Source organism: Sinohyriopsis cumingii, chromosome 4 (genome assembly GCF_028554795.1).
Source record: "Sinohyriopsis cumingii isolate HCF-2022 chromosome 4, ASM2855479v2, whole genome shotgun sequence".
NCBI classification, from domain to species: domain Eukaryota; kingdom Metazoa; phylum Mollusca; class Bivalvia; order Unionida; family Unionidae; genus Sinohyriopsis; species Sinohyriopsis cumingii.
Window position 1 is genome coordinate 117,931,700 of NC_142964.1, and position 72,089 is coordinate 118,003,788.

Here is a 72,089-nt window from a genome sequence, read left to right on the forward strand (position 1 = left end):
TGACATAAGCTGACATACCAAAAACTTACCAAATTCTGATTCAAAATATCACCCAGACAGTGTTTAGAAGCAAAGCAAATCAGATACAAGATAAACCTCATTAATATGGCTCCACAGTATTCACAAACTCAAGCAATCTGAAGCTAGATCACTTCATTAGTATGCATGGATCACTTCATTATTATGCATGGACCACTTCATTAGCATGCATGGATCACTTCATTAGTATGCATGGATTTCACTCAAAATGAAAATTATCAAAAATCTTGGCGATGAAAACCTACATATCGAGTCTAATTGACATCTGACAAGAAATGAAGCCACTCTAGTGTTTACAAACAAGTGTTGACAGACAGACAGATGTCATATGGTAGGCAATACCATAAGCTTACTTGGCAATTGTAAACATGAAAACCTGTATGCCCACTCCAAATCAATGAAATAAAGTATTCAATTTGGTGAAAATGTGTTTTTTATTACGAAAACTGAAGTTCATTTTATACATGTATATTCTATTTTTTAAAAATATCTATGTATCATGGAGACAAAGACTCAGACAACAAACAATATAGGTATTTGTTTAATGTGCAAACATTTTGGAAATGACGAAATTAAAATATAAAAAAATAGAAGATATTATAAAATATACATATTTTATCAGCTAAATTTTACACAGCACTGAGTACTGACTGTACCATCCTGCATTTCATAGAACACAAAAGGCATGGCACTAAGCAGGAAAGGAAAAAAAATAAACTTTTAATGGTATCCTATCATATTTCTTTCATTCAGACCAAAGACATTTAAAAATATAGTAAAATCATCTAAGGAAACATATGTGCTCTATAACATTTTGTGATAAAGATATCAAATGACTGCCACAACCATCTTTGGTAGCAACCGCCAACAAAATGTTGCCAGCTGCATTAAATGACAAAATCGGTCATGTTAAGAAATGGGTTACAGGCAGACAATAAAATCAATAATGTCCGAAAAATGAGCAATCAACATTAGTGCAGATGACACAAGTGTGACTGGATTAAATTTCATTATTACATTCTGTTAATTCAGTTTTTATGAGGATTTCCTTGTTACAACAAGCAACAAATTTGAGTACACAACAAACATTAATTTATTTTTAAACAACAGGACTACAATATATATATATATATATATATATATATATATATATATATATATATATATATATATATATATATATCAGATCCAACTGCAACTTGTACAGACTCAGATATGCTGTCTCACAATGTGCCAGCAGATCAGGGTATATGCAATTTGATAGCAGTAATCAATAGAACAAACTACATAAATCCTGATCTCTTAGTGCATTATGCAATGGCAGTTAAGTGTCTATGTTTGATTGCACTTTGACTTAACTTATAATAGACTGTATCTGGTAATTTTAAAAAGCAATCAATTTAAGTGCCAATTAAATGTAATTTTTCATAAGAACCCAAACTAAAAGGATTTCCAGTATATAGGTCGATACAAGAAAGAATGAGGTTACAATAACTGTCATTGTGATACCAAGAAGAAAAATTGTTTGTGAACTCATGTGAATTTAAATGCAAGATGATCTCAGATACATGGATGCTTCTAGAATGTGTACACTATAATAACTGGATTACAAAGAAAACATCAAAAAAGTCCTCAGTGTATCAGCCAGTGGTGGTGAAACCATAAATGAAATACTTTGTATCCACATTCAGGGCCGTCATAAGGGGAGGGCTATAGGACTCCCGATACTAATTTCTATGGAAGAAAGGGAAGCAGTCTAAAACAATCTAGAATAAAACAGAGCATATATATGTTTGTCTGGCCATACTGGTTTATAATAAAAAGTATAATTTTATTAAAAATAAAGCTGATCCTATTTGTAACTAAAATGTTTTTGAGACAATGTTTTATTTATGGTAATTCATCCCTTTTACAGACTTGAGTTTGGAAAATTCATTACTGAGCTTATTCTCTGATTCTCTCTATACAGAATCAAAAACACATAATTCAAACACATGTAGATAACAAAAATGCTGCAACTCATATGGCTTTCTCTAAACTGAAGCTTGCAATAAGGATAGGTCTATTTGGCTAAATATAGGTTTGATCACGAGCATTCAGAAATTTAAAATTATTGAATTTGTAATATCATGGTGTTTCCATAAGTTTACTACTTAAGACAAAATAGTACCAAAGTCCTATATGGGTAACTGCCTGGGGCACCATTTGCAAAGTGTGCAATATTTTTTCTGAGATGGGGGCACTAGCACCAATGGCGATACTTGCCTAGGGCATCGTTTCATCCAGTGCAAACTTGCAATGGTCATGTCCACATTGATAACTCATAAATGTCAAATTCTTAATAAAAGAAATTAAGCTGTCAGTCATGGAACATTTTAGGATCCCCAACTAAATATTCTTTGCACAAGAGCTGTCTGTCTATAAAGGATGCCTGTTTAATATTGATAGAAGAAAATGATTTTTTCCCTTGTTGTCATCACCAGTAACAAATAATGTATTTTATGATAAAAACATTTTAAAAAGTAATAAAATAATAAAAGCTGAAACTTTTTTTGTGCCTTTGGTCAGATATCCCTTGTAGAAATGTTTTATATGTTAATTTATAGGGTCTTTACACCAGCAAATCATAATCAGATAATTTGATTGGTCACTGTATGGGACGAGTAATATCTATATATTTAGAAGTACAAACAGCTGCCAATTAATTCCTCTTCTTGAAAGAAAAATCATTCTTTTCTTTGAGTTGTTATTGCAAGGATATCATACTGGAAAAAGTAGAGAGTCCTTGAAATAAAAGTCAATAATGGAAATTCACATGGAAAAAGTAAAGAGTCCTTGAAATAAATGTCAATAATGGAAATTCACATGGACAAAGAAAAGTAAAGAGTCCTTGAAATAAATGTCAATAATGGAAATTCACATGGAAAAAGTAAAGAGTCCTTGAAATCCATGTCAATAATAGAAATTCATATGGAAAAAGTAAAGAGTCCTTGAAATCCATATCAATAATGGAAATTTTCATGGAAAAAGTAAAGAATCCTTGAAATCCATGATAATACTGGAAATTCACAGGGATTATAAAACATCAACATGTGACTGCTCCGGTGGCCTAGTGGTTAGAGTGTCCATCTTGGAAGCGGGAGGTAGTGGGTTCTAATCCAGGCCAAGTCATGCCAAAGACTTACAAAAATGGTACTAACCGCTGCCTTGCTAGGCGCTCAGCATTAAGAGGTTATTGTTAGGACTGGTAGGCCTGATGTCAGGATAATGTGACTGGGTGGGACATCATGCTACATGTCTATGGCATGTTGCCCCAGGGCTAGACATCACTATAAACTGCCACACTGCAGACATCATAGCGATATGATTGAAAAATTGTTAAAACTACGTTAAAAATCCTAATTACACACACATCAACATGTTTTCAATAATCATGCTGTGCAGAGAATTTTTTCACCCATTTAATCAGCTCAACTGATTTAGGAAAGTGATTTGTCTGACTAGTTTGCTATTAGTCCCATTATTTTCCACCACATGTAAATAGTAATAAGAATTTCTCTAAATCTGAGACCACTCTAGGACACCATAATGTATTTGTTTATGGACAAGTATATTAGTTTCAATATTAGAATCACTGTCTCCTTTGCTGACCTATCCAAAATTCAGTTGATGCTATGATATTACAGCTAGGACAGGTAATTTAAAGTCAGATGATGAGAGCTTTTGATTTAATATAAAGTACAGCACATGTCCAACTATTGATGCTATAAACATCACCTGCATACATTTTGACCAGGCAATTAAAATAAAATCAGCAAACATAGCACATTTAAGTGGTCAACCCAACATACAATATTCCATCATCTGACTAGTTTTTAAAATCACATAAAAAAACGTGTCCACTTACAAGCTAATATTAGGTAACCAGTCCATGTTATTGGTCTTGCTGATACACGTATAAGTAAAATATTGCATTAAGTGGTTCATATCAGTTACATGTAGAGGGCGTACTCAACATAATCCTTTGCAAATAAGCCAGTGTTTAAGTAATGAGTGTATTTACTTCAGATTTTTTTTTCTTCTTTTTTATTTAAGCAAAAAGCTTTTTTCCTGTGACTAAAGTCTCACTTTAAGTCACATGCTCAACTGAGACAATAGACTAGTTTGAGGCATTGGGCGATCCAATCCACACATCCCTGATACTCTGTTCAAAAGACACCAGATAGCCTATTGCACCCCACCCACAACCCCTGGTACAGTGGAATTTGTCTTGGCAAATGTCATCATATTGAGGATCACTTGTCCAATGATACTAAGCAACATCAAGACCTACATTTTGAAAATTGTAGCAGACTTTATTATCAGGAAGTTTTGTCTGATGATAAGACGACCCCCATTTTTAGCACAATTAAGTAATCCACCTAGGATTTTCATAGTTGAAATGCTGTTATTGACCCCCTACTTTATATTAAGTTGCAAAACTGTCCTCTTTCAGAATATTTATCCACTGGTTTGAATTGTACATGTCTTCTTCTTTGGACAGTAACAACAGGCCCTGGAAAATTAGAAATAAAAAAAAGAATCTTTAAATACATAATTATGCATGTTTTTATATTTGAAAATAGCAACATGCTTTATGCTTGTAGAAGAGCCAAAGCAAAATAAACTTTCAGATATATAAAGTGGATGCCACAATGACTAATCAAAAGAAAAAGAAGCAGTGATCAACATTGAAAATCTTGAATTGATTGCTGTAAACTGTATGTAGTAAATTGTAAAATATCACACTTAATTCATTCATATATGAAATCAAGGTGGTTAAGTGGTTATGCCAGACTCTTGACCAAAATAGGTGTGGATTGGAATCCTGCACAGACCAGGCAATGAAGCCATGAAATGTCTTAAGAACAAAATTCAAACCTACACTCAAATTTTAAAAATTGTGACTGCTGAGAACTTTAATATGACTTGGGACAGAATTTCAAAACTTTGTAAACTGGCTTAATACATGTACCTGGAAATTTACATGCTTTGCAAGGACGTTTAAGTATGGCTTTTGACATGGGGATCTTGAATTGTCAGTTACATATGTGTGCTTGTGCTTCATTACAACAGGACCAGGCCAGCATGGTGTCATTTGGAATCTTTCACCACAATATAATCTTTCATGCATGGGTGAAAAATTAAGTAGCAATTGATCGATCCTCATCAACACACAGTTGTTGTTGTAGTACACATTTAAGGAAATCATGTCATATGTGAGAAGAAAAAAAATTCTAAAAAAATTATCTACATATACATGAAATTTGTGTACAAGACAATATGCACAAAAAAAATAAAAAATTATATTGTGACATACTAGGAAAGTGCTATAAACAATGACATCTTCAATTCACATTCCAAAGAAATAATTTTAGGAGTACTGAACTATTTAATATGGTTTCTTTGACAAGAAGAATCTGGGGTTATCTCAAAGAAATAATTTTTGGAGAAGTGGGCTGTGTAATATGGCTTCTCTGACTAGAAGTTGGGGTTATAGAAATAATTTTAGGAGAAGTGGGCTATGTAATATGACTAGAAGAAGCTGGGGTTATCTCAAATAAATAATTTTAGAAGTTTCTGGACTATGTAATATGGCTTCTCTGACTAGAAAAAGCTGGGGTTATCTCAAAGACAATTTTAGGAGTACTGGGTTCTGTAATATGGCTTCTTTGACTAGAAGAATCTGGGGTTATCTCAAAGACATAATTTTAGGAGAACTGGGCTATGTGATATGCCTTCTTTGACAAGAAGAAAATGGGATTATCTCAAAGAAATAATTTTAGGAGTACTGGGCTAAGTAATAGGGGTTATCTAAAAAATATCAGAGTCTACATGTATTGTCTCAGAGAATGATAACATCCTACAAAAATATACTGCATGTAAACTATGGACAATGGACATATGAAATGACAAGGTTGGATAAGAGTTTATTTCTGTCCCCAATCTGATTTAGCTTAAAATGAAACTCAGATAAAAGAGGATCCTCTTTCTTCCATAAAAATGTATTTAAAAGTTTTACCAACAACATCTAGTAACTAATGAAAATGGCCATAAAATAGATGGGTTTTTATCTTTCACTGTGACACCTGTGTTTGTGCATTATACAAATGATTGATAACAAGCCACTATCAATTTGATTGACATAGAAGAGGCATCTTAAATTGTGCATTTGCACATTATGTGCATAACTGTCAATGATAAAGCTTGAATTTTGCAACATTTTTTAATGATGTGTATATTTTTCATTAAGTACGGCTGATTTCCTCTCACATTCATTTTTGTTTTCATTAAAATGTTTTGTTATTTTTATGCCAAGCAAATCTTGTGCATATTAGCAATGACTGAATATGTTGCAGCCAAATCTATTTTAAATTGTTGGGTGGGGTGGGGTTTACCTTACATTATTAACAATTTACTGAAATTAACCTTACTGTGCACAAAAATTATTTTCCTATTAGACTTACTGTGACCATCACCTATGAGTTTAGACCACTGAATCTATGTTTCTAAATTATTCAGTTACACAAGCCATTTGCAAATGTCTGAAGAAGTAAATTACTCTAAAATAATAATGTATGTGCAAAACCCATTTTTTTCCTTTCATTCACAATGACCTTGACATTTGAGCTTCTGGTACCAAATGACCTCTTCCATACCTTAAGTGAAATCCCTCCACAAACCTTGGTCAAAATATCTGGTTCAGAATAAGGGATTATTATGCGAAAAAACAATTTTCTTCTTTCAGCCACAGTGATATTAAACTCTGAACTACCCAAAAGATAGGCTTCTTTTTTGACAAAGGTGTAAGCCATCAACAATCTTTGGTGAAGGAACCTCATCTAGAACTGATGCTTTTATGCAGAAGCCATTTTTCAGCCACAGTTACTTTAAAAATAACCAAAAGACTTCTAACTTAAAATAAGTGCATGTAATTCAGAAAGTTTTGTCTGGGTCTGTGATGTAGAACTAAAGTTATTGTGCCATTCTTTTTTTTTCTCAGTGACTTTGACCTTTTAACCTTGTCTCAAGTGCACATTCTCCACAAAGCTTGGTTGAGGTCTGCGATATGGAACAAATAATACTGCGAGGAAACAAATTTTCTTCTTTGATTAACAGTGACCTCCACCTTTGACTTTTTAATGCCCAAACTGATAAAATTCTTCTTTACCTCCATTGCAAGCCATTCCAGAAAGTTTGGTCCTGGTATTATGTCATCATGTAGAACTAATATTATTGTGCAGAAATATGTGTTCTTTCATCCCCACCCCCAAAACAAAGTAACACTAAATACCCCTCACATGAGAATATTTATGCATGCATAAAATGTTACATGAAACACTGTCTGAGCCACTTTATAAAATATTTTGATGAGATTACAATAATTTATACTTTATTAATCATTATTTTAATGCGACATTTCATGAGTCATTATAATTTTGTGCAAAATAACTTGATGACTGTGATCAAAATTACAAAAAATTATTTTTGCATCTCTGTATCTTACTGAATTCCAGGAAGAAACTAACACAAATTTATAAAAAGATATTATTTATGCATGGAGGATCTACAAATGTACAGAAAAATATTGCTAATTGTTTCATCTCCTTCCCCTTTCTAAAATAGAAGCTGAAGTAATGACTACCATACATACTCATGTTTAAGTTTTGTCCATCTGCAAACTGCACAGAACCAGAACTGCCATTGCATAAATGTGAAGTCTATGCAGTCTGTTAGGAGCCATCAGCAGAACAAACATAAACCCTGATTTGCCAGTGCATTATGCAAATATATACAGCACCTCTTATCTACTTACTGACATATACCCTTTTATTGGATGCTTGGAAAGTATGATACTTACCAAGATGGTTTGTGTTCCATGATGTAAGGGGCTACTTTGTGATCTGTATAGAAAAAAAATCTTTTTATATAACTTCATTCAACAGTAATTTCCAAAATCTGTTTTCTTAGTCTGCTATAGAATATTCATAATATCTAGTTTGTTCAATATATTAAATTTATTAGTTTAAAGCTAGAATGATCGAACTTTGAAATTACGTTTCTTTTACATGCTAAGTGATAACCTTCACTTACCAAAAACAAAAAGATGGAGAGATAAAGTAGTAAGAAACAGATTTAACTACCCTGATGACAGAGTTAATTACCTTGATGGCAAACAATCATACATGACCTGCAAATCCCTGTAAAGATATTTTTTTAAAAGTAACTAGTGAGAAGTCAAATTATTTTTCATGTATATGTAAATAAATAAACATTTTCCACATCAATACATTAAAATCAAAACAATGTCTTGTGATGCTGTTGATAATGAATTATCATACACACACACTGTATATATATATATATATATATATATATATATATATATATATATATATATATATATATATAGATATATATATACTAAAACTTGTGAAAACCAGTTACTATCATCAAAACCATAAACTTCTGGGAAGTTTATCTGTAAAGGATGTCACTTTATAGAAGATTCAGGTTAGGAAAATTTCACTGTACTGACTATACTGAAAATATGCAGCAAATAATGGAATCTTCCAATCAGGAAAGAGCAAACTTACAAGCCAAATACAAATATGTTAAACAATGTAATTTGAATTCAATTTGCTTTGAATTAGGATTAAGACATTTTGTTGTTTAGTGACACATCAATACATTACAGATTATTTCATGCCCCAGCAATTGTAATAAAATGGCTTGCCCAGAGACATGCTAGAGTGACTGAATCAGCCTGATTTGAACAGGATTTGAACCTCAAGATGTTAACCATTGAGTCACCACAGCTGTTAAATTTCTTTTGAAAATTAAATGTTTATATATATGCTCAGAATAATTTCTATCATTTTTCTCAACAAAATTCAATCATTTATTATTGAAAGTATTCTGCATGAATTGTCAAACACAAGCTCTAAAATGCTTAATTCTTGTAAGATACTGTTTACTCTACATGGAATGCAAATTTGTTATTGAAATATAGCAGAATAAATCAGGAATCAAGTTTAAAAAAATTCTAAACATTCTATGGTTCAAACTGTTTAAGTAAATCAAACCTGAGCTTACATCTCAGGCTTAAAGATTAAAACAAAACAGCAAAAACAATGGGGTCTCAAACTACTTTTTTAACTGGTATTTCTTGAAGACAAAAAGAAATTACAGGCCTCCCATTTCTTGCTATTCACTTAGGACAAATTCATTTATCCATATAGACTCATTAAGATAACCATACATGTATGTATGTATGTATGTATGTATGTATGCATGCATGCATGCATGTATGCATGCAGGTATGTATGTATATATGTATGTATGTATGTATGTATGTATGTATGTATGTATGTATGTATGTGTGTGTGTGTATGTATGTGTGCAAAGTGTTTAATGGTATGTTAGCACAATCCAGGCTATATATATTATAGATTAGAAGTTTAATTCTAAAAATATAACATGAAAAGTTTCAAAAACTTTAGGATGACAAACCAAATAAATGAGAATATGCAGTCATTCATGATAAAATGGTAAATATCTTTAAAAAGGTTGTAAAAATATAAAGGTTAAAAACTGCTCAAATCTTCAGGAAGATAAATTCTTCTAAACAAAAAAAAATATTCTCTTACAAGATAAACAATAAATGATAAAACATGTCATAGTTCATTAAAATTTATATAAAGAAAGAGCCAAGCCCTCACAATATAGGATATTACAATTTTCATATAAACTGATAAACCTCATTATTTGTAAAGTCCATGATTCTTTTCTGGTTCATCATAAAAAAAGTGCTTGATCACAATAAATTGTGGAAATCAAATCTGAAAGATTTAAAATGTTTTACAAAAACTAACATACAACTTAAAACTTACATTTAAAATTACATGTCTGGCAGCTAAAGTAATCAACTTTTTGTTCAGCATCTTTCTTGAAGACTTCTGAAAAGCACTTCTTCGGTAGATCACTCTCACATTTAACATGGCCTGCAACTACAATTTCACTTCCAGGTTTCTGTAGAAGAAAAGTCAAAGCATCAAAATTACAGTGATCCCTATTTATAACATGGATATCAAAGCATTAAACTTACAATGATCCCTATTAAACATGGACAGAGGTCTCACTAGGATTTTAAAACTAGGAGTCCAGGACTCCCATTTTGGTAAAATTATGAGTCCCACCAGCACAAGTTGCAATCCCCTCCCAGAAAACTATGCAAATTATAAGAACTGTTGGTTGCCATCAAGTTTAACTTCTACATTCTTTAAAACACTGACATAGCTCTTGTTTGTCCATCAGAGTGAGTCTGAATGTTATTGATCCAAGGAAGGTCTTATTCAAAGCACTAAGCTAGGCATCACACACTTTCTTACACTTGGCTACTGTCCCATCCAAACTATCAGTTCTAGCAACTTTATCACTCTCCTGAATCTCATTACACTCTCTGTCAGTTTGCTGTTGAACCACAAAATACTCATTCAAGTCTAAGTCTCAACATGTCATGATTCCGAGGTCATGTGCACTGCATATTCCGTTACATTCAGAAATGAACACAATAATGAAAGCTCAAGTTGTTTATTTGATGTACTGTTATAAATGACCACATGTACATCTTTGGGTCTTTCTGCCTCTGAATTCAAGCACTATAAATATCAGTAGATTATCCCACCCAGCTGCCAGTCAAAGCCTTTGATCTTGCCGCCCAGTATTTGCAGCATGTTCTTGTAATGTACTATTATAATGGTGACATGTACATTGGGGGAGGGGGTGCTTTCAGATACTAAATTCTGTCACTGTAAATATCAGCACAGCTAATTTATCAACACATTTTCCTACTAAGCAGGTGGCTGAAGCAGGACTGGCAAGTCTTTGATTTTGCCGCCCACTTATTACATGTATACAGAGAACTCTCACCTAAGTGATTTTCTGCATCCCCAATAAAAACTTGGCTTCCAAATATGCGTGATTAAGCATTCCCTAGGCCTCTGACTGATATTAAAGTATTAAACTTACAATGATCCCTATTTATAACATGGATATCAAAGCACTAAACTTACAGTGATCCCTATTTATAACATGGATATCAAAGCACTAAACTTACAATGATCCCTATTTATAACATGGATATCAAAGCACTAAACTTACAATGATCCCTATTTATAACACGGATATCAAAGTATCAAACTTACAATGATGCCTATTTATAACATGGATAACTAAGCATTAAACTTACAATGATCCCTATTTATAGCATGGCAAGGCACTAAGTTAATATATGCAAAGCTAAGATCTAACGGTATATGTTGTACACAAAATGACAAAAAGGTTAATTAGTATAAATATCAGATAATATGCATAATTGCTTCATTGAAGGTTGTATGCATTTATTTCTGATATCTTGTTTGTTATAGCTGTTTTTGGTTTAACACTTTTTCTCAGTGTAAGACAGGCTATACATGGTGCCATTATAACTGGTGGATTTTTGTTGTTGTTGTTGCTGTTGTTATAGGGTTTAACGCCATTTTTCAGCGCAAGATAGGTTATACATGGTGGCCAGTATTAATGGTGGAGGAAGAACCCGGAAAGAACCACTGACCCACGAGAAGCTACTGGCAAGCTTTCTCACATACCAACATAGGCCGAACCTGCGACTTGAACCCATGCAGACAGAGGTAAGATGGCAGTGATCCATAACAGAAACAGCAGAACTTATCTTGGAAAACCACAACATTTGGAGAAGATCAATGTTCAGGGGCCATAACTCTTTTAAATGATGACATGGCATATTGGAATTCCAAATCACCCAAAGTCTCAACAACATAAAGGTGCATGATAACTTTTGCCACAGTTGCATACTTCTTAGTAAAATTATGCCACAAAAAGTAACAGTTAGGCAATCAGGGGAACTAACTCTTTTAAATAATAATATGGAACACTTGAAATAAAACTCGTTCAGTGCCACATCATTTAAGCTGCATGACAAATTTGGATAAAATCCAACAGATCTTTGTAAAGTTATGCTGAAGAAACAAAAGTTAAGATGGACAATAAGGGTCCAAAACTAATGGAAATGAAGTTGTAGCATGCTGAAAATCAAAATCATTCAAGGCCCGATCAGGATAAAACTGCATGCCAAATTAAGTTGAAATCCAAAAGAGTATAGTTAAGTTAGAACCATGGGCAACCAGGGACCACAGCTCCTCTAAATTATACTGTGAAATGCAGGAAATATAACCTTTTCAAGGTTTTATTAACACAATGTTACATGCCAGGTTTGTCTGAAATCCCCAAACTTTTGGGTTAGTTATTTTGTGGACACCAAAGTCATGATGACAAATGATCAGGAGGACATAGCTCTTTTAAATTAAACTTAACCCACAAATGGCAAACAAGAATATGTTGACTGGTTCTTGAGATATGCCATTTACAACCCATGTGAAGATGTAAGGATAATTATCAAAGGCTATAACTATATCCAATATGGAGGTAATTAACAAATGCCATAACTATATTGAAATTGGATTTGATGACACCAAAGCATTATAAGGGCATCTAGATCTATCAGAAAATGTACATACCAAATCACATCAAAATATGTTGGTTACAAGAATCAGTTGTAGTGGAGATCAGAAATTGATAAAAAAAAAGATGGGCAATAATTCTGTCAAAATTGGGCTTGAAAAGATTAAACATTTAATATATACATGTACATGTAGCATGGCTCAAAGAAGTTTTAAACACTGTAATTAACACCATTAAAGATTAGTGAACATACCAAAGACATACAACTGGAGCAAATTACTCATGGCTGAAAATATAAATGTTTGGCGGTAGTTTTGCCATATCTAATCTTGAGCAATTATATGTGTTTGCTTGCTAAACACTGATGAAATCAAATATGGTTACTTTATTTGAAACAAGAGATTCTCAAACTGCATAAACATTATTAGCTGCCAACAGTGATGGATTTTCAAGAAACACAAATCAAGCAACACCTATATGCCCAATTGTTGAAACATTGATTTTACATCTTTAGTAATACAGTGCTATCAAACAGGTTACTGATATGTAAAGCAAGTTACAAACTTCCAAAGTTGTCCATTTGTCTATTTGTAAGCGTTTATGTCACATATGCATATTTTCATCACAAAATCATTCAGAAAAAAATCTGATTGATAAATTCATGAAAATCAGATGCTCAATAGCAATTGGTGACTTAAGATACAACTTATAAACAATCTTATTCTTTACATGATAGTATCATTGATGCAGGCATGGTCTGACAAACAAGGTACAGAGGCAGGGATAGAAATGGTTTCAAAGTAGCACTCTAAAGGAAGAAAGCAAACACCTAATCACCTTGCTTGATAACGTGGATGGAGAAATTTCAGATTTTAACTTAAAAAAGTTTTATATTTATAAAATTTTAAAGTGGTCAAGTAAATTGTTGATGTGATGATAATAATATGCAGTAAAATGTAGTTAGTATGAACACAGATACAACAGAGTTGTAGCTGTAATTAGTTATTTCAAGTAATTATTGAAGTGTTATGTAATAATACTGTTAATACAATGCAATACACATCTAACATAGTCAATATGGGGGGGGGTCCCATGTGATTCATTTATCGACAAGTTTTACAGTAATTACCCTAATTTCACTTTTTAAATAACAAAAATGGATATATATTGAAAGATTCCTAGCTGCACACTCTTAAAACCTAAAATTCTGGTCATTTTATGAGGATATCTGTTAAATAGAGATTTGACCAGCATTAGAACTTCTCTTTGGCCAGTCTGCACAGGTTTGGTTACAAAGAAACTGGTTTAGGGAAGTTTCATTGCAAAATGATTTTCTATGGTTTACCATAAATATTTGTTTATGATGTCACTGAAATTGCAAACCACATGGATCCTGATCTGCCAGCATATTATGTGATTGCAGTCATGGGTCTATGCAGTTTGACTAAACAACATGAGTGCCCCAGACTAAGCATCAATACCATACCATATTTACCATATGAGTTGGGACATCATATTTGTTGGGACAACATAAATTAATTTTTAAAGTAATTTTTTATGCACTGTATGTTTTGGGAAACAGTATTTTCGAGTCATAAATTACATGTCGGAAAATGCACTCCAAATTAAATTTATAAAAAAAATATAAAACAGTGTACTTGAGATAAAACTCTTTAATCCACTACAGCATCATCTCATCAACACAACCCTTCTTCTGCATATGTACAATCCATTCTTTCAGAACAGAAATATTTTTTTTAGCTTTCTCACACCATGAAAAATTATTGTTAGAGGCAACACATCTCATGAAGCAGAAACTTCAAAGTCAGATATTTTTTTAATTTGCACCAGTCATGCTAATTCTCACACTTTTAACCCCCATCTTATCATTAGTCCATCCATAAATGAGATCAAAGTACACTAGAATTTCATCCATGGTAATGATATTGTTGGCAAAATTATCTTCTCTTCTGGCCTTCATGAATTTAACAAATGATTTTATTTTCTCCAAATCTTCTGGGCAACAATGAGTTGTTGATGTCCGTGCATGAAACACTATGTTCCATTCTTTAATTTTCAAAATTCCCGTGAATACCGGTGAAAAGGAACCAAAGTTAACTTCCATATCTTGGCTGACTTTGTATATTAAAAAACAAAAACTGGCACACTTAAACGAATCCAAAGTTGGATTCCAAGTTTGGCTTTAGCTTCCATATCTTGGCTGACTTTGTATATTAAAAAACAAAAAATGGCACACTTAAACGAATCCAAAGTTGGATTCCAAGTTTGGCTTGCTTTGTAATAAAATAACTTTTGTATAGTTATCCTTTAAAAATAAAAGTCAGCTTAAAAGTATCCAAAGTCGTCTTCTGAGGTCAGCTTGCTTTGTAATTAAAATAACCTTTGAATTTGATGTTCTGTTGGTAAGTTCAACCAAGTTTACTTCTTTCCTTCAGTTGTGTTTATTCACCATCTGGGCTTCTATGTGCTTGGCATCTGGAGTTATATCTAATATTAAAAAAAAGCATTGATGTCTGCGAGTAAATAGTATAGACAGCAATAACTTGCTTTAATAATACATTTTGTAACCCATGCTAGTGAAAAGATTGACGCTTGCACTCAATAATATCAAATAGTTGACCTGGATATAATACAATCTTGGTTATTTTGCATCTACCACCGTGTCATGCATGAATGGCAGTTGTCTTCAAGCAACTGGTTGATTATTTCAATGACGTTTGCAATTCTGGATACAGTTTTCAGTTGGATAACATATTTAAACCTTTGAGTACAACCAAACATGATTTGTTTCTCAATGTTCATGTCAATGAACAATGTTTTGTTTGTTACTGGATATAAGTGATACATGCTGTAGTATGAATGCATATGCTACACATATATGGAGTTCTTGGATATATTTTATTCTTTAATGCTCATGATGAAACAATACAAGGTTAGTTTTTTTCATTTTATTATCAAATAAGCATTTTGTTTATCTATTTTATTGCAATATGCTGGGGAGCAGCACAAATTCAACACAATTTATTTTGTTTCTCAAGTCTTGGGACATTTAACCAAGGTGAAAAAAGTTTCAACATCAGTTCTGGGATAGGAATTTTTTTTATTTTATCATGTCCCAGTGTCATTTTAATGTAATTATGCTAAATAACACAAGACCCTAAACTACCATATCTCATTTGTTTCTTCTAGGTCACCAACGATGCAGTGAAACCATCTCAGGCAAATTCTGTTCCTTAAAGCACATGAAATTTGAGAGAAAATTTCTTCTTACTATGCCATATTGCAGTCCAAGTCTTACTCCTTCTCTTATTTCCTGCACATCACTTGTGTCCGAACCACTGCTTAAAATGTCGGACATAACCTTCTGAGTCTCTATCTGACTACCCTTGGCAAATGGGCTGAAATGAGGTTGATATCAGTTATCTTCCTTGATATTTGCACTTGTTCTAATAAAATGAGTTTCAAATCAGTTATCTTCCTTGACATTTGCACTCTGTCTAAAAAAGTAAGGTTGATATCAGCTATTTGCATTCTAACAAAATGAGGTTGATATCAGTAATCTACTTTGATATTTGAACTCGGTCTATAAAAATAAAGTTGATATCAGTTATTTTCTTTAATATTTGCACTCTATCTAAAAAGATACGGTTGATATCACTTATCTTTTATGATATTTGTACTCTGTCTAAAATTAATAAAGTTGATATCAGTTATCTTCCTTGATATATACACTCCGTTTAACAGAAGAGATAATTCTTCAATACTTTTTCTCCATTTGCAATATATATATCTGTAGGCTTTGTCATACTCTGTATATGTAGGAAGTTTTGCAAACTCTAAAACATGGCAGTATTTTATTTAAATGAAAGATGAAAATATTTATTTATACCACCTATGTAGACAACAGGTTCTTTGCATAAAAAGAGTGAATCCAGTAAAAATGCAGCCAAAGAATAAATGGTACATGTGCATGCATAAACACAAGCACACCCACCCAACCACCTTACCCAAAAAGGAAAACTTTCACATCCTTCTCCCATTCTATCACAGGATTATGCTTGGCCTCCATAGTAGCTTCTACAAATTTTCTTACAACAGGTAGTCTAAAAAGAAAATAATCTAGATTGTATGTTGTATAAGAAAAATCATTACCGTACCCTTCAGTCTTCTTTAATAGAATCTATGTTTGGGTTTGCACCGACACAAGGAAATCAGAGTCAGAACCACATGAATAGACAAATAATGTAACCCCACCCCCAACTGGGATTTCCTTGTGTACAAACACCATCACAGATTATTTTTCTTACCCAATATTTTCCAATGAAATTAAAATAACCCTGCATTTTGCAATATAGTCAGCAGATTACAAAAATACAGTATTCATTAGGTAATATTAGTCTCTCACTTTATACAATTGTACTCTTTAATCAAAAATCTGAATAATTATCTAAGTAGAATATAGCAATATATACCATGTTGAAAAAAGAAGAAAAAAGTATAATTTTTTAAAATAATTGTTACACATTGTAAGTATTTTACCATGAGTATCAGGAGCACATGCTACTGTTTGTAAACACCATGCATTAATATGAATATGTTAATGAGGGTGGTGCCATTACCTGTCATTACCCTAAGTACAAAAGTCCTATGCATTTAAAAATAGAAACATAAACAACATTTGACATTATTACTGCAATATCACATTTAATTGATGTGTGATGTGATATTGATTTTTAATGCAGCTTTAACAATGTTTCAGTCATATCACTACGATGTCCGCAATGTGCCAGTTTATAGGACATCATGCCACAGATATGTAGCATGATGTCCCACCTAGTCTCATTATCCTGACACCAGGCCGACCAGTCCTAACACTAACCTCTTAATGTTGAACACCAAGTGAGGCAGCTGTTAGTATCATTTTTGAAAGTCTCTGGTATGACTCGGCCGGGGATCGAATCCATGATCTCCAGCATCCATTTAATTGATAAAAATAGCAATAATTATTCTTTTAAACGGATAACTTTTGACACTCATCAGTTCCAATTCAGAATTAGTTCTATAGTAAGCAAAAGTACAATGCAATACAATACTGGGTAGTACACACAGTTCAAACGAAGTGAGTAGTGACTGTCAGAAGAATGCTACATGGAAATCTTCTTGTGAAATAGCATGAGGACTGATGAATGAGCCAATCTGGTTGGCAAGTGCATGAGTTTTCATTTGTGGTTGCATTACAATGTTTGATTCAAATGGGGTGGATTGGGGGGTGTTTTACAAAGTCTGAAGAAAGTAGGTCTGGTCTAACACATTTCTGATTATTGCCAGCTTTGTGGTAGATGATGAAAGAGTTTGGATTTTTGTAGCCAGTGATGTGTATTAGCTATGTGTCTGGAGCTCTACCAAGTAGCTTGATTTCGTGTGTGTATGTGTGTGTGTGACATCAAGTTGGCATGTGACTTTTAGAAAATCATGTCTCTAGAGGCAAAGATCTACTAAACAGAACAAAGTTAGATTTTAGCTCAAGACTGCATATCTTTTTCAGTGTATCTAATACCCCAAATATCACATTTGAATGTCAGAGTTAAGAGTCTATAAGAATCTTCATAATGTTCAATTCCACCAGATTTTTCATGGCATTAGTCAGGAGTTAAGATTCCACCAGATTTTTCATGCCATAGTCTGGAGTTAAGATTCTATCAGATATTTCCTGACATTAACCTGGAGTTAAGATTTTTCATGACATTAGTCTGGAGCTTAGATTCTATCAGATATTTCCTGACATTAATCTGGAGTTAAGATTCTATCAGATTTTTCATGACATTAGTACCTAATCAGACGGCATTAGGATTTTATATTTTAAAAGGTTCTATAAAAAATTTCATGACATTAGTATGTCTTGACATACTAATAAGTATGGCATTAGTATGCCAGGTGTTAAGATTAATATCAGTATGTCAGTAGTTAAGCACGAGACTGTTCATGACATGGGTATGTTAGTAGTTGGGATTCCATAGAATTTTCATGGAATCTATATGCCAGGAGTTGAGATTCTGTCAGATGTTTAATGACATTAAAACTGTCTAGAGTAAAGATTCTACCAGATATGTTGTCCTGACAGACATTAGTATACCAGGCATTTTTCATGACATTAGTATGCCAGAGTTTTTCATGACATTAGTACGCCAGGAGTTAAGCATGACATTAGTATACAAGGAGTTAAGTATGACATTAGTATGCCAGGAGTTAAGTATGACATTAGTATGCCAGGAGTTAAGCATGACATTAGTATGCCAGGAGTTAAGTAGACTTTAGCAAATCAGGAGATAAGATTCTATCAAATTTTACATGACATTATTCTGTAAGTAGCTGAGCATGGTATTAGTATGCCAGTAGTTAAGCATGGCATTATTATGTCAGGGGTTAAGTGTGATAAAGTATGTCAGTAGTTCAGCATGGCATTAGTAAGCCAGGGGTTAAGTGTGATATTAGTATGTCAGTAGTTAAGCAATGCAGTAGTATGACAGGGGTTCAGTATGATATCAGTATGACAGTAGATAAGCATATCATTAGTATGACAGGGGTTAAGTGTGATATTAGTATGTCAGTAGTTAAACATGGTATTAGTATGCCAGGGGTTAAATGTGATATTAGTATGACAGGGGTTCAGCATGATATTAGTATGTCAGTAGTTAAGCATGTCATTAGTATGACAGGGGTTAAGTGTGATATTAGTATGTCACTAGTTTAGCATGACATTAGTATGACAGGGGTTAAGTGTGATACTAGTATGTTAGTAGTTAAGCATGGCATTAGTATGCCAGGGGTTAAGATTAATATCAGTATGTCAGTAGTTAAGCATGGCATTATTATGCCAGGGGTTAAGTGTGATATAGTATGTCAGTAGTTAAGCATGACATTAGTATGACAGGGGTTAAGTGTGATATAAGTATGTTAGTAGTTAAGCATGGCATTAGTATGACAGAGGTTAAGTGTGATATAGTATGTCAGTAGTTAAGCATGACATTAGTATGACAGGGGTTAAGTGTGATATAGTATGTCAGTAGTTAAGCATGATATTAGTATGCTAGGGGTTAACTGTGATATAGTATGTCAGTAGTTAAGCATAGTATTAGTATGCCAGGGGTTAAGTGTGATAGTATGTCAGTAGTTAAGCATGGTATTAGTATGCCAGGAGTTAAGCATGACATTAGAATGCCAGGGGTTAAGTGTGATATAGTATGTCAGTAGCTATGCATGGTATTAGTATGCCAGGAGTTAAGCATGACATTTGTATGCCAGTAGTTAAGCATGGCATTAGTATGCCAGGGTTTAAGTGTGATATAGTATGTCAGTAGTTCTGCATGGTATTAGTATGCCAGGAGTTAAGCATGACATTAGTATGCTAATAGTTAAGCATGGCATTAGTATGCCAGGGGATAAGTGTGATATAAATATGTCAGTAGTTAAGCATGGCATTAGTATGACAGGGTTAAGTGTGATATAGTATGTCAGTAGTTATGCATGGTATTAGTATGCTAGAAGTTAAACATGACATTAGTATGTCAGGGGTTAAGTGTGATATTAGTATGTCAGTAATTAAGCATGGTATTAGTATGACAGGAGTTAAGCATGGTGTTAGTATGCCAGGGGTTAAGTGTGATATTAGTATGTCAGTAGTTAAGCATGGTGTTAGTATGCCAGGGGTTAAGTGTGATATTAGTATGTCAGTAGTTAACATTCTATCAGATTTTTCATGCGTCATAGGCATGATATTTATATTTCAAATACATACTCTCAGAATCCTGTCTGAAATTATTTCACCATTAAATATTTCGAATTCATTAATCTCAAAAGAAACATTGAGAGTATTCAAAATATGGCAGCTGAACTGTAGAAAATCTCCTTACGTGTCTGATGGATTGACACAGAAACCTTCTATCCTTATGTTTTTGTTCAGCAGAAAAACAGAGACTTCCACTGGTAGAACTTCCAAGTTGGGTATATGGTCTGTGAGATATCTGAAAAATTTATCAGTATTAAACACTGACATTAATGGTGCAACAAGTATGTTTACCTATACTGTGCCTTTACTTTTGGTGCATAATTGGAAATTGCAATGAGCTATAAATAGGTGTTGACAAGTCTTAATAATGAACCTGTTTACAAGTTTGGGGTAATTTCCCACTGGATGATTAAGTCAGGTGGGTTCTGTTGCAATATGAGTTATTGTAAAAAATGGCATGTGGGCAGTATTGTGACATAAATCAAGTAGGAAAATATTGCAATGTACAGCTCATATGGTGTATATGAGAATGAAGAGGTGGATAATTAATTAATTCCTATTTTCCTATGTTCTTGTTTTAATAACAGGCTGCAGATGTGTTTAATGTTTAGATATAATTTGAGTGGAAATATTTGTTTGGATTATTTATTAGAATTATGAAGTGCTCAATGTCTTTGAAATAAATTATTATTCTTGAAATTTTTATGAATTTACTCAAAGGAGTAATGGAAAAATGCCATTCTGATGCACCAAGACTTTTGGTACATCAGTACATGGAATTTACTTTGGAATTTTTATTTTTTTTAATTGTGATATAACTTTTTAGGATTTATTTGGATTTAATTCGCAAAATTGTAAGTTCATCCTAATTTTTTATTTTATAACAGAGAATTGAATTATTTGTTAAGTTTTAAAAACTCGTTGGTTTTGAAGGCCACAGAGAGTCCTAACACAAAACCCCTATGCCACACATCAAAACAATGCAATATACAATATGATACAGTACATATTGATATACATATATAAAAACAAAAAAACAAAGAACTAATGAATATTCACAGCCATTAAGGACTAACAGTAACTGGTATCAGGTAAGTACTGTTTTGTATCTACTCTACACCTTTATTAGCAATATTTGTAGAAAAATGGCAAATTTAATGAATGCATCAATACACTGGTGGATCATTTCACCCCTACTGTGATGGAATGATGAATAAGTCAAGCTCAAGAGTCTTTATCAGAAGAAATATACCAAAAAATCTTAAAATTCAAGTCACCTGAAGAAAATTATACTAGTTTTAAGATGACTGAAATACACCTTTTGCTGAGGGCAGAAGTGAGTACAATCTATACTTCCTTACAAGTGGAGTCCAAATGCAAACTGCATAGATCCAGATATGCTGTCCAATATAACACAATAGATTCAGATCTTCTGTCCAATATAACACCATAGATCCAGATCTGTTGTCCAATATAACACCAAAGATCCAGCCCTGCCATCCAATATAACACCATAGATCCAGACCTGCTGTCCAATGTAACAACACAGATTCAGATCTGTAGTCCAATATAACACCATAGATCCAGATCTGATGTCCACTAAAACACCACAGAACTAGATCTGCTGTCCAATATAACACCAAAGATCCAGACCTGCCATCCAATATAACACCATAGATCCAGACCTGCTGTCCAATATAACATCATAGATCCAGACCTGCTGTCCAGTATAACCCCACAGATCCAGACCTGCCATCAAATATAACACCATAGATCCAGACCTGCTGTCTAATGTAACAACACAGATTCAGATATGCAGTCCAATATTACACCATAGATTCAGATCTGCTGTCCAATAAAACACCACAGATCTAGATCTGCTGTCCAATGTAACACCAAAGATCCAGACCTGCTGTCCAGTATAACCCCACAGATCCAGACCTGCTGTCCAATATAACCCCATAAATCTTGGTCTATGCACTTTGTTCAGAGCAATCTGAAAAATAAACAACACAGACCCTGGTCGGCTAATAAATTATATGATGGCAGATCAGGGTCTTTGTTGTTTGCAGTTGAACTCAACTTATTAAGTGAGTATTTACCATTAAACCTTCTTTCACTTAATGATATGCATGCATAAATGGCAAGTGGATTTTGTACACTGAATGCTGGAGAAGAATCAAGAACACCAATATGGTATTCAGTTATGAAAGCATAAAAAGATATAATCAGAGGAGATATATATTCCAGATCCAAAGCCACTGTATTAGATTTCACTTTTCACAATCCAGGAGTCACTGATTCAGTACCTGCCCAGGTCAGCCTGGGACAGCCGCTGCAGAATGTGCTTGTGAAAGGCAAATAGCTCCCATTTCCTTGGCATGATGTTAATAATAATATGTTAAAAATGCCAATAAAGTCATACATGAATGTCCTGCTTAATTTTCAAAAGTAATTTAATACTAGAGATACAAATATAAGTGTTACTATAATGTTAAACTGTGCATTGGTCTATTCGTTTAATTAGCATGAGCTGGACAAAGCAAAACAAGTACTATCTATATTTTTACTAACAGGTTTCTACTAACTCATGTACAGCTGAAGCTGTATGATTTTGATGCATAAAGGGAGATAACCCAAGATGCACGTAAAGGAAGGCAACTAAAGGTGGTGCTCTACAGTTTTATATTTTGCATAGGGTTAGGATTTTAAAGAAAAAGAATTTCCCCGGCTTGTATACCTTAGGTGTAATTCTAAGAACCTTTAATTCCCTTTATTTTGGTATATGATTGATGGGTGTAATATGGGTTATAGAGTATACAGCTTGGCCTTAGTCCAGATGTGCACCTTTCAAAAAAGTGCTAGCACTACTTGGTCATTTTCACTTCCTGAACTTTAGAGGTAAATTGTATAAAAAAGAGCCAATAACTTTTTTTACATTTTATATATTTGTTAATTCATTCATTGCCCTTTTAGAAGCTGGTATTGTCTAGTCTGGCAAAATTCATTTTCCCTATTTTAATAGCTGCTATGGATAGTGTCCTTTAGACAAATTCAGGATGATTTTTTAGCACAAGGGAGCATTCATTTTAGTTAGCAGTGTGTTTATATCATGTACAATTTCCAAAGAAATATCATCCACATTACATTAATGTAGCATAGAGGTATGCCACCATTCTCTCCATTGTGCATGTTTTAAATGCAAACAGCTTCACCTTACATACGTCACTCTCTCAAAAGAACATAATAACTGGTGAGTGCCCCCAAAATCACGAAAGATGTTGATTTACTTGTCATAAGCCTCGGCAACCAGTTTGGTGCATGTAGAAAGCTCTTTCTCTAGTTCTTGTAATTTCCTCTCCTGTGTGCTCTGTAGTTCTGCTGTTTTTAACATCACCTCTGAAAACACAGAGAATTTTGACACATGAATCAAAATATTTTACTCACAATTTTTTTTATCAACACCAGCATGTTGAAAAAGCAAGTCATTTGGAAATTTTGTTCATCAAAATGAAATCTACTGAATACTTTTTGTCTATATGATTTTCTTCTATCACTGGTCACTGAAATTTACTGTGATAATGAGACCACTTTAAACTGGTTAATCCTGAATAATGTAGGAAGTGGTACCTAGAATCTGTACTCCAATTTATTTAGAACTTAAAGTACAGATAAGCTCTAAACCCCCCCATTGTCAGTTCTCCTTATCCTGACACAAGGCAGACCAGTCCTAACAATAACTTCTTAATGCTGAGCACCAAGCGAGGCAGCTGTTAGTACCATTTTTGTAAGTCTTTCATTGGACTCAACAAGGATCGAACCGACGCCCTCCCGCATCTGAGGCGTACGCTCTAACCACTAGGCCACTGGAGCATTACTGAGAGACACAGAGAGAGAAAGAGAGAGAGAGGGAGATGTGGGGGGTAGGAATAGATACAGATGCATCAAATAATCAACGACAAAGACAAAAAATATGACAAATTTCATATCTTTTCTTACATTCACATTTTTGAAACTTTGAAAAACAATCTGCAAATTTGAAAAACGTGAACAAAAAGAATGGTAACATACAGTCAGGTTTTCTCAAATAAAAATGTGACACTACATTTACATAAATTGTTTCATTTGTGAACAATATGAAGCAAGGAATTTTCAGTAATAATTGGTTAACTTAAGAATGAAAGATGAGAAAAAAGCCATGAGAAATAAATGTCACTAAATTGGTTGAAATATTTATGCAATTACATGTAGTTCAAAGCGATGGCCATATTCATGTGAGAAAGATACTGTTTTGGTTAAATATCCAATAAAGAAACACATAAAAAGGTGAAAAAATGAAATGACAACTTAAATCCAGTTAAACAAACAAAATTCCCAGCTTTGTAGCCATGCCCTTACAAGGTTAAATAAAACAATTCTTGCCACATATTCTTTATCTATGACTTAAAAGTCCTAAGCATTATGTTTTCTAATCTGAATCTTTTGTTTGTTTTATTACTGCAAAAGTACTGGTATTATAACGAAAAGAGAATGATCATAATTATGATAAAAAAATATTTTATTATATTTCACTGATAACAATACAAAATTTATCACAGCATACATGGCATTTATCATACAACAACTTACATTAATGGCCACAATAAAAATGTATTATATCATGCTTCACATTCATCACATATACATTTTATCATTCATGGTCAAACACAAATTGTATCATAGCAAATGTCATGTTCATGGTCAAATACAAATTTTATCATAGCATATGTCATGTTCATTGTCACATACAAATTTTATCATAGCATATGTCATGTTCATTGTCACATACAATTTTATCATAGCATATGTCACATTCATTGTCACATACAATTTTTATCATAGCATATGTCATGTTTATTGTCATGTACAAATTTTATCATAGCATATGTCATATCATATGTCAAGTTCCTTGTCACATACAAATGTTATCATAGCATGTCATGTCATAATTTATACAAACTTGAAAGGCCTTCATTCCATGATGCTTTCTGTCAAAGTGTTGTCAAATTATATTCAGCATTTTTGGGGTAGAAATCATTTCGAGAATTTTCTATTTTTAGTACCAATGACTATATCTGACTGACATTATCTGTACAAATTTGAAAGGTCTTCTTGCCAAGATGCTTTTTCTCAAATTGAACAAATTCATTTCAGCAGATTTTGATTACAGTTGTTGTTGTTGTAGGGTTTAATGCCATTTTTCAGCAGAAGATAGGCTATACATGGCACCCAGTATAAATAGTGAAGGAAGAACCCTGGAAAGAACCACTGACCCACGAGAAGCTACTGGCAAGCTTTCTCACATACCCACAATGGCCGAGCCTAAGACTTAAACCCATGCAGACAGAGGTGAGATGGCAGTGATCGGTAATGGTGAGCCACTCAGAGCCTCATTTTGATTACAGGGCTTGTACTATTTTTAGTGAATTAATTTCAGTATACTTTTTGCCAGATTTTGTCAAAACTGTCCTGTGGATTTTGAGAAGAAGCTTAAAAATAGCAATTGTTGATGAATATGATTCACAATGCACAACACATGATGGCACAGGGACATATCATCAAGAGTCATATAATGGTAATATTTAATATTTAAACTCAGCTTACAGAGCAAGAGATAAAAGCCCTTACGTTCTTCAAACAGTGTTTGCGAATGTATGTCAGCAATTCCTTTGGCGGTCTCACTCTCCAGCATCTGTTTTCTTTGCTTGAAGTCTTTTTTTAAAGACTGTTAAAATAAAAATTCCAATTAGTTGCATGCTAATAAGACAATCAATTCAAATGCACTTGACTAATAAAGTAAAATCGGATTTAAGTGACCACTGTTTTGGAAGACCACCTGTCATGAGAGACCAGGCCTGATACAAGTTTCATGAACATTTTGAGTAATAAAATGTTATTCCAAGCTTGAAAGTCTTACCGTACATTTACAAATGCAACCATTTCATTGGTCAGAGGTTTGTCTCATAAAATTTGGAATCTAGGCAAGTTTTATGATGAAAATGCAAGGAGATCATAAACTGTGCATAGCTTTGAAATATCATTATCAGCCTTTCAGAAAACAACATTTCCATCACATTACTTCCTTGATAAATGACTTACATGAGTGAGAATCACATTTACAGCTTGTAGTGTAAGAAATCTGCCCATGATTCAATAATAACAAATTCCACTTTTGAATCTCCAGTGCCTGTGTATTCAAAATTAGCATTTGTTTACATACCAATGTGCTTATAAAATCAAAGGCAGGATTAAATACTAAAGGCTTATAAACATAGATGTGATCAGTGAGGTATAGATGAGATCAGTAAGGTATAGATGTGATCAGTGAGGTATAGACGTGATCAGTGAGGTATAGATGTGCAGCTCATCTGGCTGACCTAGCACATTAGTTTTGTGTCGATGATAATTTCAGCCACCTATAGTCATAAGGCTATTATAGTAGCTGACAATTTCAGACTTAAAAAAGGTTAATTAAAGACAAATGTAGATTGCAATAGAAAGTGTTGAAGATATTAAGATGGAATGAAGTGTTTATATGAATCTTAAAATTTATGAAAACTGGAAATAATATATGTACCAGTTGGTTTTTTTGTGTGTTGTAATAGGGTCACTGGCATGACCACATCATACTTGAAATGCCTGCATTATATCTTTAATCATTTTATAATGAAGGGCACTATAACAACAGACACCACTCTGGTAACCTAGTGGTTTGAGCATCCACCTAGGATATGGGAGGTTGCAGGTTCAAACCCCTGCAGAGTCATATCAAAGACTAAAAGAATTGGACTAGCAGCTGCCTTGCTTGGCACTCAGCAGTGAGATATTAGTGTTAGGACTGGCTGGCCTGGTGTCAGGATAATGTGACATGATGTTATATGTCTGCGGCATGATACCCCAGTGCTAGATATCACTATAAACTGTCACACTGCAGATATCATAGAGATATGACTGAAAAATTGTTAAAGCTATGTTAAAAGTCCGAATCACACACACACGCATGCATGCACAAACACACACACACAACTGAAACTTTATGTTATACTTCTTGTTTGCAATCTATAAGTGTCATAATGTGATGCTTAGAGACTGATAATTTCATTTTTGGGTTTGGGGTTGGAACCTATAGGAAATTTTGCACAAAAAAGGTTGTCACCATTAAATAGCTTGAATGTTCTGATTTAGAGAAGAAAAGAGCCTATTTTATTTTATGTTCCACCAAGAATTGCTGCACTTTCCAATAGAAATAAATCTGATAATTTACTGGAGTGAATTACTGAAATATTTTTTCAATGCAGATGACAGACATCAATAACATTATGAAAAAGAAATCTGATCCCCATTTTGACAGTTACTAGAACCAGTGGTAAGTATGGCCACCTATCATACAGACAGCAATAACATTATGACAAGGAAATCTGATCCCCATTGTGACAGTTACTAGGTCCAGTGGTAAGTATGGCCACCTATCATACAGACATCAATAACATTATGACAAAGAAATCTGATCCCCATTTTAACAGTTACTAGGGCCAGTGGTAAGTATGGCCACCTATCATACAGACAGCAATAACATTACGACAAGGAAATCTGATCCCCATTGTGACAGTTACTAGGTCCAGTGGTAAGTATGGCCACCTATCATACAGACATCAATAACATTATGACAAAGAAATCTGATCCCCATTGTTACAGTTACTAGGGCCAGTGGTAAGTATGGCCACCTATCATACAGACAGCAATAACATTATGACAAAGAAATCTGATCCCCATTGTTACAGTTACTAGGGCCATTGGTAAGTATGGCCACCTATCATACAGACATCAATAACATTATGACAAAGAAATCTGATCCCCATTTTGACAGTTACTAGGGCCAGTGGTAAGTATGGCCACCTATCATACAGACAGCAATAACATTATGACAAAGAAATTTTATCCCCATTTTGACAGTTACTAGGTCCAGTGGTAAGTATGGACATCTATCATATGGACAGCAATAACATTATGACAAAGAAATCTGATCCCCATTTTGAAAGTTACTAGGTCCAGTGGTAAGTATGGACACCTATCATACAGATGGACAAGGATTAAAATCCTGCCATGTGATTATGGTTTTTCTCTCAATTTTGTTTTGTTTATGTGAGAATATAACACAAAATATAGCTACCATAAGAAATCTGCTACTTTATTATATTATACATATTACTAGGCAATAAGTTTGAGCATAACATAACAAAATTGGCTACTTCTGAGTGAGTGATGGATATATTTCATCTTGTTAGTGAAAACTCATGAACTGTCATCAATGAGATGACATATATCCATTAAATCACTTGACAAAATTGCATCTTGAGGTAAAAGAAAAGAAAATCAGGCTTGATGAAAATATGCCCCACCCCTGAAATTTAAATGATCAGTTTCTTACAAGTTTTTGTCACATCTACTGGTTCTTCTCTTGCCATTAATTAGGTACTTTGAAGGCACTGCTGTCAGTAAAAGGATGAGATTGTAAACATTTACTTTTCATGGTGCAACATTAATTTAATTTTTTGCTGTTGTGACATTTACTGTTTACATTGAACCTTAAGTTATCACAAATTTTGATAACGAATATATATAGTTGTGACATTTGTTGGTAGCACTGTACCTTAACTGGCACAACATTGTGAGAGTATATGTTATTGTGACATTTGTCAGTATCACTGTACCTTAAGTGGCATAAAATGTGACAGTATCTGTTATTGTGACATTTAATGGTAGTACTGTACCTTAAGTGGCACAAAATTGTGACAGGATCTGTTATTGAGACATTTGTTGGTAGCACTGTACCTTAAGTGGCACAAAATTGTGACAGGATCTGTTATTGAGACATTTGTTGGTGGCACTGTACCTTAAGTGGCACAAAATTGTGACAGTATCTGTTATTGTGACATTTGTTGGTAGCACTGTACCTTAAGTGGCACAAAATTGTGACAGTATCTGTTATTGTGACATTTGTTGGTAGCACTGTACCTTAAGTGGCACAAAATTGTGACAGTAACTGTTTGAATTGCATCTTAGGTGTCACAAAATTGTGACAATTACAGTTTTAATTAGTAAGTACAGTCTCAACAGTAAATGTCATATTGCTTCTGACAAACAAAAAGTTTCTTTGTTTGGGTTTACAATTGTTATATCAGCTCTTTTGCTGAGATTTTGCTTGATCATATCCCTTGCCTGTCTGATCAGGTCCCTTGTCTGTCTAAGCATGTCTCTTATCTGTCTGATAATGTCCCTTGTCTGTCTGATGAGGTCCCTTGTCTGTCTAAGCATGTCTCTTATCTGTCTGATAATGTCCCTTGTCTGTCTGATCATGTCCCTCGTCTGCCTGATCATGCCCCTTGTCTGCCTGATCATGTCCCTTGCAACATTCATTAGCATTAAAAGGCACTACTGAGATTTTATGAATGAAGACTTCATAGACAAACATCGATTTGTCTACATGTGCATTTCCAAGTATGCTCATCTCAATCCATCTCTTTGTCTGTCTCCCAGTTTTAAGACAAATGTGATGTACTGGTATCATTGGATAGTTTTGTGTACTGGTATCGTTGGAGAGTTTTGTGTACTGCTATCATTGGAGAGTTTTGTGATAAAACTTTCTGTGGTCTAAGTCTGATCCAACCAAGAGATGTACAAAAAAAGAAATTAGAATTATCTGAACCTGATACACATTACTCATTACAATGTGTAATAAATAAATGTATGTACATAAATTCAAATATTTATAGAATGTAGCATGTAGATAGACACTAAAGCCAAGCAACATATGTGTGAGAGTTGAAAAAGTTCAATTTTAATGTTGGAATGGAAATGTAAAACTTACATGAAAATATTTCTCATGTGCTGAAAGTCCTTGCTTTAAATGTTCTGAAACAGAAAATAAACAAAATAAAGTCTAAAATCCTACATATTAAAAATAAATACTGAAAATAGCATCAGTAAAATGATTGGTCAATATTGAAAATAGTGACAGTAAAAATGATTGGTCAATAGTGAAAACAGTGACAGTAAAAATGATTGGTCAATATTGAAAACAGTGACAGTAAAAATGATTGGTCAATATTGAAAACAGTGACAGTAAAAATGATTGGTCAATATTGAAAACAGTGACAGTAAAAATAATTGGTCAATATTGAAAACAGTGACAGTAAAAATGATTGGTCAATAGTGAAAACAGTGACAGTAAAAATGATTGGTCAATATTGAAAACAGTGACAGTAAAAATGATTGGTCAATAGTGAAAACAGTGACAGTAAAAAAGATTGGTCAATATTGAAAACAATGACAGTAAAAATGATTGGTCAATATTGAAAACAGTGACAGTAAAAATGAATGGTCAATATTGAAAACAGTGACAGTAAAAATGATTGGTCAATATTGAAAACAGTGACAGTAAAAATGATTGGTCACCCTGAAAATAGTGACAGTAGAAATAATTGGTCAATATGCATATTTTTATGGTCAGCATTACATATACTAAGTTTCACAGCAATCCACAATAACTGCAAAATAACTGCATTTGCAAACATCTTTTATACATTATATCCCATTGTAATTCAAAAAGGGCATTAACTCTTGCAAAATTTAAGGAGCACACAAGTTTTTCAATATGTGCATCCTTAAATAATGAACATTATATTTACCAACTTTCACAGCAAGCCATACAAAACTAAAATACAAGATGCATTCAAAAGATTTTACCTTATACTGCATTCAACTGCAGAATAAAAATTCCCAGAACTCTTACAAAAAATGTTGGAAGTTAAACGATTTGTTGAGACACCTATAGCTTCAGGTGATGACCATAATATTTATCAACTTTCATGGTAATTTGTGAAAAACTGTGACTAGTTACACTAGCAAGACTGTGTTCAACACAGCATCAAGCTATATGACAAATATGGCAATAACTATAAGAAATATGGCTGGAGCAAAATTATTTTTTTAAATGTGCATATTCAGGCAAAAATCATAATATTTACAAAGTTTCATAGCAAGTCATCAAAAACTGTGGATCAAAAGGGCAATAACTCATTCATATATGATAAGAACAAGTAATATGGGTTATTCCTGTCTGAGTTATCAAAATTTTGCAGTATATTATTTTTTTATGAACATTCAATAGTACTAGAACTGATTGGAATGCACCTGGTCAGGTGACAATGTGGTGATTTTTCTGCAAGTGCAAGATGTCATTGGAAACTCTTTCAAGCCAAGCATAATGTAAAACTTAATTATCATCCTAACAAATGTACAAAAATTTAGTTTTCATGCCATGAAAATGAGAGTATATTCTACACCCAGCTGACTTGCAATTTATTGTAGCAAAGTTATTTCAAATATTTGAACATCTAAAATTTACATAAATTCATTAAATTAAACAAATTTGCCACATACAAGTTTTAGAGTTTATGTTTTCTCACTAGATTCAGGGAGATGTTAATCTCCTGAAAATATTAGGTTTTACACTAGAGTCTAGTTTGGATAATCCAGCTACCCTATTTACACTATATTATTCTGACTACCCTATTTACACTACAGTGTGGTTTGGATAATTTGACTATCCTATTTACAGTACATTGTGGTTTGGATAAATGGACTACCCTATTTACATTAGTCTGATCTAGATAATCAACTACCCTATTTACACTACAGTATGGTTTGGATAATCCAACTACTCTATTTAGAGTGCAGTCTAGTTTGGATAATCCAACTTCTCTATTTACACTACAGTCTAGTTTGGATAATCCAACTTCTCTATTTATAGTATAGTTTGGCGGGATAAATAAAGAGTCTGAATTTGCATTATATCAAGTTCACAATGTAGACCCTGGTTAGGGTCTTAACTGTTCAGTTATAGTGAAGGTCAATGTGATCATGTAGATGTATTTACTCATCTTAAATTAAATATTAATTGTTGTTCTAGAATATAATATTAATATAGTTTAACCAAAGTCTATTAAATCCTGATTATTGTATGCTCTGCACCTTTTCTGTCATCAAGAAACGTTCAGATGAAAGTCTTGATCATGATGGACTTTTACAATGGTGGCCAGGTATAAAACTGGGTGAAGAAAAGATCAAGTCAAGCCTAATAGTCACAATGTAGTGTAGTACACATTATTTTTTACATGCATAGCTTTCACTCTAACATCAGTGTGACATTCAATCCAGTTTGTACTGGATTACACCCTCTAGGTTGACCTCATCCGAATATGTCAACATACTTTAACACTGATTCTTACTGTATGTGTAATTTGGGGCATGTAAATAATGACCTTCCAAAAGAATATGAATCTAGCAAGATCCAAATAAAGTGAATAATCACCATTTAAAGGTATGTGTAATCAAATACACCCATTACTGAAATAGTCTGTACTGACTGCATGTATGACCCTATCTAACTTTTACTACAGACAGTGCAAACCCTGGTCAGGGTCTGTGCTATTTACAGTTAGACACACTTTATACATGAGTAGATATGGCATCAGATTATCATGTAGACTGGAAATCATGAATGTGGACAATTTATTCCAGGTCATCCTCAAAATTAAACCCTTTTATCCAACTGGTGTGTTTATCACACAGTTTTCATATAGTACTTCTCATTCTGTAAGACAAATGGCCAAGTTAATACATTTGTCAGAAAGCAGGGGCTATGCTTATTGTGATATGAAGATATCCTAAGTAAATTTTTGGCAAACTTAATTGAAAAAGGGGGTGGGATGGGTGGGGGCTTATCACCAAGCATGCACTTTTCATTGGATAAATATAGTAGCAATGGTTGGCATATTATGGATGAGGCAAAACTTTGATACCATATAACATGTTATTTTAGTGGTGGATAAATGCCAGCAATTTAGCCATCTTACAATAAGACCATACAAATAAATATATCAAAATTTACAACTGGATAAATAATTGTGGATAAATATTTTATCATTGCATGAATAAAACATGAGAATAAACATGCAACATTCATGCATTTAATTTAACAAGAGTGCTTTTTATATTTTCCATTCTTGGCATGTATGATAAAAATACAACAATGACTATCAACAGTATCCTAATAAAGCTTTCAAATTTCTTTAGGGCACCATTTCTTTGGTGTTCAACATAACTGAAGAATAAGGAAATATATATATGATCACTTGTATGTTGCTATATGTATTGAATTCATCAGGATGTTCATTTCTTATGTTTTTGTTACATTTTATAATCTCTGTCTGATGAAATGCAGATTGATGATGTTGTCATTGATTGAGTGAATACAGAGAACTAATGAACATGGTAATTGTATGGACAATATAAAGAATACTAGGGTACATGTTGATTATATGAACAACATGAAGAGTACTAGGGAACATGTTAATTATATGAACAACATTAAAAGTACCAGGGAACATGTATGGACAATATAAAGAATACTAAGGCACATGTTAATTATATGGACAATGTGAAGAGTACTAGGGAACATGTATGGACAGTATAAAGAATACTAAGGTACATGTTAATTATATGGACAATGTGAAGAGTACTAGGGAACATGTATGGACAATATAAAGAATACTAAGGTGCATGTAAATTATATGGACAATGTGAAGAGTACCAGGGAACATGTATGGACAGTATAAAGAATACTAAGGTACATGTTAATTATATGGACAATGTGAAGAGTACCAGGGAACATGTATAGACAATATAAAGAATACTAAGGTACATGTTAATTATATGGACAATGTGAAGAGTACCAGGGAACATGTATGGACAATATAAAGAATACTAAGGTACATGTTAATTATATGGACAATGTGAAGAGTACCAGGGAACATGTATGGACAATATAAAGAATACTAAGGTACATGTTAATTATATGGACAATGTGAAGAGTACCAGGGAACATGTATGGACAGTATAAAGAATACTAAGGTACATGTTAATTATATGGACAATGTGAAGAGTACTAGGGAACATGTATGGACAGTATAAAGAATACTAAGGTACATATTAATTATATGGACAATGTGAAGAGTACTAGGGAACATGTTAATTATATGAACAACACGAAGAGTACTAGGGAAAATAGATGGACAATATAAAGAATACTAAGGTACATGTTAATTATATGGACAACATGAAGAGTACTAGGGAACATGTTAATTATATGAACAACATGAAGAGTACTAGGGAACATGGATGGACAATATAAAGAATACTAGTGTACATGTTAATTACACTGGACAACAAATTTTTACAAAAGTCATGTTACTGAAATAAAATTAGTCAATTCTTATCAATTTTTATGTGCTGAACACGAATATGACAGTCAAATTGCAAAATTGGCTCTAGTTTTTTTGTAATCTGCAAGAAATTAATGTTTACATAACGAAATGCATTCCAATAGTAAAAGGTCAACTGTAATAGCCTACCTATAAAAAATCAAGTCATTGACTACATCTTAGATTTCTTCGCCTGTCTCTTGTACAGCTGTTCGGGAGCATCTCTGAGGAGTGTCCAGCAGTAGTCAGCCAGCATTGTAGTGGACCATTTTCCCTGGTATCTTTGTTCCATTGTTGCGATATCTTGCTGAAAACGTTCGCCGTGTTCATCACTAACAATACCACAGTTGCTAGGAAAGAAATCCAAATGGGAATGAAGGAAGTGAATCTTTAGAGACATATTGCAGCCAAGTTTCTTATACTTCATCAACATGTCTTCTACTAGTTCCTTATAGTTTTCTGCCCTAACATTTCCGAGGAAGTTTGTAGAAACTAGGCGAAAAGCATTCCATGCTTGTTTCGCGTCACCTTCCAGCAAGTTGTTGAACCGGTCATCTTTGAAAAGCTCTCGAATCTGAGGACCCACAAAAACTCCCTCTTTAATCTTTGCTTCGCTGAGTCGAGGGAATTTTTCATGCAGGTATCGGAATGCTGGCAAAGTCCGGTCAATGGCTTTCACGAAGTTCTTCATCAAACCTAGTTTGATGTGAAGGGGTGGTAGCAAGATTTTCTGAGCCTCAACCAGAGCTGGGTGTTGGATATTCTTCTCTCCAATGGCTACATTCTGCCTGTGAGTCCATTCCTTCCTCATGTAGTGCATTTCCCTTGCTTGGCTATCCCACTCGCATAAGAAACACATGTATTTTGTATATCCTTGCTGCAGTCCCATTAAAAGGGCAACTACCTTCAAATCACCACAGAGGTGCCAGCTGTACTTGTTATACTCAATGGAATTCAGTAGCTGCCTTAAGTTATCGTATGTCTCTTTCATGTGGACAGCATACGCTACTGGAATAGATGGAAGAATGTTTCCATTGTGCAAAAGCACAGCCTTGAGACTCAGTTTCGAAGAGTCCACAAATAGTCTCCATTCTTGTGGGTCATGAGTGATTTTTAAAGCATTCATGAGGCCCTCAATATCGGAACAGAATATCAGATTACTTTCCTTTCTGAAGAAAGGCTCCAATTGCTGGTGGCGCTTTCGATATGCAGTAATTGTGACATCTTCTTCTAGAAGATTCCATTGTTGGAGTCTTGATCCTAGCAATTCTGCCTTGTTCTTTGATAAGTCCAAATCACGAATCAGGTCATTTAGTTCTTCCTGTGTTATTCTGTGTGGGGTTGATGATGCACCACAGTGAAAATCTGGATCACTGCATGCTGATGGACCAGGAGAAGAACAGGTCGACTCACCTTTGTCTTCGTCAGATGAATCAAGAGAATATTCTGCTGGAGGTTCTGGAATAGGAAGTCCCTCACCATGTGGAACTGGTCTCAATGCAGACGGAATGTTTGGGTAGACTATTCTCGACTTCTTTCGCTTCGTTATTCCGCCGGAAAGAGGAGGAACCAAGCAGAAGTAACAGTCGTTTAGGTGGTTGCTTGGCTCTCTCCACACCATTGGGACTGCAAACGGCATTGATGACCTTTTGCAATTCAACCACTGTGAAAGCTGTGTTGTACATGTAGCACAGCATATATGCGGAGCCCAAGGCTTGTCTTGGTCACCAACCTTGCATCCGAAGTAAAGATGATATGCCTTCTTCACTTGAGAATTGATACTTTTCTTCTGGTTGGCAAATGTCACTTCCCCACAAATATAGCAAAAATTGTCCGCGGTATTAACACACTTTCGAGGCATTACTGTTCTTTATTGTACATAAATGGATAAAATAATAAGTTTTATGTAACAGAAGCTTGAACTGTCTCGCACAACGTCTAAAATATTTTAAATGCTGAACCTATCTGATTGGGCTTTATATAGTACACTGCTTACGTCAGCTTCAGCAGCCGCCTGGCATTAGTATAATAGGCCTACACATGTATAGTACACTGCTGACGTCAACTTACTTCAGCAGCCGCATGGCATTAGTATTGCATTGCATCAGAAAATGATGCAATCAACTGTGGATGATGTGAGCATGATGGTATTATGCAATGTTACATCATTATTCCGGATGTTGCTGCAGTCCTACTGGAGAAATTTACACAGTGAAACATAGAAAATGAGGTATATGAATATCTTCAAAACGAGAGCCAATACAAATTTTTCACGGTTATATTCGTGTTCGGCACACCAAAATACTACAGATTAGGGCCTTTTCAAGTCAGTAATGATTTCACAGTTGACCAGTGTTATATGAACAACATGAGTACTAGGGAAAATGTTAATTATATGAACAATATTAAGAGTACTATGGAAGATGTTTATATGAACATGAAGAATACTAGGGAACATGTATGAACAATATAAAGAAGACTAGGGAAAATGTCACTTATATGGGCAACATGAATATAAGGAGTACTTGGGAACATGGTAAATATATGGACAAGATGAAGAGTACTAGGGAACAGGAAACTACATGGACAATTTGAAGAGTACTATGAAATTGGATAATTGTATGGACAATATGAACAGTATGAGGAAACAGGATAATTGCATAGACAATATGAAGAGAACTAGGGAACAAAAAATTGCATGGACAATATGAAGAGTACTAGTGAACAGGGTAATTGCATGGACAATATAAAGAGTACTAGGAAACAGGGCAATTGCATAGATAATTTGAATACTACTAGGGAACAGGGTAATTGCATGGATAATATGAATAGTACTAAGGAACAGGGTAACTGCATGGGCAATATCAAGAGTACCAGGAAATGGTAAATGCATGGATAATATAAAAATATTGGGGAACAGGGTAATTGCATGGATAATAAGAAGAGTACAAGGGACAGGGTAAAATTCATTGTTGGACAAGTGAAATTTAATATAACTTGACAATTTTACAATGGAACATACTGACAAGTTAGTTACAAGACATAACCGTATTGCATGATTTGCTTCTATTGATTTGTTCAATAAACTATTTTGACCTATCTTCAATAGCACATTGTGTAATCACTAGCAATTTAGAAACTACTATAAAGATTATTATTGCAAGGCACAAAAATACTGCCGGTTAAAATTTAACTCTTTTTGGATAGAAATAGCTAAAGTTTAGATCCAGATAAATAGCCTGCTACGCGGCACAAGATAGCTGAAAGGTATCTCAAACTGTACATACATTGACTCAAACTGTAAATACATTGACTTAAAACAAATGAATATACAAATCTTACTCTTCAATATCTGTTCCAATGGTGTGAGGTTTTCATCTCCTTTCTGTCCATCTGATGCTGAAAGAAAAAAGATTTGAAGGGCATCAGGAATATAAAAAAATATAGCATCCAAAATATTTTGTCATGGCCTTTGACCATGAGTTACCTTGGATAGAAGACCACTGAGTTTGTTGCAGACTTCATCAGATACATGCAAAACCAAATGATAAGTTTGGCTAAATGTATAAGTAACATTTTTCTTGGAAAGAACATGAAGTTTTCAATGTGGTACCAGTCAAGCTATTTTTCAGATGTATCCAAAAATAAGGTTAAATTATTTTGCGTTATCATGCCTATAAGCAAGTAGGGCTAAAATGCTAAGCTGAGTCTGCTTTCCTATATGCATATATTAAGTTAATGAAGTGCAAAACTGCAAGGAATGACCTTTGATTAGATCAATTAGATCTGGTTTTCAAAATTGCTTCACAAAAATACAGATGCTGCTTGTCAAATATTTGCCATTTTCATTCAAAACCATTTAAATATTGAGGGGTTTTAATGAAAACTCAGAGTCACTGCCATCACTCATGCAAGGAGAGTAGTGAAATCTCTGAAAGATGGTATGTTGCCATAATTGAGATGAGATGAACACACTATTTTCACTACAACAAGCTGCATACTGCTAATTTTCTAATCCATTAAAAGACATAGTCATATAAGGATTTTCAGAATTGCCTACAAGTCCACAGTTTTGAAGGCTTTATCATCATCATTTTAAGATGGAAACAACAACAGAACACAAGAAACAAAAAGTTTTATAAACATTGGTAATGCAATCTGTTCTAATGAAGTTTTTAAAAGATTTGTAAAATTATGGGAGGTCACACAGGCCTTATTTTCATTTAGGATCAACTACATAATAAAAATTATAAAGTTAAGTATTTTAGTGAAAACCACATGTCAATATGACCATCCCTCAATAAGGACTAGTGATAACAAGATTTTCAAGATCAAGATGTACACTATGATGGAGGTCTGATTGATACCATTTTTCATTAACATCAACTAGATATTATAAAAAATCTTTTTGTGAAAAACCAATTCCAGGATAAGTAGCGATAACAAGGTTCTGATATGATAACTCTATCTACAAATTTGGTGGATAGAACATATATTTTGCTGCTTTGTACTAGCAACATATAATGGATTTCATGAGTTGCCTCCCTTAGTATATAACGCCCACTAACCAATTGCATGTAACAGTGGTGCATTATACATCAACAGAAAATGGTGGAGGCAATTGACTTAAAATGGATACTTTGTCAGTTTATCATTGAAAAAATGACTATGTACCAGAGGGAAGCCATTACAGTTGTATTTGAGTGAAAGGTATTTGTACCAACATGGACCAGAAATGGAAAATTGCTTATTTATCAGTCCATTCAAGTTGTGTGCTCCCCTTGTCTTGATCATGTAGAAACAGTGTTCAAATCTGAAAACTTAATTTTTTTTAATGCTGTGGCTTGCCACCGAATCCAGTGAAATTCAAAGACCTGAAGCACAGAAATATCTGCTCGATTTGCCAAGGTGTAGATAGGGTTATCATATCGAAACCTTTGCTAGCAAAGATGTCATTTAGGATGAACTAGATATCTTAATGAGTCTTTCAGTGAAAACTCATGTCACTACAGTCATCTGCTTAAAAGAAGCAACAATAACAAGATTTTATCAAAGTGGCCATCATGGTAGCCAAATCAGAGGTTAGACTGGTACCCACCAGATATCAGATCAGCACCATTCATCATAATAAATCTTTAGTGTAGGTATGAGGAGGAGTAACAGTCATATGATTTTCAAGATGGCTACTGTGGTGGCTATACTGGATGCCTGAGGTTACCATTTTTATTTAGGACCAACAAAACATCATAAAAAGTCCTTCATTGATCTGTATATATGTAATAACATCATTATAAATATAACATCCATTCAGGAGGAGTAGTGACAACTAGATTTTCAAGATAGCCACTGTAGTGGCCATACTGAATATCTGATTGGCAAGACATTTAAATAAATAAAATGTCATTAATAATTATGTTTATATTGTTACTTATATTAAATGTATACCTCTGTTTATTAAAGACTCAAAATACTTGTCTTCAGCTTTCTTTGATTCTGCCATGATTGTTGCTGAAAAGAAAAATCATAATAATTAAGTACCACAAAAATAAATCATTCAGTTTATAAAAATAAATCATCTGGCTTTATCAAGATCAAACAATGAATGTGGCAAAACATATGTATGTATGTATGTATGTATGTATGTATGTATGTATGCATGCATGCATGCATGCATGCATGTTATGTATGTATGTATGTATGTATGTATGTATGTATGTATGTATGTATGTATGCATGCATGCATGCATGCATGCATGCATGCATGCATGTATGTATGTATGTATGTATGTATGTATGTATGTGTATGTATGTATGTATGTATGCATGCAGGTAGGTATGCATGCATGTATGCATGCATGCAGGCAGGTAGGTATGCAGGCAGGATGGTATGCATGCAGACAGGTAAATAGGTAGGCAGCAAGGTATGAAGGTAGGCAGGTAGGTACATAGGTAGGTAGGTACATTGGTAGGTTGGTAGGTAGGTATATAGGTAGGTAGGTTGGTAGGTAGGTATATATCATATACATATATCATTCTGTATCAGCATTCACATTTTGAAACTGTTCATAACACCTAAAATCCAAGAGACCCTAAATAGGATTGTGCCTGTTTTAATAGGAAAGTTACAGATCCAAATGAGAGCTACAACTACGTTAGGTATACCTAAAAGGCTGTCAAACTGATGGTCCTTGATTATTTGATCAAGCTGCAGTGGGTTATTACAGCAAGGGCACTTGTGTTGCCTGTCAACCCACTCCTGGATGCACTTCTCACAAAAACGGTGACCACAGGATGTCATGACAGCTGCCTTCATCTGGCACATGCATATTGAACACTGGAAGAAGTCACTTATTGCCTGAACCTAAAGCAAGAGTGATACATGCAGATGTAACATACAGTATTGCCTGAACCTGAAGTAAGAGTAACACATACACATGTAACAGTCAACTTGTAGTCAGTTCCACTGCATTTTCTGTACATTGTCATATACCATTAAAAAATGAAATGAAATATCAAAATTACATTTTACTCTAATTTATGGAAACATAATATTTATTAGTGGTCAAAATATTTGTAAATTGTAGGCAAAGACCTAATAAACGTAAAGACCTAATGATGTTTCCTACCTTAAATATTTTTAGCATGTTTTTATATTTTCTAATTTCATGGTGGGGTTTTTAAATCGTATCATTATATATGTTTTTTATGTTATAGGTGTTGTCTAATGTTGTAAAGCGCTTAGAGCTTCTAAAGATTAGGCGCTATACAAAGCCCTCATTATTATTATTATTATTATTACTTATTGTAAGCTACTTAAATATTTTATTATTTTTTCCCAATTATCCAGTCCTTTGAAAAGGATATCACTCTACAAAGCAAAATAAATTTCCAGGAATTCAAGATAAGATCATTTCTTCATTTTAACTGCCGAGTGTTGAAAACATCTTTGATATTCTTCAGCAATAAAAGTATTTTCATATTAGCTGCTGTGGTGGACGTATTGGACATCAGATTGGCACCATTTTCATTTAGGACCAAGTAGACATCATTATATTCTTTGGATGAAAGCGCCATGGCAATATGACCATCAATTTTGGGAGAGTAATGACAGCAATATTTTCAAGACAGCCATCACAGCAGCCATATAGGATGTATGACTGATACCATTTTCATTTCGAATCAACCAGGTATCATAATATCATATACATATATCATTCTGTATCAGCATTCACATTTTGAAACTGTTCATAACTCCTAAAACCCAAGAGACCCTAAATAGGATTGTGCCTGTTTTAACTGGAAAGTTACAGATCCAAATGAGAGATACAACTACGTTAGGTATACCTAAAAGGCTGTGGTGAAAACCCCATGTTGATATATCTATCCATTTGGAATAAGTTGTAATAGGGCCAAAATAGAAATGTATGTTTCGTGCTCATGTGACCATACTGGAATCAGATCATCACCATTTTCTTTTAGAATCAACTAGACATCATTAGACATCTTTTTATTAAGACTATGTTGATATGACCATCCAAGCAGTAGCAATAACAATATTTTCAAAATGGCCAATATAGTGACCATACTATACATAATAAAAAGTCTTCTAGTAAAAAAACCCAATATCAAGATGACTTTCCGTTCAGAAAAAGTAGAAAGAGCATTACAGGCCATATTGTAAGTCTAAGTTTTAGAATTTTCTGCTAGGACCAACTAGATTATGGGTGAATATGTGTGCAAAGCTTCCAGGCATTTGAGAGCAAACTTGTCCTAATGTATGAAGAGATGATGGACAACAGACCATCCCATGAGCTCTTTCTGCCAATGGCCAATAGAAAAAAATTACACAATAAAATGAGTACAAAAACTTACAGAACACAGAATATTGCTGAAACAGTCATTCATGATGACAATATACTGAAATTTATTCAACCCATTTATCTTCCATATTTATGGGAGTACAGTATTGGATAACAATGACAATGGAAGCCAGAGTATCCTGCCTTATAATGAGGTACATAATACATAATAATTTTAATAGTATTTAATGAAATGGGATCCATGAATATAATCACCTTATAACAGGAACTGAGTAATAATGAAGAATGTTATAGCTAGAGTCCTTACTGTCATATAGAACTGTGAAAAGCAAAAACACAGATCATATAATATGCTGGCATATCCGGTATATGCAGTTAATTTGTAAGTACCAACATAACAACATTGTTGTTTGTTGTTGTTTTTGTTTTAATGATAGCTATACATGGAGCACAGTATGAATGGTGAAGAAAGCCCCAGTAAGAACTTCCAACTGATGGGAAGCTACAGGCAAGCTTTCTTGCATACCTACAGGACAGAAGTGAGATGGCAGTGATCAATAAAGGTGAGTGATTTAGACCACTTGGAAACATTCAGGTTTATCTTTGTCTGCTACTAATCTGGATTAAAGTGATTAAGCTAATTAACATTTTCATAAATGTGTATTTCAGTATTATACAAATATATTCACAGTTGCATTGATATGCAAGCTGTCTCTCTTTTAAATAACAGTCAAATGGAGAATTTATAATTGATATGCAAGCTGTCTCTCTTTTAAATAACAGTCAAATGGAGAATTTATAATTGATATGCAAGTTGTCTCTCTTTTAAATAACAGTCAAATGGAGAATTTATAATTGATATGTAAGCTGTCTCTCTTTTAAATAACAGTCAAATGGAGAATTTATAATTGATATGTAAGCTGTCTCTCTTTTAAATAACAGTCAAATGGAGAATTTATAATTGATATGCAAGCTGTCTCTCTTTTAAATAACAGTCAAATGGAGAATTTATAATTGACATGTAAGCTGTCTCTCTTTTAAATAACAGTCAAATGGAGAATTTATAATTGACATGCAAGCTGTCTCTCTTTTAAATAACAGTCAAATGGAGAATTTATAATTGATATGTAAGCTGTCTCTCTTTTAAATAACAGTCAAATGGAGAATTTATAATTGATACGTAAGCTGTCTCTCTTTTAAATAACAGTCAAATGGAGAATTTATAATTGATATGTAAGCTGTCTCTCTTTTAAATAACAGTCAAATGGAGAATTTATAATTGATATGTAAGCTGTCTCTCTTTTAAATAACAGTCAAATGGAGAATTTATAATTGATATGTAAGCTGTCTCTCTTTTAAATAACAGTCAAATGGAGAATTTATAATTGAGAACTGAGAAGAATCCGAATTTCAAATCACATTAAAATCCTTTGAAGACACAAAAATTCAATCACTCATAATACTTTTCAATTGTACATAAATCCTGTTACAAATACACTGTAAACTGAGCAATATAAAACACATACAGCCATCAATCAATATGATTTGTGTTACACAAACACTGTGAGATAAAATTTAAATATTTTGCACAACAGACTTTAACTTCCACACATTAATAAAAAATTAAAGTGAAAAAATTATTACTGGCTACTAAAAGAATCCACATAAGAGATATGCTTGTAAATATAAATGCAACAAACTGCAAACAAATTTTCTACATACACATTCTTTAAAAATATCAAATAACTGCACATGATGGTCTTAATGCTTTGTTAAATTACCTGAATTTTGTGCAAATCATGTACTCCTGTATAAGGGATTTTTCCAAACAATCTACATGCATATATAGCCTTAGCTAACTATAAACAACAAAAACTGAATAGCTACTTGTCACTATTCCCCCCTCCCACTTTTAGAATGGTGTGGCAACAAATCATTTTTCATGATATCCCCTTTTAAGTACCATGTCCATTATTGGAGTCTTTTTCCAGTGTCCCTATACCAATTGTTATCACCATTTCTTCCTTCCATCTCTATTGTTTATGGCTACCTGAGTTTTGTTAATAAGTATGATTTCAACAAAGATTATTTTCTATGCATAAATCAAGATATGGGAACACAAGTATTCTAATGATTATGATAGAGAAAACAACCAAAGTTTCTATTTGCCTTTGATACAGTTTAGGTACCATTACATACTGCATCATCAGTTCATGAGCAGGTGGCGTGTCTTTAATGCTGGTTAGATCTATGTACAAAATTAACCCTTTCATACATAATGTAACAGGAATACATGACTTGTCATTTGGGCCTGGCCCCGAGTAGCTGGATTACATATTAGACAACGTGGACAACAGCTATTATTCCTGAAATTTATAAAAACCAATGGAAATTTCTGATGGACTGAAGTTATGCTACAACATTTTGATTTGTAAACATGATAATGATATGTGAAAATTTGTATAGTATTATAATTATTGAGCTTAATTCATCACTGCCCTTTACAGTTCTGACATCTTTTGCCATCTGGAGTGGTAGAGCTGTGACATCATCTAGGTCAGTCATAAACAGCATCATAGTGAACCATGCCATTTCCATAGTAAACAATGCAATTTCGATAGGAAAGTCTTCATTACTCTTGCATTTAGGTGAGCTATCATTCAGATGAGGTGAAAACTCAGTCCTTATCTTTCACAAAATTATAAAGCTTATAACCTTATTTTGAAGTACTGACCATATTTTCTGCTTAGAATTTTACTGGAATGTTTCTCTTTAAACAATTCAAAACACATATGTAGATTGTTTAAGAATATAGTAACTTTACTTTTACTTCAAAGTTATGCTCAATGAATTTTTGGGAATGGAGTGAGACTGACTTTTTAGATAAAATTGCTTTAACACTTACATGAAATTCAGCTATTTATCAAATATAATTCTAACGTCTTGTATTTGTATAATAAATTGATTGATAACTAGTATCAATCATGTTCGAACCTAACGATTGGCATAGTACATTATCCGTCTAGTCTGATTTGATTATAGGCCCAGAACATTATTGGACTGATCTTGATATCGTCGGAGAAGTCCTAAAAATCATTACAGTAACCAAGGTGATATTCGAACTATACTATAGTAAAAGTCATACAGGTCATGTATGCACATTTACCCTTCTTAAATTAAATATGAATTACTGTTTTAAAATTTAATGCTTGTTTTATCTAACCACAGTCTATTCCATCCTGATTGATTGAATGCTCTGTACCTTAACTGTCAGCAAGAAACTTCTAGACAATTTTTTTTTCGCTATCGACTTTTACAAAAAAAATACATTGTCTGATCATCACAAGGATAGTAGAATCAATATATGTAGCTTTCATTGTGACGTCACAGCGTCCGACATTTAATCCGGACTGTACTGGATCACACCTGCACGTTGATCTCGTCCACAAATGTGTACGTCCTGTAACATTGATTTTGCCATATGTACTTTTCTGAGCCATGTAAATAATTAACTTCCCAAGGATTATGGATGTAAAATAAATAAATAAAGTGAATAGTTGTCATTTAAAGCTAAGGTATGTTTTATCAAATTCTAAACAACTACGCCCATAACTGAAATAATCGATGTTTAACGCATACATGACCTGTATAACTTTTATTATTAACTTCATAGAATTTGAACAAAATCTAGAAAACGGAATCAGATCATTTATATCTATAAATCCAAATATGATCATGCAGATCCAATTTATTCTAATATTTGTCAAACCATATTGTACACTACACTGTCGAGAATGAAAACCAGCCACATTCTATAGATTCTGAAGTGTGAGATTTGTTATAAACACATCTATGTATGGCCTGTTGGCAATTAACAACAATAAAGAGATTTCTTACAGGAACAACAATTGGTAAATCGGTGTCTTCCATCCTGCCAGGTCCCTGAGTAAATTCCTCAACTAGAAATATCTAAATATAGTAACAGGGACTTTCTGCGTAGTCAACTCTGGATCGCCAGAAGAATGACTTCCTTGCTTGTTCTTTACAAAAAGTTTTAAGAAAGCCCTTAGATGATACTAATATAATTTCGCAAAATAATATTTAACGGATTTTATTATTAATTGTGTCAATAGTATTATTCTAAAGTTATATTCACCAGAATCTAAATTATATGATATACTTTAATATCATTTATCTTTAAAATATAGATTTAATTTTTATTTTTTATACTTCGTTTCGCTTCGGAAGTTTTGAAATGTCAGCTTATACAACATGGCTACCAGTACCACAGTCATCTGTTTCGCACGTCGTCTGGTAAAAAATGTATTCTTTGAAGGTAAGATAAGCAAGTGACAGGGACAATACTCATTCAATTAACTTAAAAATAATAAAATTATTTGAGATTGCATTTTATTTTATCAGGGGATAAATCTTACTGCAAATAATGCTTATCTAAGCTAATATTTAATGGATAAGAATACGAATTAATAGCATAGCTTGTTACACAATGTGTTCTAAGGTCAAACGAAGCATTCACAGGGACCTTCTACCTGGGATCTTTTAATATGGAAATATGGATGATCTGAACAAAATGTGACGAGTCACTGATAGTGTTACTGGACTGTAACGAATCAAACATCTTCATTGCAGAGGATTTCAGTTGCCTTGGTAATTGGCTGGAAAACCCTAAGAGTAAAGCAATGAGAATTGTACACGGGAGGTTCAGCAAGCATGAATGGGCGTCACGATTGACCGAATGCACAATGAACAAACGAGATAAAGTAACATCCTAGTTTTCGCCATCAATTCATCTTTTGCCTTCATCTTGATGGTAAAGTTGTCCATCAGGATGGATCAGGGTTAAAACGGACCGGTACCATAAAGGTCCTTGACCCAAACGGGCTTGTGGTTAAAAGGCCCGAACCATAAAGGTCCATTTATGTATCAATGGCTAATTACTAGTATCAAGTATACTAAAAGTAATTCATACATTATTATCAAATCCTTGTTTTAATTCCTATGAAAATAAATAATGTGCAGTAGAGAATCATTGTGTTAAGTATTAATATGTTACAATCATATGTGAGTGATCATGAAATTAATTGCGACATGCTACTACTTGTTCTTTATAAAATGAACAAAGAAGAAAATAACGCAAGATACTGAATGTGAGATAGTTCAAATAAGGCAAATATTAATTATTTGAAGTAAAGCGAATCAGTACTATCTTTTGTTATAATACCGAATATGAATTAGTGTAACCCACATGTGGTTTGTGCATGCCAACTTTGTCATGGTAATGCCTTAATTAAGTAATGATGATTCCATTAATGATGGATACATATTTTAATTTGCGAAGACTATTGACTCTTGTCCTATTTCACATACATTCAATATCATTAATACATGTGTATGCATAGTTTGTTTTGTTGATATAATTTTTCTTTAAATAGATATTTGCTATGTTGTGTGTCTTTTAGCACTGTTATTGCATTGTGGTTGCAATGGAGGTCAAGTCAAAATTAAAAGAAGCTAAGGAGTTATTTTTGTTAAAATTGTTATGGTGGGATAGACAGACAAGAAGAAAAAGTATGTCTAACTAGCATTAGCAACAAAAAATACAATAACGCTAACACATTTTCAGATTTATAAATCTGTTAATAATAACAACAGTTAGTGAATACATGAATATCAAATTCTACACACTACAACAATATTGCACATCATGGCTGTCAAATAAATTTATCAGTACAATATAGTATGCAATTCTAGAATAACAGCCGCAAATAAATACCAAGCTATAAAACATGCATAGTAGTTTACATAGATATTCACTTTTCAACAAGAAACCTTACACCACAACAAAAATGTACACGATGGCTGTCAAAGTTAATAGTATGATATAGGATGCAATCCTAGAATAACAGCAGCAGTTAAATACCGAACTATCAAAACACGCATACTAAAAGAACATGCATACATCAATATTCACTTTTTAACACGAAACATTACACAACAACAAAATTGCACACAATGGCTGTCCATGTTAACAGTACAATTTAGGATGCATTCACCGATTTATTCATAATCTCCATGACTTTTTTTTTTTGTGTGGATCACAAAGCATAAAAAGCTGGATAGACAATAATGTTGAAACACATTTACAGCTCGTGATCACATATGTGGCAATCAGAAAGTCAGAACAGACAATTTTATTGGAATTCAAGGAAAGAAAAAAAATCACATACAAATCGTAAATACATGCTTAAAGAAAAGTTATGTTATTGCACTGTACGCATGACACAAAGTTCAAACAGTTTGATTTAATACTAAAAACGGCGCCAAATTTTGTTATTTAAATTTACTGTAATATTGTATCGACAACTGTTACAGAAATGTTTGGCTCAATTGAACATCTGTAAGAAAGTTACATAAAAGCAATCTAGCTTCTTTCCATCACTGGTCCAAAAACCATGATTTGAGATCTATGAAAATTGTGCATTCATACATTGTCTCAGTGCAAAAAATTCATTTTAAACATGAGTAATGGTTGAAACACCAATTACTTATTTTAATCAAAATGGCAATGCTTTCATTATATAAGTATATAATCCAAGGTCAGTTTTTTTCAAAATTTTCATCCATAGATTAAGTCACAGGTGAAAATGTTTCAATACAAAGTGTAATTTGAACAATACATAAATTATTCATGTAGAAGATATTGAACATATCAAAACATAGAAAATAAGGAAAGTTCACTGAAAGATATATGCAATGGAAAAAGTATAAATGATGATGGATAAAAGCATTATGAGTGAAGAGAAGAAAGAGGCACAATTAAGTACCATATTCCTGAAGTTTACCAATAATTGCATTGGGTAGTTTAGTCACGAGTGCCTCAGTAATATGTACAAAAACTGAAAAAATTGTATTACACATCAAGCTCTGTTGAGACTGGAGGAAACTGGAGGAAAGAGTTGTGATTGCAGAGATTTGTATTCACGTCTTAATTGTGTTTATCAAGGTTTCCCAACATATTAAATAAATCTGAGACAGAAAACAGGTAAAGGAAACATGAAAAGTACAATGTGATCGCTGATTCTTTTCTGATACCGGTACTGCAGTCTGTATAATCTGTAAAGATCTAATGTTTTCTTTAAGGGGTTCAATTGAGTTTTGGTGTTAATCATCACTGACCATTTTCTGCAGCTCAGTGTTTTAGCAATATATGTAAAAATGTAATTGACTAAGAAGTGAATTGTTACAGGTATTGTAGAAAAGCAGTCATAAAAGGATAGCTGCATGTACTTCTTCTTCTTCTTCTTATTATTATTAAATCTTTTAAACAGTCCTTTTTAATCCAGTTCTTTTCTGTCATGGTCCTTTCTGACCCATTATCGGCCTTTCTGGACCAGGCCTTTTTAACCCAGGCCTTTTCTGTACCAGTCCTTTCTGACCCATTACCATCAGGATTCATGGTTTCACTGACTTTGCAATATTTGTGACCTCATTATACTAAAAACAGACATGAAAATGCAACATCTAATCAAAAGCAAACTGAGAACAAATCATTATGATTCGATTATTCACAGCACAAAAGACTTTTGATAAAAAGAAATGTCAACTGTGATAAGATGCAAGTATAAAAAGGAATTGTATGATCTATACAGGATTATGTGTGAGGTCAGTCAGGGATTCACATACTGCAGTATCTTCAAGATCAAACTAAAAGTGTTCAGAAATATGCAGCACACGTCTGACCCTCCAGCTTCTTGTATAACAGAGATCCTTGCAGCATGACAAAATCTTGATGAACTTGTGTTACCTCCTTTGAAAATTAGAAGAAAACAACAGACTAATTCTCTTTTTCTTGGTATTTCAAACCACCAATGACTACATTTTCAGTTTATATACAATGCAATGCAAGGACTGAATATTATAAATGTTGTTGTTGTTGTAGGGTTTATGCCATTTTTCAGCACATGATAGGCTATGCATGGCAGCCAGTATTAAACCCCAGAAAGAACCACCGACCCACGAAAAGCTACTGGCAAGCTTTCTCACATACCCACATTAGCCGAATCCCAGAATCGAACCCACGCAGACAGAGGTGAGATGGCAGTGATCCGTAACGGAGAGCGCTTTAGACCACTCGGCCACTCGGGGCCCCTATAAACATTATTTCAGCTGTACAGTAACGGTGAGACTAAAATCAGCTGCCAAGAAATTAATGAGCCATATCTGGTAAAGACCTACTTTTTAAATATTTAGAACTTGTACATAAAGATTTACTTTTGTTTCACAAATAAGGGAAGCAGTATTTGTCAGATTTATTTTGTACAAAGGTTTCAGTAGTCTTTTACTGTCTTTTTTCAGTCTACCAATTAACAATTAAGCTGGAACAGTTTAATTCTTTACACAATGAGATGATCAGCATGACAGTTTGCAAAGAACAGCACTTTTGCTTAAAAGATGTCAAAAGCAACTGATACACAGTCTACGGAAATGTCAGAGCAGCTGATACACGCTCTATGGAAATGTCAGAGAAGCTGATACATAGATGTCAAAAGCATCTAATAAACAGACTACAGAGACGTTAAAAGCAAGTGATATGCAGACTACAAAATATTTCTTTTTAATGTCATCATCTACACTGCAACACAGATATGAACTCCAAAAATGAAAATATTAAAACCCACCTCATCTCCCTCAGCCAACCCTAACTATTATTGGAAGTTATTTTATTAGCCCCCAACTTTTAAGGCATCAAAAATGAAGAATGAATGGATTGCATCACAAACATCAGCTAAATATGGCAGCATGTATTAATTTGAAACCATGACACACCAACTTCTGACAACGAAAGGTAATACATAGTAATGGCTTTTTTCCACCAGTAATTATATTTACAATTTCAAGGGACTTAATTCATATTCCAAAAATGAAAGATAAGTTTAATTTAAAGGCAGCATATATATTGAAATCATTGCATTAGCCATGAAGAGTTAGTTCCCAAAGTTCCCCAAAAAACAAACACAGTAAGTTACATAACACAATTCCATTGAAGAAATGCACACTCACCTAGTCAAAATAATTTCTAAGAATCGAAGATATGCCAGTTTTTTCTTTAACTGCCAAGTACTGAAACCATCAGAGATATCCTTGAGAAAATCCAGTTTTCCAAATTGTTATGCTTGAGTTAACACATTCAGCTCCAGTATACCAAATTGTTATGTTTGAATTAATACATTTAACTCCAGTATACCAAATTGTTACAAAGTAAAGTTTATAAATTATTAATTATAACTGGAAAAATATCCCCTGGTCTTAACCTGCCACTCCACCCATTAAACTTTGCCTGAACAATGGTACCCATCTTCTCATTATACATTCTCTTGCAATCTCATGTTAAGCATGCATCAAGGAAAAAAGAAAATGTATTTCTTTAATGGAAAAATTATGTGGGTTGCAAAAATGAGGCATAATTTGTGTGCCTTCAGTTGATTTTTTTTGGTTAAGTCTTTTAAACACAAACCTAGAATAGACCCTGATCTATGTGTAATAGTTGGAGACAGCAGATTTCCAAGAACAGTAAGTTTCAAGCACTTTGCAGTCCTCTCTAAAGTCTGTACATTAACTCTGTGGACTGCATGTTTGAAATGTTGTTTCTACAATGTACTTCATAGGTGTGTATCAGATGGCAAATTCAACAGAAATAGTATTTCAATTATACCATATGCACTGGCTTGTAAGTAAAGTCAAACTGCCAGCAGAGTAGACCTTGATCTCCCATCTCCTAACACACTGACAGATCAGAGTCTGTGTTGTTTGGTCTCATCATTACTACTAACAATCTACATAGACCCAGATCTGTAAGTCCATTATGCGATGGCAGATATGGGTGTATAGTTGTCTTTGGACTTGACTTATAAGTGAGTATATACAGTACAGATCAGAGAGACTAAATATTAACCAGAAAATTACTTGCCGTGTCTTTTTTAGGTCTAATCCCGAGGCAGGGTCAGGGGAGGCTAACAGGTGCTCTTATACAAACTCGGCCTCACTCATCAGATTCTGAGGATGAACAAGTCAAACCTTCCAAAAGGAAAAAGGGGAAAACTCCATCAGGACAGTTAGATGACAAGTGGGAGACTGAAGTAGAAGAAAATGTCAGTACTTTTGTTGAACTTGAGCCATTAGAAAGATTCCCAGATGATAAGAACCCAGTGACAGGAGAAATAGGTGGCCCTAGAGGGCCAGAACCCACAAGATTTGGAGACTGGGAAAGAAAAGGAAGGGTTACAGACTTTTGATATGTCATAGCTCTGTTTTGTGTATTTCTTCTGAAACAAAGCTCCTTGTTTGTGTGTGAAGTTCATCAGTGGATAAATCACTTATTTTGTAAAATATTATAAACTTTTCTAAAAATCAAATATACTGATTTTCTAAGATTTACTTGCCTGCTGCTGTGCTGTACAAAGAGAGAGAACTGCTTGCATTTTTAAAGGATGTGTATCAGAAGATATTTTTGTACTGAAGTTTTATCAGTTCAAGATAGAAAAAGTTCATAGCAGTGTGTTTATCCTGCATGAATGTACTTGCATGGTTTATTAAAGCTGGGACAAATATGAGATTATTGTTTTTATTATTGCTACTGGCCAAAGACCAGAAGAGCTAACATGTTCTGACATCTGTCTTCCATCAGTCCAATGACAGTCATTCAGTTAGAACAAGTTTCTTATTGTTACTCCTCATAAGCTACTGTGAGGATTGCCATGGATCTTTACAAACACATTCATCCCAGGGTCTAGTTATTCACAGATGGAAATGGTACCATTTGACATCCAGTATGGCTACCATGGCAGCCATGTTTGAAAATATGTTGTTATTTCTACTCTTCCTTAATCGATCATCTTATCAAGTACTGTTATCACCTAAGGATGTCTTAAGAAATATGGGTAATCCTAAACAAATGGTACTGATCTGTCGTCCTGCTTGGCTGCTATGGTAACCATCGTGAAAATCATGACTATTTTTCCTGAATGGATTGTCATGCCAGTCATGGGGACTTTGTCAAAACCCACATGCAAATATATCCTTGGTCCTAATAAAAATCAAGCAGTTTTAACTTCCACCATGGCTTCCATGTTGGCATTCTTGAGAATCTTGTGACTTCTGTTCCTTCTAAACATATAGTCATATATACATGGTGTTTTTGCTAAAATACTTCTCGTAACAGTAGGTCCAAATACATTTGGTGCTGACCAGACCTTCAACCTTGTGGCCATCTTTAAAATCCTTCTGAATGAGCTGTTGGCACGACTAGGCGATTTTCAGTATGAATAAAAAAGTTTTCTGATTTCTAGTTGGTCATATCAACATGTGTTGTTTCTGTTCTGTTTGAAATGGCATTAATCTGATGTAAACAAAACTGAGCTCATTCAAAGATTTCTTATGAACATGTCATAAGAAATCTTTGTATGACCTCAGTTTTTTACATTTGATTAATGCCATTTCAAACAAGACAGGACAAAACACATATTTATATTAGCAACTTTAGATCATAAAAAGATGGTTCTAAATGAAAATGGCTCCTATCTGATGTCAGATATGGCTACCTTCATGAAAATATTGTTACTTTTCATGAAGGGATGGTTGTATTAACATAAGTTATGCTGCAGTCATTAAAAGATGTCTCATGATATGTAGCTGAACCTAACAAAATGATGCTGACTTGACCTCCAAGCTGACCATTGTGGTGGCCATCTTAGAAATCTAATTATTGCTGTTCCTGGTGTCAGTATACTTTCCAACAAAGCTTGCGTGGCAGCAATCTTGAAAATGTTATTGCTAAATTGGATTTTCACTAAAAGTCTTCTTAGTCATTCCTGCTATACATTAAGCTTCATTTTCCTATTTTGTAACAGTTGAATTTATAAATAAAAAGTGAGTCCCAATTATTATATACATGGGATTATACATGTAATTTTATTTAAAGAGGACTTTGGGAATGCTTATGCTTGCTTGAATCAGTTTGATATAAATGAGTCGATAATTCAGTAGTACCAGATGATATGAGCGTCTGGATCAATATCATTACCACACGGTTTGAATGTGAAACTGCTCTGAGTGAACACCCAGTGCTAGAAAGAAAGAACTTGTTGGGGGCCCCAAGTGGCTGAGTGGTCTAACATGCTCTCCGTTATGGATCACTGCCATCTTACCTCTGTCTGCGTGGGTTCGAGTCTCAGATTCAGCCAATGTGGGTTTGTGAGAAAGCTTGCCAGTAGCTTATCGAGGGTTGGTGGTTCTTTCCGGGGATTTCCTGGGTTCTTACTCCACCATTAATACTAGCCGCCATGTATAGCCTATTGTGTGCTGAAAAATGGCGTTAAACCCTACAACAACAACAACAACAAAGAACTTGTTGTAGTCAGTCATATTTGTGTAAAAAGGTTTTGTCTAGAGAATGGAAAATTAAGGTGCATAGATCTTTTTATGAGTGTATTTGTAGGAAAATCCTTAGAAAGTACAGGAACAGGGCAAAAATAATGAATTCCAGCTTGGACACTTTTTGCTAACTCAAATGTGTATAGAAAAAAATGTTTAGAAATGACCAAATACATGGTAGAAACTTATCCTAAAATGCTCCAAGAGGTGGACAACTGTAAGAGAAAACCGGCTCATAACGCTGCATGGGACGGCAATATCGCTGTATTAAGCTATCTAATTGATCGTGGCACAGATCCGTGGTGTAGAACCTCTTCTGATGAGACGCTGCTGCACAGAGCATGCCTTAACGGTAAGTTAGAAATGACCAAATACTTGGTAGAAACTTATCCTAAAATGCTCCATGAGGTGGATAACGATAAGGAAACACCTGCACACCATGCTGCAGTAGGTGGCAATGTCGCTGTATTAAGCTATCTAATTGATCGTGGCACAGATCCGTGGTGTAGAACCTCTTCTGATGAGACGCTGCTGCACAGAGCATGCCTTAAGGGAAAGTTAGAAATGACCAAATGCTTGGTAGAAACGTATCCTAAAATGCTCCATGAGGTGGACAACCGTAAGAGAACACCTGCTCATTATGCTGCACGTAACGAAAATTCTGATGTCTTTTGCTATTTCCGTGACGCTCAGCAAGATAGTCTCTCAAATGATTCTTTGGAATGAGGGAAACAAAAAGGGAAGGATAAAATATGCAAACTAATCTAACACATTAGAACGATAGTCTGATTTTTCTTTTAGTCCGATTTCAAAATTGTTTTTAAAATTGCTGTTTTTTGTACAGTTTTGTTTCTGGCCCCACTGTCGTTATGACAATCCATCTGGTGTAAACTGTTCTACTTTTGTGTTTAGATTGCTTTCTCGATATAACTCAATTTGTTAAAGCTACCTTAAAAATCCTAATGCACACACACACTCACGCACACATACACATACACACACACACAGACACACACACACACACGCACGCTCTTTCGAATACTACGATTGCTAAGTTATGAAAGGTTTGGATGCGTCATGAAGGGTAGTCTACTATAAGACATGGTAGACGTTTAATAATTCTTGGAACAATGCTACAGTTCAATTATTTTCTATCAAGCCATATGTTTCCGAAACAAAATACATGTAGCTGCAGATAAGATTATCAGAGACGAATAAAGCTTTTGATTTGTTTATATCTGGCTTAAACCAAAGCCTACCAAGTTCTGATTATCTGGGTCATATTATTGTCTATAAATAGGTAATACATTGTAATGGTTTGCCTTGATGAGTAGGGAATCAAATTTTGTGAATTTTGCATAAAGAAATATATCGATGAATAATGAAACTGCAGTGATATATAATTTACCTTCATCTTGTCTGGCAAGTTCATTTATTGATAAAAAAATCAATTTAAATTGAAAAATTGAACTCAAATTTTTCAAATCGTCACTACATTTGTAGCAACAGTGAAAGCTATACGAAGTGGCTTCTATGGTGATGATGTGTCGAAAACTGTCATAGTGTAGATGGTATACTGGTACCTCCTTCCAAAGAGGGTTATAGTGGTTGCAAATGTAAAAATAAAAAATGTAATACGCTCTTATCACGTTATATTAAGTCTGTTTCATGTTACTTTAATAAAGTATATCATTGCTTGCATTTTGAGTAATATTTGCGATACCCGGTTCATGAAAGTGCTTTCTTTTGTGTATTTACTGGAATGTACATGTGGAAATTTGTTATCCTTTATGTTTCATTTTCTTGTACATTTTGTATATTCATTCATATTTAAATATGATCGATGCATAATATAAGTGTGAATAATGTAAATATCACTTATGTAACCTTGTTATGAACGTATTTTTCATACTGACCAATGAGATCACTTTATCTTACTCGGATTAGTATTGTCAAATCAGTCAATTGTACGAATAGCACTATTTTTGTGTGTCGTAGGACAGCACTGCATTGTAAACACAAAAGATGTGTTTGATTACTAAGAGGACTACGTAGTCTGTTGCCTCTATTTTCAATTTGATGTGGAAGCATACATGATCTGTGTGATTACTGACAGGACAGCGTAGTCTGTTGCCTATATTTTCAATTTGATGTGTAAGCACAAGTGATGTTTGTAATATATTTTCAATATAATTTGTAAGCACTCATTATGTTTGTAATTACTAACAGGACAATGTAGTCTGCTGCCTATATTTTCAGTATGATGTGGCAATTGTTCTTGTAATATACTGAATTCTATTTTTGTTACACACTACTGTACAACTTTATTAGTTAACAGATCAGCTATACTGATGATGTGAAGAAGGTTATTCGTGGTTATAAATGTATAAGTAAAAATGTAAATGCTTTTTAAATCACCTTTATGTTAATTAAGACTGTTTCAAGTTACTTTAATACATAATGCCATTGTTTGCATTTAGAGGCATTTTATGATACCAAATTCATGGCAGTGCTTGTTATGTATTCACTAGAATGTGCCTGTGGAAATATATCATCCTTCCTATTTCTTCTTTTGTACATACAGTATTGTACATCAATTATCTATGTAACTATGAATATGTATGTATGTATGTATGTATGGTTATTGGTATTGTCGAGTCAGGCAAATGTACTTCATAGGACAGCAATGCATTGTAAGCACACATGGTGTGTTTGATTATTACCATGACTACTTAGCCTATTGCCTATATTTTCAGTATGATGTGTTTGATTATTACCATGACTACTTAGCCTATTGACTATATTTTCAGTATGATGTGTTTGATTATTACCATGACTACTTAGCCTATTGCCTATATTTTCAGTATGATGTGTTTGATTATTACCATGACTACTTAGCCTATTGACTATATTTTCAGTATGATGTGTTTGATTATTACCATGACTACTTAGCCAATTGCCTATATTTTCAGTATGATGTGTTTGATTATTACCATGACTACTTAGCCTATTGACTATATTTTCAGTATGATGTGTTTGATTATTACCATGACTACTTAGTCTGTTGCCTATATATTCAGTATGATGTGGCATTACTTGTCATATTAATGGATCAACTTATATTTTTGCTTCATGCTACTATAGAGCCTTTTTAGTCAGCTCTAGTATTCGTGCACTTTTTATATGCATCTTACTGATATATGTCTTAAAATGGTGTCGGATAAAAGGATAAAAGGGTTTTGCAGTTAAAGTTGTGGAGATAGAGGTTTTAATCTTGCAAGAGTACCTTTATTTTTAAAATTTGAAATACATTTTTTCCATTGCATATGTAGCAAGAACTTTTTTTGTATCAGAAGTTAAACTTTTGGCCTTATTCATTAACTAAGACTTGAATATTTAGATGACACATCCTTTCCGTTACTTTCAGTGTTTGCTAGATTATACGACACCTCCTTTCTCTTATTTACGGTGTTTGCTAGATTTAGATGACACCTCTTTTCCTAACCTGTCGGTGTTAGCTAGATTTATACGACACCTCCTTTTCCTTATTTACGGTGTTTGCTAGATTTAGACAACACCTCTTTTCCTAACCTGTCGGTGTTAGCTAGATTTATATGACACCTCCTCTCCTATACTAAGGATGGTTGTTAAAGTTAGACGACACCTTCTTTTCCTTCCTTATGGTGGCTGTTGACCTTGTGAATTTTCAGTATGCGTAGAACATGTAACTTTGAAAGCTATTGTTATAAATGGTTAGATATGCATTGTGCTTTAAATATCAAATATTGTTCATTGATAGGTTTAGACTAGTATATAGGTTTCACTATAATTATATTAATTAAACCTTTAGTTATATTAATTGGTTTAGACTAGTATATAGGTTTCACTATAGTTATATTACTTGGTTTAGACTAGTATATATGTTACATTATATATATATATATATATATATATATATATATATATATTAAATTGGGTTAGACTAGTATATAGCTTTCGCTATAGTTACATTGATTGGTTTGGACTAGAATATAGGTTTCACTAAAGTTACATTGTTTGGTTCAGACTTGTATAGGTTTCACTACAATTACATTGATTATTTCAGACTGGTGTACAGCTTTCACTATAGTTACGTCGATTGGTTTAGACTAGTGTATTGCTTTCACTATAGTTACAGTGATTGTTTCCAACTGGTATATAGGTTTCACTATAGTTTCATTGATTGGTTCAAACTAGTGTATAGTTTTCACTATAGTGTCATTGATTGGTTCAGACTAGTGTATATCTTTCACTATAGTTTCTTTGATTGGTTCAGACTAGTGTATAGCTTTCACTATAGTTTCTTTGATTGGTTCAGACTAGTGTATAGCTTTCACTATAGTGTCATTGATTGGTTCAGATTAGTGTATAGTTTTCACTATAATTACATTGATTTGGTTGGACTAGTATGTACATTTCACTATAGTTACCTTGATTTGCTCAGACTAGTGTATAACTTTCACCATAGTTACACTGATTGGTTTAGACTAGTGTACATGTTTCACCATAGTTACATTGATTGCTTCAGACTAGTGTATAGTTTCACTATAGTTACATTGATTGTTTAGACTAGTATATAGGTTTTACTAAAGTCAGATTGTTTGGTTTCAACTTGTATAGATTTTACTTTAGTTAAAGTGATTTGTTCCAACTAGTATATAGTTGTCACTATAGTTTCGTTGATTGGTTCAGACTAGTGTATAGTTTTCACTTTAGTTACATTGATTTGTTCAGCCTAGTATATAGGTTTCACGATAGTAACATAGATTGGTCCCGACTAGTGTTTAGTGTTCACTATAGTAACATTGTTTCAGACTAGTATATAGCTGCATTGATTGGCTTAGACTAGTGCATAGGTTTCACTATGGTAACATTGATTGGTCCCGACTAGTGTATACATTCACTATAGTTACATTGATTGATTCAGACTAGTGTATAGCTTTCACTATAGTTACATTGGTTGGTTGAGACTAGTATATAGGTTTCACTATAGTAACATTGATTGGTCCTGATTAGTGTATAACTTTTACAATAGTTACAGTCATTGTTTCCAACTAGTATATAGGTTTCACGATAGTTACAGTTATTGGTTTAGACTAGTGTATAGCTTTCACGATAGTTACATTGATTGTATTAGACTAGTGCATAACTTTCATTATAGTGACATAAATTTGTATCAATATCATTTAAGAATATGTGAAATTCAATATTTGAAACTAATATTAATAAACACAGTATTGCTTGATTGCATTCATGTAACATTTTGTTGTAAGGAATGATGCAAACTATTATGAAATGATTATAATGATAAAGATGTTTCAATGATAATAATAAATATGATTGAATTACAATAATAAATATATTGGAATGATACATTTTAAAATGATTGGATGATAGTTAATATGATTAAATGATAATAATGAACATGATTGGATGATAGTGAATATGATTGAATGATAATAATGAATATGATTGGATGATAATAATGAACATGATTGGAGGAGAATGAATATGATTGAATGATGATGATACTGAATATGATTGGGTGAGAGTGAATATGATTGAATGATAATATTGAATATGATTGGATGATAATTTGAATGTGCTGATTCAAGACTACTATATTTTATTTTATTTTATTCCATTTGAGATCTTTGCTAATTTGTTGTACCATAGAATAAGTGTATTACAAGACGTCTTAGTGTTTATTTCTGCCTGCTTCATGAATCTAACAATGTTTCTAAAACATGTACCAAACATCTCCAATCACTGAGAATCTAAGCGTTTGAAACCTTTTCATGATTCGGAATAAAATAGTCGGCAAATTAAAACTTTAGAGGATGTTTACCCAGATATGATGGAATAAATATTTCCCTAATTAGAGTAATATAGAACTTGCATATCAGATATTCAGAAACATTCATTAAATGATATATACGAACTCATACAACTCCCATTTTACCTTGTCTATTTTCAATTTAAAAAGAACGTTTAATTAAATAATAATTGATACAAATCATCCTTTTTGTAGTGAAATCCACATAATTTAACAGCCCTCGATAAGAGCTGAATAATTCAGACATGATCATGGTATCCATATTCAGACATGATCATGGTATCCATATATAGCATACCTGGCCATTTCGTACAGAATTCAAATACTCTAGACATGATTATAGTATTCATACACAGCAAACGTAGCCATTTCATTCAGAATTCAGATACTCTAGACATGATTATAGTATTCATACACAGCAAACGTAACCATTTCGTTCAGAATTCAGATACATTAGGCATGATTATCGTATCCATACATTCCAAACGTTGCCATTTCATACAGTTGAAAATAATAGGAGTTAACTCACACTCTACTTTTATCTTCACTTCTAAGTTGAATCAACGACCTTTTTATAAAATCAGAAGATCAAGTATTCATACTTTTTCAAATGAATAAATCACGAAATTGAGGAAGCTTGATCAAATTAATTTATTTTGTATCGAACTTCTGTAGACAGATAAATTCTTTGGATGGGTTAGCTTTGGTTAACATAGCGGTATGCAAATCTAGGTGATTGTTCTGGTTTATATCTCTGATTTACATATTGCGATATGTTCGTTCTTTTATTTTTCAACTGTCCTACTTTGCCATACATTTGTATTTAACTATAAAGGTTAATACTCATGGGAGTCAAATTAAGTAAGTTTAATAAGATGTTCAACAATATAAATAAGGTAAATTAGTTGCATTATTGAAATATTCGTTTTTAGTTGTGTATCTGTTCCCCATGTTGCAATATATACATGTATCAGATGGGTTTACTCAATGCTGTCTATACTTATAATTATTGGCTGTACTTATAATTATTGGCTGTACATATAATTATTGGCTGTACTTATAATTATTGTAAATGACAAGTTTTCTGACGAATGATGTTCTCTTTTTAAACAAACAAAAAAAAAACATGTCTGATCTTAAATCGGTGGTCACTTTCTTAAAATAACCATGTCCCATAAATAGATCATAGACAAAGCAATTTGTTTCATACCTAATACTTTGTCTAACTTAAACGATCAATTTTATATTATATCAAATACATGCAGAGCACCTCTATCTTCTTTATACCGGTACATTTTGATTCGATTGCGAATTTACCTGGATTGATAAATGATAATGCTTGCACGTATATACTTGTGTTATCCCACCAGAAATAAGGAAACAGTTTGCAAATGAAACGTGTGAATGAAGAAATCAAAGACTGGGGACCACATGTTGTCTTACATGTGTTTATTTCTATAGGAGGTAACTGATTGTATAGTGCATAGTGAGGTGCCTTTGAGGCTCTGTCCTCTTTGTATCCGGGCTTCCGGTTGGTTTGGACCCATATCCAGGATGAACACTGTGGTAGGCGTATACATAAACTCGTGGCTTGGCATTTCACCGAAACATATGGAGTATTTCGTACTGAAAGTGTCGGATTCCATAAGGATACGATTCAACCTAGTATGATCGTCTTCATTCTTCAAGGAAACCATAATACCATAACCCGTCTTGTATTTGTTTATACTGTTATGTTAGGTCTTTGTGGGTATCCAATACCGTTCCCTTTTCCTTTGGACATTATAGTACAGCATTTTTAAAAAGTCATCAATAGAGGTTCTAATCGCTATGTCCTTGAATTGATGTGAATTGCTGTTTAGCCACCAGTCATAACTCCCGACCCCACCCATTGGGAGGCAAAGGGGTGGGGCGGGGGCTGTCCAAAAATCTCGGAAGCGTTTTAAGTGTAGTCTTGCACCAACCAACCCCCACCCCCACATCAAAGGGCTGGTTCAACACGCTCTTTATCCTGAATGTTCCAATCCTAATGATTACATCAGCCAGAGGTTTCCCTCGCATTCTGCTTAGCCCCCCCCCCCCCCCCCCCGGCAGACTGTAGAGACACTAGATAATTAGTTATGTTTAGAATCACAATATAGAAATGTCGTGGTAAAATGTGCATCGGTTGCTTTCTAACTGATACCTTTGTTCATATGGCAACTTTGGTAGTTAACAAGTTTCAACTACTGACATGCAGACAATATCTAAAAGTGCCGTAGCACATGAAGCGGCAACCATTATTTCAAGTGTGCTATAAAAAAAAGAGAAGAAGGAAACGCAAAAATAGACCGCACTGGCATCACATTATTTTGTTCGCCTATTAATATACAATATCGCGTAGCGGAGAAGCGATGGTAGTAGGCCTTAAGACAAAAGGCCGTTGTTCCATTAGTTTTGTTGCTTTCATTATGCCTGAGGTTTTGATGGCCGGAAACACGGCTTATTATGCATTATTGGCAAGTCTTTTTTATGATCCCGCGAGATTCTGATTTTTCCGCATGCAATTTTTCGTCAATCACAATCAAAGCATATGGCGTATGCGCGTTAGACCATATTTGGTTCTTTATGGCTGTATATTTATCGATTTCATCGATAATAAGCTTGAACTCTTCCTCGGAGATTTAGTAGCGTCTTAGCTATGTGACCTGAGATTGTGATGAGATACGTTTTCGACCAAGACACGGATCGCTTCGTGCTTTTTGGTTGTTAGGAAGCGTCGTAGGCTAATAGCATTTCCTGCAAAGGAAATTAGACCATAGCTAAACTCAGTGACTTCAATGATAATTACAATGGGGGCACCAGTGATTGTTCACAATATTATAATTCCCACCACATCGGTGCCCAAAGACAGCTGTCAGTGAGCTGTCAGCATCGTCGACTAAGTGTACTGAGCGCAGATACCTTTTGTAGATGAAGCGCTGCTATTCAGCTTTTGCCTGTAAGGGAGGTATTGGCCTCGCCGAAGATCTTGTGCCTTTGGGATCTTTGGGTATAGCGACATTATAATACCTCTGTGATGAGCGTTGCATGAAAGTCGAATTGATATGAAGAGGACTTAGGGCGGGGTTTGGCTCCCATGCGAACAAGCACCTCGGATCACAGAGTCTTATTTAGCTAGAGGGTGGTGATATCACAGATGTCGGTTTGTTTAATATCACTAGACTTGGAAATGACATAGTTTTAATTACTTGCACTCTCGCTAAAAATCGCAGATTCCACGCCATGTATCAGCACGTTCACCGACTATTTTTCTGACCGATTAATGTGATGCAAAAGAACGGGTCTTTTTCATTCAAAAAAAAAAATACTGTTTTTACCTCTGGGGAAAGGAGCAATAGAGGGCTCTTCATACCCAGACGGAAATTTATCGTTGTAAATTTAGTTATGTTAAATTACCCTTTATCATTGTAGTTGCAATAGCTCCTGAGATGTTCCAGGGGCAGTACTTTAGCTGTTGTTGTGACAGTGAAAGCACAATTGTCCCTATCTAATCGCAATTTGGTCTAGGATGCCCTGGGAAACCCAAGTGCTCAACACACACACACACACACACACAAGCACACACCGCTATCATTACATGTGGCCTCTCCACGGGTCGGGATTCCTCCACAAAGTCTCATTTTAATCTAATCAAAAGATTTGGGCTAGAAACGGATGGAGATCAATAATTCTGGAAGCAGCAGGAACTATTTTACTAACACTGTCTGGTCGCCGCTTTGAAGACCGCAGTAAAATCAGGAATGGCAGTTTGTACAACTTTTTCCAGCCTATGTATGTCATAATAAATATATTTAATTTGGCGTATCTGTCCCACGCCAAATAAAATTTGTTGTTACTAAGCGCATCCAAAATGTTGTACCATCAGGTAAACATTGCGCAACCACCGGTTATAGTGTTAACGTCAATATCCACCTGTTGTCTGGTGGAATGGCAGGGGTAGAGCTGAAGTGTTTACTTTTTTAATGTTTTGTTTCAAATGAAAAACATTCTCGCTCAGATATGTGGCCTTCTTAAGACGAAACAGGTTGGACGCATTTAAAAACAGTATTGACTTAGTTACTTACGAACGATTTTGTAACATGTTTCATGACAGAGAAGTATGGAGGGGGATTACCGCCACAATTCTATGCGTGTATTTTCCAATCTTCCTTGATGCATTATTGTAAATGGCTGCTTGAAAGTGCTACTTTCATAATTCTATCCATGTAAATTTAATCTTCATTGATACAAATTGTACGCGGCAGTTTGCAAGTGCTACTTTCCTTCTGCATTTTTGTCAATGGCTGCTTGCAAGTGTTACGGTCATGATTCTAGTCATGAATTTTCTATTCTTCATTGCTGCACGCTTCTACGTCATTGTATCTTGCAATTTGCCAGCTAATGAACTGATTTTGTAGTTTGTCGTATGGCAAACGCTATGTTAGGTATTACAAGCTTTGAAAATTCCGTTTATAAACTTGCCATATTAAAATTACATCATTCCAACTGCTGTTTTCATACAGATTCGGCCTTGCAACAATATAAATACTAAGTAGTATCAGTGTTGTATTTCATATCCAGTTCGTGTCGCCATCTGTTGTCATAATGGCATACTAGAAATTAGCATGGCATGGCTCTAAATTTCTAAAGTTTTTCCTTTAGGCTACCAGAGCTTTACGGCATTGTGTCGATAAACATTATAACTCTGTCAGTCCATTTTATAAGGTGTACGTTAGCAATGACGTTTTAATCTTTCTGTAAAAGTATGTGCTTTCTCGAAGATCTAGGTGATATATAGCACCTTACGAAAACTTAACGCATACACTAAAGCAGGATATTCCATCATTTTCAACAACAGTTTTGACGTACTTAAGTATTTACTTTCGCCGTTTAAGAAATCTACTTCTTAGTGATATCTCTCATTACTTTGGAAATATTAGCTATTTTAGCAAAGTAAGGATCAGAAATGACAATGATATATTCCCTCGTACCCTTCTTAACGAGTTTTCATCAAACGACCCCTGGTTGTATCACATGGGTTCATTACAAAGAAAATCTGGAGTATCCGTTTATGAATCAAGAGATGGGGGGTTCTAACCTGTAACAACCCCTATGGTTGTATGGATCGTATTGTACGTCACCCATTTTGACGCACCTCACAGATGTCTATATTTTCCTGTGATACTATTGTATATAATCTCAGGCGAAATTAATATATTTGAGAGCAACATCAATAGCACATAAAAAAGTTTATAGGTAAAATGACATTAAAAAAATTGAGCATTCCTTAAAGGTTTTCTTATTCTTATCACAAAAGTTTCATATTGGAACATATTTTATCGCGAAAGCCGAAATAATCAAATTGTGGAAAATCATGTTCGTAGATTGAAAAAATGTTTACTTGCGATTTTAAGTATTAGATTTAGTATATGATTATTTTCCAAAACTTAATTTTCATTGTTAATGTACAGAACCTCAACCTAAAAACAGCTTTAAAACTGGTCTGCATCCTTTAAAACTCTAGTTTCTAAAAGTGGAAATAATCAGAGACAAAAGACATAATGTCACAGGAGATTTTACTTTTTTTATTGTATTTTTTACCATTATCAAACCAATAAAAATAATAAATTGGTTAAAAAATTGTAAAAATATAAATACAGCACCCTTAGGTTCTAATTATTCAGCTGCTCTTAATTACATTTATGTTCAGAGAGAGAGAGAGCGAGAGAGAGAGAGAGAGAATGCACCAAAACTACATATTTCATTAAGTTTTTGTAATTGTCTACAGGTCGATGAGTGTGTTTTGGGACAGTCTTTGGGTCTTTCCTTCAGCAAGTATTAACAAGAGAAAAAACTCTGCTGATCTTACTCGATAATTATACAGGGTAGAATTTTACTGATCACTGTCTTTCTATTTGGTTTGATTTTATTTAATTGCCTACATGTATCCTGGGTAGCTGAGTGTGTTTTGGGACAGTGTTTTGCTGTTCTAGGGTAGTCATGGGGTCTTTCGTTTGGTGATAAATACCAAAATGGGGAAAAATATCTTACTCGATAATTATACAATGCAGGATTTTACTGGTCACTGTCTTTTTTAAGGTTTGATTCAATATAATTTTATACATATATCCTGGGTAGGTGATAATATTTTAGGACAGCCTTGTGCTAGCCCCATGACCTTCAGGGTGATAGGCAGAAATATTAAACTGTTCGATGTCTAATTCATGCATACGTTGTTGGAAATAATCAAATATGAAATTGCTGGACAGATTTCGATAGACAAACAAGTGCTATAAACATTGCCTAAACTTTTAGAACAGTTTTTGCTTTAATATTCATCAAAGGAATAGCCTATACACATATTGAGGACGCACATATCATGGTCAACAATTATTGGTTGCCTGACTTGGTATTAGGTAAGCAACCGACAGTCTACCATTTTTCTGCTAAATGGCTTGTCAAATGGTCAAATGCAGGAATAGGATGCAGATGTGCCTTATATATCTTCTGATTGGGATTTCCTACAATTGACAAGTGTGACAAGATCTATGAAAATTATAAAGGTCACTTTTAATTTTGGGCAAATAAAATGATTCAGATCTTGTGATAAGTCTTACTGACACCGAAATTACCAGCTTAAGGATTTTTTTAAGCTAGACTATGAATTTCCTGTCTATACGACTTAGGAACAACAATTTGATTGCTCACTGATCACTCATCACAGGTACATCGGTGATCTCCATTTTCTAATAATGACCTCATTTTTCACAAACTAACAATCTGGTACTTGTGTGGCTTCAATTTCTGAAACCCAGTTTTGTGTCTTCTCTGAGGAATAGTACTTGGGGGCCTAAATAACTCACATTAAAATGTCTTGCATGCTTATAAAGTAGCTGTTCCTTTCTGCTCAGATATCTAAAATTGGCTAGTGGTTTCTATTATTCTGTGAAGAAACTAACATACTTATGAATCTCTCTCTCTCTCTCTCTCTCTCTCTGCTGAGTGATTAAGTCGTTTAAATTATGGAATTTACTTTATCCATTGTTCCAAGGCACATATATTAGAGTAGTGGGGGTGGGGGCGTTTATCGACAGTGGGAAAATACATTGGGGCTGTTTACGGACAAGGTTTTTAGATCACCCTAGGGCTGTTACGGACATTGGGAATTTAACATGGAGAATAATGGACCTGTTTACGGACAAGGGAACGTTGGGTTTAATAGGAATGGAACAGGTGAAGTGACGTCACGGTACTGGAGATCGGCAACAATGTGGCAAGGGTGTGGCCTGAACACACGCTACTCTAGGTAGAGACAAATACAGTAGAGACATAGACATATACACATATAACACGTAGACACTGTTAAATAAACATCAATCTAACACACCTAAAATAAAAAATCGACTAAAGAAAATATTCAGGCAAGAGAACAAATCTTTTCGAGGCAATGGAGTGTCCCTGAAAAGGGCCTTTGGGTTTCTTTTTCTTCTAATTTCTCCCTCGTCTTTTTCTTTGCCACCGGCACCTTGTCTTCCCTATGACATTCTTCTTTTTCAACTCCTTTTTATCCTCCTCCTCTTCTTCCTTCTCCACTATCTCCTCTTTTTTCCTCTTTTCATTCTGCTCTTCTTTTTCAATCTTAGCATTCCATGCTCTCTTCCACTCTTTGTCTTCTACATTTTCCTTTTCTTCTTACATCATTTTTCTGAGTGGTTCCTTCGACCGTTTTTAATTATTCATTTTTATTTTCAAAATATGTGGACCATAGGCAACATTCTCTATTCTGCCTAGCAACACTTCTACCATGCCTATGGTATCCACGACATCCTGCAACTTTAACCTCCTGTCCATATGTTCGCTGGTCATATTCTTTGGTTATTCAAGGTTGAATGGCGCGAATGACCTGAAATGAACTGATCAAAATTTAGGTCGCCTATGCAACAAGTGCTTTCGCGACTGGTTAAGTCCTGAAGGTCAGGGTTCTTAGTTGGTCGGGGCTGTGGGTATGATGCCACCAAAGCCCCGTTTTTATGTGCAAATGTTGCACTTCTTAATTTTGAACATGTCTAGGCGAGGCAAGGAGGAAAGGCACTTTCGGGCCACGGAATGTCACAGGAAAGCGGTACGCCCTAAAACGGCAAAGCGCGTATGATCAAATTTTAGTACAGTTTTGCTAGTGAACAATTACTTTTCCAATAGTGTGTGAGCCACATGTGCAATGATCCAATTTCACTGAGTTGTATAATTTTATTAACCATTTTTGACAAAAGGTTAGAATTTTGTTTACATCGTGCACCTTCACTTATCTAAATAATATCAATTAGCTTGGTGGCAGGCACCCTATGTACTTCTATGTCATGTTATGTTTATCTTAGATCTCGACTACTGATATGGTGGTAGTCAAAGGATCAGATCAGGATTTTAGGGATAGAGCCTTTATCAAAAGAGGACTTCATAAGCCAGAGGAAGAACCTCATGCAAGAAGGCAATTTTAAAGTCGATGTCGGTCTTCTTTTTCTTCTTGTTTTTTTTCTTTTCTCCTCTTCTTTCTCCTTTCTGTTGGTCTGACGTTGGAGTTAGATGTTTTGGTACCGACTCGACTTTCATTCTTGTAGGCCGGCCATGATAGTTGTGACTGGTCCTTGGGATGTCGTTTCTTATTTACTTGTTGGAATTTTGCCAGTACATTATGCCTCATAGTTGTATTATTTAAGAATATAAATATATTGGTCTGAGGGATAATGCTGGGATTTTAGTGTTGTTTGTTTAATAATTTGGGGTCTGTGTATCTGGTATTTATTTCATTTCCGCCTTGTGCGGTGTGCCTGATGACTGGGCATAGGTCACCTTATAGTCTTAATTCTTTTCGGGAACTAAGACTTTGTGATGTTTGTTTATACATTACCAGTCTTTGTCGCCTTTTGCAACCGGACCTGGTGGCAGGGTTAGCCATCTTATATACATTATTTGTTTCTTGGATGGATGAGTTGCAGAGTTATATATGTTGTTCTTATTTGTACTCAGACCTGTATGGTTAGTATTATGTTAATAGTATGAACACATGCAGTGGGAGGGAGTGATTTAATTTTAATTATATATATATATATATATATATATATATATATATATATATATATATATATATATATATATATATATATACTGGCTAGCGGTCTTACCCGACCGCTTTTGTCCTCTTTGTTGATTGATGTTTTGTTTGATGTTATGTTTTTTCTGTTATGTTTGTTTATATTTTATCATGTTTATTAGTTTGTTTTAGGTAGCAAATTATATTCTTGTATGTAGTTTCGATGTTGTTATTATGTACTTTGTTGAATATTTCTGGGTATGACATAGGGGATCTGTATTCCTTCTGTTGTTCTGGGAAGTTAGTTCGTTGATTATGGTATTTGGGGTAGGCGTTAATAATATGATCTAGTGTTTCCGCTGTTGGACAATGAGGACAGTTCGTGGTTTGGTTTAATCCTTTCTTGAGAGAGTTTTCCAAAACTGCTTCTTAGTAAAGTTTCTACTATTCTTAACCTATTAATAATGCGTAGGTCGGTGGTTTCTAAGTCTTTAGATGTCATGATGGTCCTGGTGACCTCTTTTTGCAGTTGAAATAAATGTCTGCCCTTGTTTGTATTTTCCCACAGTTGATGCCATTTTTCGATTATCTTAATTCTTATGTATATACCTTTTGTACAGTGTAGTCAAGGCGTAATAGTGTATTGTTCATGAGGTTGAGTTTTGCTTGTTGGTCATCTTTGTCATTTCCTGTTGGATTACTATGCGAAGAATACAATGTTTTTTTTGTTTTCCTTCAATCTCTCTAATGGATAGCATTGTTTCTTCTAACATATTTCCCCTGCTTTTTGTTGTACTAGTTCCAAGGATATGAGTACGCTTAGAGAGTCTGTTATAATAACGTACTGACTGTACGATTGGGTTTTAATCCATTTAAGTATTTCATTTATTGCCCAGAATTCTGCTGTGTAGCTGGACTAATCATCTGGAAGTCTGGCTCCGAGAACAACTCGGTGTTCAGTTATTATTATTGCAGCTGCTGTTTATTTTAGTTCTTGTGATTTGGATCCATCTCTCTAGATTTTAAGATGTTCAGAGTATACTTTATCGATAGTCTTGTGCATCTTTGTTAATGTTCCAATCTGGTTTTGTAGTTTGGATCCAAATGTTTGGGCAAAAAGGTTATTTTGGGGGTATTGTTTTCCCATGGAGTAGGATAGCATATTTTGTGCTCTACTGCTTGAATGCCCGAGAGTTCCATTTCTTTGCGCAGGGTGTGATTTTTTTTACTGCAAAAAAGGGGGTGGGGGCTGGGTCGACTTTTTAGCTGAATGGAGTGATACACTTTTTAATCGTCAATTTGGTTGGGTTGGAATCTTTGTGAATTGAGTTTCGGGTGGCATATCGTAATATTTGTTCTTCTCGTCTCAGGTGCAGCGGTAAATCTCCTGTTATATTTGGAGTTCCTCGATTGAGGTATAAGGTAGAGCTCCCGTACAAAGTCTTAGCGTTTTTTTATTTAATGATGTTTAGGTTTTGGAGCAGAGTATTCTTGGCCGATGCATACACTTGGCAGCCATAATCAAGTTTAGCCCTGATTAATGATATGTACAACATGCGCGCATTGTTTTTTGGTCCGCGCCACACTTTGTCCCCTTAATACTTTTAGACGGTTGAGATCCTATTGGTATCTTCTGGCTAGGGCCGTTATGTGCCGTTTCCAGTTGAAATTAACATTTCCAAGAATATGTTTCTTTAGCAAATTCGATTGGTGTGTTTTGAAGATTGAGTTTGGGATTGTTATCTGTATATATGTTGTTAGGGACAAAAAACATTCCTACAGTTTGGTGCCTCATATTTTAAATCCCAAGTTGTCTGCCCGATGACCGTTGAAGTTCATATACTTCAAGCGCGGACGTGAGCGAAAACATGCCTTACACTCACTTCACATATTATCTACTATCCACACAGAAGGGAACGGGAAAAACAAACCCCAAATATACTATCCACACAAACGTACGCAAGCGCAAAGAAACAATATCTACTAACCACACAAACGTGCGCGAACGCATACAAACCCCAAAATATACTATTACCACACGGGAAGC

The 72,089-nt window shown here is 34.1% G+C and overlaps 2 protein-coding genes across 2 annotated transcripts; one reads left to right on the forward strand and one right to left on the reverse strand.

The window, feature by feature from the left end:
- Positions 1–567: 567 nt before the first annotated feature.
- LOC149801970 (uncharacterized) lies at positions 568–46,618 on the reverse strand. The gene is made up of 14 exons (XM_089956365.1): positions 46,506–46,618; positions 40,951–41,149; positions 40,234–40,296; positions 38,131–38,187; positions 30,333–30,376; positions 26,093–26,189; positions 23,716–23,824; positions 20,550–20,660; positions 16,647–16,742; positions 15,911–16,037; positions 9,972–10,110; positions 8,244–8,279; positions 7,940–7,982; positions 568–4,594 (listed from the first exon to the last, which is right to left on the reverse strand). Exons 1-14 carry the CDS (start codon positions 46,536–46,538, stop codon positions 4,540–4,542), a joined length of 1,209 nt encoding a protein of 402 aa, XP_089812491.1. The 5' UTR covers positions 46,539–46,618; the 3' UTR covers positions 568–4,539.
- Positions 46,619–46,811: 193 nt separating this feature from the next.
- Positions 46,812–53,239, forward strand: LOC149801971 (succinate dehydrogenase assembly factor 4, mitochondrial-like). Its single transcript, XM_089956366.1, has 2 exons — positions 46,812–46,944; positions 52,611–53,239. Exons 1-2 carry the CDS (start codon positions 46,881–46,883, stop codon positions 52,919–52,921), a joined length of 375 nt encoding a protein of 124 aa, XP_089812492.1. The 5' UTR covers positions 46,812–46,880; the 3' UTR covers positions 52,922–53,239.
- The last annotated feature ends 18,850 nt before the right edge of the window (positions 53,240–72,089 follow it).

Coding starts and splice junctions, on each gene's coding strand:
- LOC149801970 (XM_089956365.1), bottom strand. CDS start 46,538: ATGGAAGACACCGATTTACCAATTGTTGTTCCT. Junction 26,190..30,332: donor CACATGAGAAATATTTTCAT/GTAAGTTTTACA, acceptor TTATTTTAACAG/TCTTTAAAAAAAGACTTCAA. Junction 8,280..9,971: donor CCAGACATGTAATTTTAAAT/GTAAGTTTTAAG, acceptor ATATCTTTACAG/GGATTTGCAGGTCATGTATG.
- LOC149801971 (XM_089956366.1), top strand. CDS start 46,881: ATGGCTACCAGTACCACAGTCATCTGTTTCGCACGTCGTCTGGTAAAA. Junction 46,945..52,610: donor AAAAAATGTATTCTTTGAAG/GTAAGATAAGCA, acceptor TGTCTTTTTTAG/GTCTAATCCCGAGGCAGGGT.